Source organism: Alexandromys fortis, unplaced genomic scaffold (genome assembly GCF_014885135.2).
Source record: "Alexandromys fortis isolate MF-2015 unplaced genomic scaffold, M_Fortis_MF-2015_v1.1 scaffold_13, whole genome shotgun sequence".
Lineage (NCBI taxonomy): Eukaryota > Metazoa > Chordata > Mammalia > Rodentia > Cricetidae > Alexandromys > Alexandromys fortis.
The window spans coordinates 2,644,490-2,716,578 of record NW_026067908.1 but is presented as its reverse complement, the minus strand read 5'-3'; the positions used below and the strand labels follow the sequence as shown (position 1 = coordinate 2,716,578).

Below are 72,089 nucleotides of genomic sequence, written 5' to 3'. Positions count from 1 at the left end.
CTGTGGATTGCAGTCTGCTTATCCTTTGCTTTACATCTGGTATCCACTTATGAGTGAGTACATATCGGGTTTGTCTTTTTGAGTATGGGTTGCCTCATTCAGGATGGTTTTTTTCCTAATTCTATGCATTTGCCTGCAAATTTCATGATGTCTTGTTTTCTTACAGCTGAGTAGTACTCCATTGTGTAAATGTACCACATTTTCTTTATCCGGTCTTCAATTGAGGGGCATCTAGGTTGTTTCCAGATTCTGGCTATTACAAATAATGCTGCTATGAACACAGTTGAGAAAGTGTCCTTGTGGTATGATTGAGAATCCTTTGGGTATATGCCCAAGAGTGGTATTGCTGGGTCTTGCAGTAGATTGATTCCCAATTTTCTGAGAAGCTGCCATATTGATTTCCAAAGAGGCTGTACAAGTTTGCATTCCCACCAGCAGTGCAGGAGTGATCCTCTGACTCCATATCCTCGCTATCATTACATGTCCTCTATATTTTTTACCTTAGACATTCTAACAGGTGTAAGATGGCATCGCAGAGTCGTTTTGATTTGCATTTTCCTGATGATTAGGGATGCTGAGCAATTTCTTAAACGTCTTTTGGCTGTTTGAAAGATTCTTCTGCTAAGAATTCTCTATTTAGCTCTGTACCTCATTTTTTAATTGGATTATTTTGTGTTTCTATGTCTAGTTCCTTGAGTTCTTTATACATTTTGGAGATCAGACCCTTGTCAGATATAACACCAGTAGCAAAGACACTGAGAGCAACAATCAATAAATGGGACCTCCCTAAACTGAAAAGCTTCTGTAAGTCAAAGGACACAGTCAATAAGACAAAACGATAGCCCACAGAATGGAAAAGATCCCCAACTTTTTTTTTTTTTTTTTTTTTTTTTTTTTTTTGAGATAGGGTGTCTCTGTGTAGCTTTGATGCCTGTTTTGGAACTTGCTCTGTAGCCCAGGCTGGCCTTAGACTCACAGAGATCCACCTGCCTCTGTCTCCCGAGTGCTGGGATTAAAGGCGTGTGTCACCACTGCCTGACCTAAGATCCCAACTTTTTAGCTCAGTGTGTCTTCTAGTCACAAGCAGGAGACGAATGTTCCACGGAGACCTTCTAGTTCCCCAGTGAAGATCCTAACCTGAGCCAGACATGGTCCTTGCCATTCTGATAATCACCAATGCCACCACCTCTTTCTTACTGGCACTTCTGTTGAGTCTTTGATTCCTTTTCCGCTGTGTGTCTGCCCCGCCCATGACCGGCAGGGGGCTCCTTGGTGGGGTGCTGTGAACACCAAACCCAGGGTCCTTTTTGCCATCTGGCTGATTAGCAAAGTGACCTCAAATCTACTCCTGAGACCTATATACTAGGGTCGTTTCTGGTACTAATGATCCAGTTTAGGGTTCCTCAAAAGTGGAATCTGAGGTATTCGGGTTTTATCTGGAAGACGGTCTCGTCAGTGGCTTGCTGAGGAAGTGAGACAAGAAGTTAATACACGAAATGACAGTGAGTGACTACCTCTGGGGTCCCCCCCCCCCCGAGGCTCAGCCCAACTGGGGACCCAGGCAGAGCAGCCCTCAGGATCACCCCCGCTAGGATTTGGTCTGCACTGCAGGTGACTGAGGAATAGTAGAGAAAGTTGTCACAGGCACAAGAAGCTGTTGGCAAGGCGCGAGCTGCTGTGACCTCTGGGTAGGCCGAGGGGCTATGGGCTCGCTACAGCCAATATCTGATCACAATAGCCCTCACCGGTGTCCTCGGGCCGCACACCAACTGAGCCACATGCTTAAAACCCTGTGATTCTCAGAACAAGGGAATCCCCGCTCCCCACAGGGCCCACAAAGCGCCAAACGGTGCAGTGATCTCCTGCACAAGCGTGTTTTACCAGGATGCTCATTCCGCAGAGGAGAAAACGGAGTCTTCAAGAGACTCAAAAGTCTCAGGTTGTTGCAAGAATCCTGTCCAGTCCACTTCTCCCTTCTGGGTCCTCTGCCCTGCCAAGGCCACACCCACTCACTCTTTGCTTCCCGAGCAGACCCGTTTCGTCTTTCCCCTTCCTCCCTCTGCAATTTCCTTTGGTGGGATGATTTCCCTTTTTGCTGCGTGCTCGAAGGCAGCTCAAGTGACCCTTGCCCCCTCCACGCACCGCCTCCCACCCTGTGCTCGCTGTGGGACCGCGGCTCTCATGGTGGTCTGTTTGCAGTTCACACATCTGTGTCCACGTCAGAAGGCTGGAGCAAGTGCTCAGGGGATATTTGCCGTGTGGATAAACGGCAGAGCAGCCACTGTGGTTTTCTCTCTTTATTAGACTGGGCTCTTCTTGCCTTCTTAATATTCCAAAGATTTTTTCAGGGTCGTGCTGTAGGGTTCCAGCAGCAGCAAACCAGGTTTTCTTAAAAGTTGGTCTTCCCAGACTGTGAGGCTTTAGGACACAAAGCATGGGGAACTCCTCACGGCATCCCAGCACCTGCCCCAGGCCTGGGCTGGAAAGGAGCCACTCCATGCAACATTAATTAGTCCTTCCTTCCTTCCTTCCTTCCTTCCTTCCTTCCTTCCTTCCTTCCTTCCTTCCTTCCTTCCTTCCTTCCTTTCTGTACATGCTAGGTGAGCATTCCACCAAGGAGCCATACCTCCATCCTAATAGCGGAATAAATTACTGACTAATTAATATTTTTTCCGTGGGTTCACTCATCACTCCTATGTTCTGCGGCCTGTGGAGAGGAATACCACAAGCAGGTCAGGCCTGGGACTTCACACTCGTGTGTGTGTGTGTGTGTGTGTGTGTGTGTGTGTGTGTGTGTGGGGTGGTGGCAGAGCGGTAGACAGATGAACGAGTGGACAGTGTCACATAGAGTCCAATGTCATTAGATCGGATGAGGACTCCTGTAGGAACTAGGCAGATGACATAAGAGAACTGTGATCGAGCTGACACTGGGGGGACCTCTGTTCTACTTCCTCCTGCTCATAGCGACCAGTAGCTTTCAGGAGACTGAGTTTGCCTGAGACTGCATTTGTTGGAGTCCTGAAGGAAGGGGCTGTCCTGAGCAGAGAGCAGAGAGCCTTGTAATGGCTTTGAGAAGACTGCTTCCCAGCTTATGGCCATGCGGGAATCTGCGATGAGGATGGCATGGGGGCAGATCTGGGCTCTGTCTATCTATCTATCTATCTATCTATCTATCTATCTATCTATCTATCTATCCATCTATCTATCTATCTATCTATTAATCTATCTATCCATTATCTATCTATCTATCTATCTATCTATCTATCTATCCTTCTATCCATCATCTATCTATCTATCTATCTATCTATCTATCTATCTATCTATCCTTCTATCCATCATCTATCTATCTATCTATCTATCTATCTATCTATCTATCTATCCTTCTCTTATATATTATATCCTGACCATAGTTTCCCCTCCCTTCTGTCCCCCAGTTTCTTCCCCTCTTTCCTATCCCTCGGATCCACTCTCCCTTCATCTCCCATTAGAAAAAACCAGACCTCCCAGTGTTGTGAAATATTACTTTAACCATGTAAAGGTGTGTTGTATTTGTTTATGCTGTATTTGTTTAACTATGTAAAGATGTCTTGCATTTGTTTTAGTATATAAAGATGCATTACATTTATTTATTCTGCATTTGTTTAACTAGTAAAGACGCATTGCTTTGCCTGTCTAAGGCACCTGATTGGTCTAATAAAAAGCTGACCGGCCAATAGTTAGGCAGCAGAGGGATGGGCAGGGCTGGTGGATGTTGACAGGGGTTTCTGTCCTACCAGGTCCCACAGCCATTTAGTCCCAAATAAACACACAGAGGTCTACATTAATCATAAACTAACTGGCCCATTAGCTCAGGATTCTTATTAACTCTTATAACTTATATTAGCCCATAATTCTTGTGTGTGTTAGCCACGTGGCTTGGTACCTTTTTCGGCAAGGCAGTCACATCTTGCTTGCTCTGTGTCTGTTTGGCTTCCTCTGTGTCAGGGTGTTGGCTACAGACGGAATCTTTCCACTTCCCAAAATTCTCGTTGCCCCACCTCTACTTCCTGCCTGGTCGCTCCACCTATACTTCCTGTCTGGCTATTGGCCAATCAGTGTTTATTTAAAACACAAGTGGCAGGGTATAGACCATTGTCCCACAGCAGGTGGACGGAGAGATTAAGTAGGAGGAGGCTCTAGACTGGGGAGAGAGAAGAGAATGAGGAAGAAAAAGAGGAGATGCCTGGGGCCAGCCAGACACAGAGGAAGAGGAAAAGTAGGACACACATAAAGAAAGCAAGGTCGAAAGTCCTGTGGCAGATGTAGATGAAGAGAAACAGGCTAAATTAAGTTATAAGAGCCAGTGGGACAAGCATAAGATAAGGCTGAGAATTCATAATTGATAAGAAGTCTTCGTGTCTTGATTTGGGAGCTGGTTAGTGGTCCAAGAAAGCCTGCTACATCAGGAGCAACAACCAAACACGGCATAGCAAGTTGCAGTAAGACCAGGCATATACCATCACATCAATCCTGAATGAGGCAACCCAGTAGGAGGAAAAGGGTCCCACAAGTAGGCAAAAGAGTCAGAGACAGTCCCCGCTTTCACTGTTGGGGGTCCCACAAGAATACCAAGCTACTCAGGCATAATATATATGCAGAAGACCTAGGTCAGACTCCTACAGACTTCCTGATCTCTGTGAGCCCCCATGAGTCCCGGACAATTGATTCTGTGGGCCATGTTCTTGAGGTATCCCTGACCCCTTTGGTTCCTCCAATCCTTCCTTCACTTCCTTCCTGAGGTCTGTCTAACGTTTGGCTGTGGGACACCGCATCTGGTCCCATCAGTTGCTAGATGAAGTCTATTTGGTCTCTCTGATGAGGATTCTGCTAGGCTCCTGTCCCAGAATACTCTGCAGACAGGACAAACTGTAGGTTGAAGGTATTGTGGTTGGGTTGGTGTCCCAATTCTCCCATGTGAGGCCTCGCCTTGTTATAGAAGATGGAGGGTTCGGGATTCATGTCCTCCATTGCTTGCTAGGGTCACTCTCATAGGTGCATTGGCGTTTCCATTGCACCGAGAGGCGTCCTTGGGAGCGGAGCCATTCCAGGGAGGGGGACCCATGGTCAGATATTAGGGACAGAGACATAACAAAGAAGCCAGGGGAAGCTAGGAAGGTGCTTTCCTGCAGCCTTGGCAGGAAGCATGGCTGTGAAGGCCTTGACTTCAGCCTTCCCCAGCTCCCCACCCGCACCCGCCCCGGCCTCCAGGAGTGCCAGAGGATAAACTATTGTTTGTGGCTTTTTGCAGCAAAGCCTTAGGGGGCTCATGCAGCTGGTAGTGAATCATTTAAAAACCACGTGCTCTCCACAAACCCACAACTTTATCTCTGCATCTGCAGGCTGCTGGGTTGTCGGTCGTCAGTGAACAAGCATGTGTGTGTGTGTGTGTGTGATCTGCTGGGTGCAGAGGGCAGGAGAGGGAACCTCTTAGAGTGTCTGGGGCAAGCAGAGAGACTTCCCAGGGCCCTGCAGGAATGTGGTGTTGAGTGCCCTCTGCTGGTGGAGAACTGTCTCCCGCGCTTATTTTGGAGGGCGGAATGAGAACAGCACCGAGTCACGCTGACCCTTCAGGCTCGGTTGACTGAGTTTTGGGACTACAAAGGCCCGAGCAGCGAGTCGGCTCAGTTTGCATTGTGAGCTGGAAGACTCTGTGAGACACGAGGGTAGAAATGGAGAGGGGGCAGTTGGTGTGTGGGGTCTACACTCAACACAGAGAGGCCTGGAGGTAGCTGAAGGGACGCGTAATCTTTGGAGGAGGAGAAGGGAGACCCGGAGACTGCTGTCTAAAGAGGACGGGTATAGAAGGTTCTGGAATGAGAGAAAGTCGGCGTGCTTCAGGCTGCTGCAAGTTGAGCAATTAGAAACTCGTTCATTCAGGAAATTCCCAGTGCTCCTTGAGAAAAGGGGGCTTGAGTGGGTGTGGCTTTTCATGTCAGAGGACTGGGGTAGAGGTAGGAATCAGAGCCAGGGGGAGAGCCATGTGCGGTAGGGACTGGGCAGCATCTGTGGGGGTGAGAGGCGTGGGTTGTGCTGCTGAGGAAGGGGGAGGGGCCGATAAACAAAGGGGTGCATGAGTGAGGAGTCGCTGCTTTCTGCAGAAGAAAACCTCCCCCCATTTTCAGAGACAGACAGGGACACAAAAGAAAGGTCGGTGGAGGCGGATGAGATGGCTGGCCGGAGGTCATTTGTTTAGGGGACACGGTTGACTCTGTGAGATAAAGTCTGGGGTCCTCTGTTAGGGATGGGCACAGCCTCCCAAAGCTGACCCCAAGGCTCACTCCCCTCCTTCCATAGTTAGGTAGAGTCCCGTGCATGCCTTCTTGACGCGCATGCCTTCTGGAGCGCATGCTTGGCATAAGGGGCTCTGTCCCCACGTCACTATTTTTGGCTGAAAAGAGGCTAACGTTTTCAGTGCTGTGTATCTCCGAGGACACAGCGAAGCAAGAAGTAGATTTTATTGGAGGTGCAGACACGACTGAAGATCTGCTCCATTACTGCACGGGACCCAGGGGTCTCGTTCTTTGTCCTTCCAGGCCTTAGCCAAGTCCCTGCTGGACTATTCGTGTGCATGGCTGGGCTCCTCATTCTACCTCGGCAGGCTCCTACAAGCGAGATGGCCTGTGTGGTAGTGAGTACCCGACCCAGGACTGTCCGGTTGTACTTGAGTGAATCCTGGGATCAAATGCAGCTGGCTGTACCAACAGGCACCCTTGTCACCTGAGTGGTAGGCTCAGCCGCAGGCCTGGCGCCGGCTACAGTGGACAAGAAGTGAAGAACTTGGGAAGAGCATCTTGGCATGAGCAGGCACTTTCCATCCCCTGATGTGTGGGAGGGTATAGTGGAAGAAAGGACAAAGTGGACTGATCCCGGCATTTCCCTGGCATTTAATTCGGGTGCCAAGTCCTTCAGTCATTCAGGCCTCAGTTGCTCCATCTGTAATATGAGGGAAATGCTCCCCCTTCATCAGTTTAAAACCTGAAACCCAGGGGCCCTTCTTGTGAACTTTCAGAAAAGGGCATCGGTGACGTCGTCACCAAGATGGCAGTTGGTGTGCCCTGTCCTAGGACACTGGGTATGTTATCCCATTTCCTTGCAGCAACCCTGTGAGGGAAGGCCAGAGAAGTCGAAGGACTCGACCACTGAACATCTCGTGGTCCTAATGTCTGGACAGCTCATCCTCGGTTTGCATAACTCCCTACATGATAAATCGAGTGCACAGCAACTTACAGGTTGTGGTTATTCGTTCCCACATGAGGGATCACTGTGGTTAGTCTTCGTTCTGTTCCTCCTGCTCTGTCTTTTTCCGCAGTGTCCTTTGGCGCTGCTCCCCTGGTCCGCCCCATCGTCCAGGCTCTCTCCTTGTCCTCTGCTGCCCCCTTGTGGCCAACTGTGGAAACGTAGTTCCTAGCGGGCTTCTATCGGCCAGGCGCCTCTGAGGCTGCGGCTGGAGGCGAGCACCGGTGGATTCTCATCAGGGTAGGTTTGGCACTCGGCCTTTGACCTGCCTTGTACCCGGCAGGTGTTTTTCATTTTTTAAAGTCTCTCTTCTAGAGCGAGGCTGTGGCCCTGTTCTGAGCACCAGCCTGTAAAGAGGACGTTGCCTTGAACACTTGACTTTCCAGAATTTGTGCGACTCGCCCCTCAGCTAGAAGCTTCCCTCTCAAGGGCCTGCTGTTGTAACCCAGGGTTAAAAAAAATTAAGAAAATAAGGGGTGTCGGTGCATTAATTTCCTGCTCAGGGCTGATGATGTCGTGAGGTCAAGGACAAACAGCCTTGCGGTTTGAACCAAGAACGTCCTTGGGAGGGTTTCCCACCTCACCCAGGTTCTTTTCAACTGCCCGGCCGGCTTATCTTCTTACTGACGCGTTGTGTACGTTCACAGCATTTAACTCCTGCAGTTAAGTGTAAATATTCTTAATTGCACGAGGGGCACTCGTCACCATGAAGAGAAAGCCCAGCGAGGCCTTGGCATGGAGCTATGGCGGCGGAACACCTGAGACCAATAAAACGGCAGCCAATCTTACTGAAGTATTCAAACCTGTAAGGACAGGCAGAATAGGAAGCGGTGGGATTAACTTTTCCTCGGCTTTATTGGGGCATGATTGACAAAGCTGTATATATTTAAGGCATACAAATTAATGCTTTGAGGCTTTATATTGTGCAATAATTGCAGCAGTCGAGCTAATGAACATATCCGTCCCTCCCCTAGAATGCTGATCTGTGGCTGCTGCATGCGGTGTCGAGTCCCATATCCGAACCCCGCCCCCCCCCTTTCTGGCCTCAGGGGCTCCGAGTCCAAGGCAGGGGACGGGGGAAGGAAGGGAAGGTGGGCATGGGCATGTCAGGGGACACCTAATGAGGTAATGAAGGTGGTTCATTCGGCCTCCCCAGGAGGCCTCCCCCCCCCCCCGTGCTGTTTCCTTAAAAATAAAAAAAATAAAAAAAACTCTAATTTTTGGAGGCAGGTTGGGGTGCAGCTCAGTAGTAGAGTTAGTGTGGCTGAGGCCTTGGGTTTTGAGCTCCAGCACAGGGCCTAGTCTGTGTGGTCTTAAATCAAGGACAATTTATGTGAACCGTGTTGTGTGTGAGCCCAGGGCCTGTAGAAGCCATAAGAGGGGGAGTTGAATCCTGTGGAATTTGAATTACATTGGTACATATGGTTGTGAGCTGTCATGAGGGTGCTGACAACCACACCCAGGCCCCTCTGCAAGAGCCATTTCTCCAGGCACTTAGAGCACATCTCCTAACGTGTTTGGGGGGTTTTGTTCTTGTTCTTGTTTTTGTTTGTTTTGTGAGTCAGGGTTTCTCTGTGTAGCCTTGGCTGTTCTGGAAATCACTCTGTAGACAGACTGGCCTAGAGCTCAGAGATCCACCTTCCTCTGCTGGGGTTAAAGGTGTGAGCCAGCACGGCTGGGCTTCTGTGATGTTCTTTTTTAATGTTGAAATCAACATGGATTCAGGGCTGTTGTCTACAGATCACGTGTACCAGTTGTGCCAATAAAGTCCTTGAGAGCAGCAAAGATTTCCAGGTCATGTATGGTAGCTGTTGTTTTCTCTCCCTCCTCTCTGCCTGCCTGCCTGCCTGCCTGCCTGCCTGCCTGCCTGCCTGTCTGTCTGTCTGTCTGTCTGTCTGTCTCTGTGTGTGTTCATGTGTATACATGTCCACATCTGTGTGAGTGGGTGTGCAGGTCAGAGATCAACAGTGGGCATCTTCCTCGATGACTCCACATCTGATTTGTGAGGCTGAGCCACTTGCAGTCAGAGCCTGCTCAATGCAGCCCATCTAACTAGCTAGCTTGCCCTCAGGGGTTCCCTGCCTTTGTCTACCAAGCCCTGGGGTTACAGACAGGTCCCGAACGCAGGCCAGTGCTTTATCCACTGAGCATCTGCAATGCACAGATGCTATACTGCTAACTTCATAGAACCAGAATAGAAAAAAGTATCTAATAACCACCTCACACATGTACATGGACACTGTGCATGCAGACACACACACACAGACACACACACATACACATCTAACACACATACAAAAGAAAGAGAAAAATGCCCCTAGGCCAAAACATAAATACGTTTTTTAACACTTGCTGATTTCTCATCCAGATAATAAAGAAAGTTGGGACATCTTAAGACTCAAGCCTGACCTGGAAGCATTTGCCAATGTCCGTGGCTTCTTCCAAGGCTGATCTTGAACTTCTGATGCAGTGTTCAGAGGCAGAGAACGTGCTGTAGGTCACGTGTGTAGGTCTGCACCAGGCAGGCACAGGAGAACTGTCCCCTCAGGAGCACAGAAAGTGAACACATCACAGTAAACAAGCGTGGAATCACGCATTTTGAGGAATCACATAATACCTCTTTTCTACACATCAGTTTATATGGTTTAACTCTTAGGATAGTAATGCTGATAACTGATTTGAAAACTTTAACACACGGCCCCTTTGCCGTGCTGTGAGTTGACGTCATCAAACCAGAGCTGTTAAGAGAGAGGACTGTGAGGACCATGAAAAGGAAGGACTTCCAAGGTGCCCAACGCCTGAAAACCCTCTGTCTCTGAACACCACGGAATTTCTAGAATATTCCCTTCTAGTGTCCTTCGCCTCTAGGTACAGGAATGTCAGTCCATGTTCCTCATGAGGTTGGGTGTGCCTTTCTCTAGTCCATCTTTCTTTGGAGCAAATGTACTCTCAGGGGTTTAGTGGGTTCTGATTTTTACAAGCAGAAGTCTGAGCTGATAGCTGAAATCTCTTGGGAGAAAAGGAGGCAGGAGAAGAGGAGGGAGCCTAGGAGGGCAATCCCAACCCAAGGGCCACCAGTGTGGTACCCCCCTTCCCTATGGGCAGGGTAAGGAAGTAGGGGAGGAGGTTGTGCCAGAATCACAAATAATGGAAGGCAACATGGGATGCTTGAGGCCCTTAGGAGAATGGTACCCGGAGGAGGAGGCAGGCACCTGGAGACAGGTGATGCAGGGCAAGTGCTGATGAGGAAGAGTGCCTGTGAGTGTGGGCAACCCCCCCATATCCCCCTCCGCTCCCTCCTCCCCTCCCCTCCCCTCCCCATGAAGAGCAGGCTGATGCAAGCTCAGGATCAGGGTCTGGGAAGCCAGCTCTTTTTGTTGGGTGGGAGAGACTTGAGGGCACTTGTGAATTGAGGGGTGTTAATGCCTAATAGAGAAGGGCAGACTTGAGCTCCCCAAGGTCCTGGTGCTGAGCACAGGCTGGGCATGAGTAGGACTCTTCTAAGAAGGGGAGGCAACAGGAGGTTGTGTTGTGAGGGGACAGTGAGCTCACGGAAGCGGAAGGAGAGCTTTCGGGGTAGTGTCTGGAAAGGACGGGGGGAGGGGTTAGTGATATCTTAGTCCAGAGTCTGGGTCCAGTGTGGCGATGTCCTGCCGAGGACCAGGACACTGTGGCCGGTACTGCCTTCGTCAGCCTGCTCAGAACCCTGGAGGGACAGGGCATTGAGAAGCCAAAGGTTCCCGGGGTTCGTAGAAATCAATTAAGGGTCACTCTGGAGAGGCCAGCATGGAACCCAGTGAAATAAGAGAGTAAATGGAGGCCCAAAGGTCCCCCGGAAGTCTAGGGTACTGTGCTACAGGTCTCTAGGGAGCGGCACAGCAGCGGTGGTTATGTGGTTGGTCAGTCTGTGATATTTCCATCCATGTTTTTGCAAAACTCAAAGCCACAACTAACTTTGGAGCTGACATTTTGATCTGTGAGAGACCGATTGTCTTTCATTGTGCTCCCCCAACTCTGGAACCTCAAATCCAGCTCGGGGTTTCCCAGTCCCCTGGCAGCTAGCTCACAGGTCCTGTTTGTTTCTCTGAGGCCTTGTCCCCGGTCATCTCTATAACAACCACTAGAGGGCAGCAGAGACCTGACTAAGAAAATGTCAACATATCCCCCAGGCAGGAAGGGATCCAGGCTAGTACAGGCTGGGTGGTGCTGATCACCTCAGCCTGCATCACCATCTGTTTCCAGGCACAGCCTTTTCTCTGAGGCTCAGCTCTGAGGGTCCGAGGGCCAGAATCTGGAATGCCGACTGGTCCAGATCCCAAACTATCTCTGACCCTTACCTGCCTCAGCGCTGGTGGGTCCCTCTGCCAGGTCATTGCTCCTGGAGGCTGGGCTGATTGCATTTGTCTCCAGTTCCGGGTGGGCGATTAGGAAATGTTCACTGAACCAGCACTTGGAGGTTGAGGAAGTGCGGTGTGTTGTGAATAGCCTGACTTCAGAACCGCCTGGGTGTGGATCTTGTTGTGTGATCAGGAGCAAGCTATGTCATTTCCTGGCTATCCAATTTACTATTTACCTGGGAGATAACAGTGCTCAGCTCTAAGGGGTGCAGTGAGGGTCATACAGAATGACACAGAGACGCATGGGGTGCCAGAGGGCACTATTGAGGGTGGCAAGCAATTGGACAGAGGAGTAGGCAGGGATGTGGCCACAAAGAAGCTTCTTTTTGCAGTAGATGGTGATTAATATAGAGACCTGCAACCAGTTAGCGTGCAGAGACTAAGAGACTGCGGCGTGCTTACCCTTAAATAAGATGTCATACTTCATCCCTCAAGGCAGAGGAACCATCTTGGAAGATGAAGTGGAAGGATTGGAAGAGGGAGGGGTGACTGCAGACAAACTGTTTTCCAGGCAGGGAAGGACAGGATGTGGGATTGTGTGCACAAGATCAAGCCAGCCAAAATCCTAATACAGATGCGGGAGGGGCCCATGAGGCCCTGTCCCTGACTGAGGTGCTTTTGGCAATTGATGGCTAGCGGGAGAAAGGCAGGTTTCTTCAGGGATGCTGCCCCGGGAGGGCGCCCAGGCTGTAGCAGGTGTTCCTCACCCATGCACATAGAGCACAGAGTAGACTCGGGGGTCTAGAGAAAGATCACGGGAAGTCAAGAGAAAAGAGCAGCGGCGGAAACAGGAAGGAACTGGAGGGGAGGGAACGGGGTAGGTTTGATGGAAACACATTATAGGCATGTGTGAAATTATCGAACAATGGGAACTCGTGTTTAATGACGTGATTGTCAGAGAGGAGGGCGGATCTCACGGAGGAGCCAGACGCCATCCCTGAACGTGGGTTTCCTCTGTCTGTCAGAGGAGCTCTGGGGAGCTCTTCACAGGAACCCCTTCTTCCTTATCCTTGAGTAACCTCCGGTGGAGACAGCCCCCCACAATTTGGAAATCAACTCGTATTTACAGAAAAGTTGACATGCATTGTTATTCTCTGCACATAAGCACCTATGGTATTGCACTGCTTCCACCTTAGCGTTACCACATACCGCACACACAAATCATAATCCGCAAGCTGCCCGAGAGGAAGGTCCCGCACATCACAGCTCTTCACCTCGAAACACTTTAGCGCACGCATTCTAAAAAGAAGGGCATACACAAGCCAGCTGACGCAACATTAGCTTCAACACACTTATCATACATTGAGCTGATTCAACACTCTCCTCAATTATTGACGTTACACACTGGATAACAGCCTCTCGGGGGAGTCCCTGATGTAAATAAATGATGTTTTTGAGGCACTAAATCTGGAGGAATTGGTTAGTTGAAGAAGACACTACTTCCAGAACGTTCATGAGGTCCACAAGCTCCGTGCCGTGTTTGTCACTCCTCTTTAGCTTCCTTTGGCTTGGATCAGGTCCTTAGCATTTCTCTGTCTTCTCTGACAGTGACATTTCTGGAGACACAGTGTGCCCACTCCCTGCACCTCTCCCTCCTCCAGCTCCTTTCCCACAGATTCATTTCTCACTTTGGGCTGTCTCATGTTTCCTGTGATTCGCTTGGCTGGCTAGACTCCTGTGGAAGCTCTGTGTCCTCCTCAGGATAACATCTGGAACTTCTCGTGGCCAGCTGCTCTCGGAGATGCTGATTTCAACCTCCTGGTGGAGGGAGTTTTTCGTCTTCCTTCTTTTCTTTTCTTTTCTTTTCTTTTCTTTTCTTTTCTTTTCTTTTCTTTTCTCTTCTCTTTTCTTTTAATTTGGGACCACCAAGAAACCTCTTGCCCACCCCCGCTCATCTGCATTGCACGTGGTGGGAACTAACACCGTTTGTATCATGGCTGCCGTTGCTCTGCTGAGCAAACGGACACCAGAGGACCCCGTAGCCTCCTGAGCAGCTCCTAGGCCTAGGGGGGTGGCAGCTGAGTAGCCTCCTTCATTCGCTTGTGTGTCCAGTCACTGCACAGATGTTTATTGAGCTCCTACTGGGCTGGGGGTGATGCACAGATGTTAGCTCCTAGTGGGCTGGGGGTGATTTGTAATTCAGACGGGAGAGAACCAGCATTCATGGTGTTTGCAGTCTATGGATGAGCTGATGAATCAAGGCACCGCTGCACAGCCAGCACCCAGGCCTGAGCTCTCATGTGACAATTGCTCAGCAAGTAGGGCTTGGCTAGGTGACTGAATCACTGCCCACTATGACGGCATCAGGTTCTCTCTTGAGGCATTGCTTTGCCTCTGCTCCAGGAACAGGTGAAGAACTGAGTCCCAGAGAGGAGGAATGGCTCTCTGTCCTTAACCAGGTGGCCTTGGGAGATGATGTCACTCCAAATCCTTCCCAGCAGAAGTAGGGCATTAAGTTGGTTTGCCGTCCATGGGCAGCTGGAGGCTGGACATTTTGGAAGCAGCCTCTTCTCCCACCTTCCGTGGGCTGGGCTGCCTTCTTCCCCCATCCTGCTCTGGGCCCTGGGGCCCCCTGATTAGGCCTGTGGTTATTTAGTCAGCGATAATATTGGATTTACTTTCATCTCTGAATTGCATCAAATGTCGCCAGTGACATTTAGCTGACACACAAGGAGGAGGCTGGCATTTTTCGGCTGTCAGCCTGTTACAGATGTAGAAGCGGATTGTGTTGGGGCATCTGGTTTATTGTTAATTAGATGGAGCCAGGGAGGTCTCTTCAGTGAGTGCATAGATAAGCCCTCCATAGCGCCTGTTTCAGGCCGACTTTAACCCCCTCCTAGAAACTGGCACGGCCTCGCCAGTTTCCCTGTTATGATGGGAACAGCATGTAAGAAGTTTGGGGAGCAAGTGACAAAATGTGTTATCTTCCATCTGCAGGAATAGCCATATCTCAGCCATGCCCAGATGCCTACCGTCTTTCTCTTTTGGCGAGAGGGTGAAGGGTAACGGATTAGGCTAGCCCCTTGCCTGATTTTAACATTTCTGTGTCTGCAAATGTCTGTGAATGCTAGCCGTCTCAACCCAATATACTTCCTCAGTCTCTTGCCTCTGCTTTCCCCATCTGTTAACTGTGGGCATCAACAAAGTCCTTTCTGATGGAGTTGTTATGAGGAGTAAGTGAACTAAATACTCAAGATGCCTTGGGGCGTGCCTGGAACACACTGGGCACCATTCACCCTTCTCCAGCCCTGACCAGCACAGCTATGATGAACAGAACCTGGTGTGCAGGGACATATGAGGTGGCAGAAGATACCTGCTTTCCCTCAAGTAACTCTAAACCCAAGGAAGAGGATGGGCATCTTGATCACGACTGTCCAGAGTCTAGGGGAGGATTTTATTATCTGACATATGGGACTTGGGAGTCCTCTGAGTACATGCTTAAACATTCTCTGAATTCATCATGCAATGGCTCTTTAGTTCTGTGTGATTCTAAGTTCCCATAGGTGATTTACAGTAGCAAAGGTTTTCTTTTTCATCAAACTTGTCCCCCTTCCAAGGGCACAGAGATTATTCTCCAACTTTTCAGGCAGTTAGGTGGGCAGAAATGATAGAGGCCATTGTTAAGTTTGTGTCTTAAGTCCTCCTTGCCCCATTTCTCCAGCTGTGGCTGATGGAGAGCATCCTAAAGCCCTCTTGGGAAGCAGAGCAACAATGTGGAAGGAACCTGGGTCCCTGAAGGAGCATGTGAAAAGCTGTCCATCCAGGAATGATGGCAAGGAATAAACTTCCATTGTCTTGAGTCATTGAGATCTCAGGATTTACCTGATTGAGCAGGTGGCAAAATGTTTACAGATTCAATTGCTTTGGGGGAAAGTATACAATGTTTACAGATTCAATTGCTTTGGGGGAAGGTGTACAGAGCTGATGGGCAGGTCATTGGACCCTTCCTCAATAGAGCTCCCATCATTATCCCATCACCCTTCCTTTGGACCAGATCCTTTTCCCAGCTTTCCTAGACCTCCAACCTTCCAAATGTAGGTCTAGGCTAGTCCCACCCTGGGTTAAGTGTGGCCTGGAGAGGAGGGGACAGAATGCTGCCTGCTGAAGTCACACCCAGTGCCCCTGACGGTTCCTACCCTGTAACAACATGGAAACTTGACTGGAGTCCATGCTCTTGTGGGCCCTACTCTGAGCAGCTTGGGCTTCTCACAGTAACCCCTTCTCCTCTCTGGAGAAACCTCCCAGGATGACCCTTCCCTCCACACCTGCCTTCTGCACCTGCAGACCCTGGTGTACTGTTGGAACAATCTGCTCCTCCCAAGGGAAACCATAACATACTTTGGCTGGCCTGGAAGGGCTGTGGTTTCAGCTGGCGCTAGGTCAAAAAGCAAAGGACCCAGGCCTAGAAAATGTTGCCTCTGCCTGGATCTGGCTGGGCTCTGAACATATAGGAATCTCAATTTTGAAAACAACAATGGGCACTTGGGCCACAGGTAGGGGTGGGGGGCAAAGGCGCTGGGAGTAAGGGAAGCACTGGGAATCCTGGTCTTTCTGTGGGAAGGGACCTCCCCTTCCCTGTCTTGAGTTGCTTCCTCTGGGATGTCTTTCTGGTTTCTACAGAATTGTTGCTTCTTTCTCTTGGGCTTAATTTCTTCACCTGTAGAAGGCAGATGGCCTTCCAGAAGGTGGTGCTAAGGCTACATGGGACAACATAGGCTGTGACGAGGGTGGCAGCGGCAGTGAATACTGGCACTGGGTGTGAGGAGACTCCCCAGGATTCTGGTTTACAGGGTGGTGCAGTGGCCTTGGCCTCGGAACGCCAATATTAAGACTTGGAAAGCAGCTATGCTCACTCCTGTCCCACCAAGGCACTATATCAAGACCTGGACTGAGGACAGCAGGGCGTGGTCTGTTCCTAGGAGAGACAAGGGCTGAGTGAAGTCATTTGTCTTCTGAGGGGAAGCTCCTTGAGTGGCAGCTCTGAGCCCTCTCTCAGGCTTCCAGCAAACATTAGCAAGTTTAAAGAGGACGGGATAAGGGATAAGGGATCAGGGAGCTGGTTGGTGAAGTTCTGACCATGCAATCATGGCGACTTGAGTTTGGGGAGGGAGAGATGGCTCAGTGGAGTTAAAAGTACTGGTTGCTCTTTTGGAAGACCTGGCCTTGATTCCCAGCACTCACATGGTTGGTCACAAGCATCTGTAACTCCAGTCTTCTGGGATCTGACATACTCTTCTGGCCTCCGTGGGCACATGTGTGGTGCACACACGTGCAGGCAAAACATCCATACACGTACCGTAGATTAATAAGATGCTAAAATGTCGGGTGCAGTGGTGTGCTCTTGTAATCTCATCCCTGGAGAAACAGAGACAAATTCCTAGGGTTCACTGACTAGCCTAGACCAAATGGTGAGCCTCAGGTCCCGGTGTGAGAAATATTTCAGAAAATAAGGTGGACAGCAACTTAGAAAAAAAATATCTGAAGTTAACCTCTCATCTCCATATACATGTGTACATGCTTCTGTATATACTTCATACATATGTATGTGTTCAACACATGCACACACACAGATACAGACAATACATACAGACACACAGATACAGATACACAGACACAGACATATACAGAGACACGCATACACAGACACACACAGACACAGAAATACACAGAGACTCAGACACACATCCAGACACAGATATACACAGAGACACACAGAGACACAGACATACACAGAGACACAGACACACACCAGAGATAGACATATGCAGAGACACATGCAGAGACACAGAAACATACACACACACACACATACACATACACATACAAACACACAGAAGGCTGGGAGATAAATGTTTATGCAAGCTCCCTCATGAGAACTGGTATAATCTGGTGGCCTCCACCTCTAAAGATGTTGGGGTTCTGAGAGGGCAAGTCAGCCGCCTAAGTCACAGAACTGTCAGACTGGTTGGAACCCCAGTCTGAGGGATCCAGTTGTTCCAGGTCATTCCCTTTGTTGGGTCAGCACCTGTATGGGCAGGGGCAGCAGCTGCTGAGAACCAAGAGTGGCCTCCTGGTCGGCAGTGCTGGCGAGGACAGCTGGAAAGCTCTGAATGTCACTTTGCAGAAATCACGAGCCTCCTCCTGGCCAAGAGAAGGGAGCCGGGGTCTATGGACTTGTCATTCTCCACCCCAGAGATGGCCGTCTCCTCCAGCTGGCAGGGCAGGGAAGCCAGCAAGATGGCAACGATGCCTGCTCCCAGCGGATTACTGCTTGTTTGCGAGCACCACGCACACGGTGCCTCTGCTCTATGCAAATAACAAACGGAAAGGCATGGCGCAGTTCCACAGTCCCAGCGAAATCCCGCTGTCCCTGGGAGCAGGCTGAAAGCTGCTGCTGGACTAGTGGAGTCCACCTGCCTTGCATCAAAACAAGAACGCCTCTGCAGCCACATCCCACCTTTCCCATGCCAGGTGGGGCTGGTGGAGGTGGCTCTCAGGGCTGCTATTTTTAGGAGACGGAGGAAGGCCTCTGAGATTCGGGCTGCGGTGGATATTACAGAGGGAGGTTTTTCATATTGGATATGATCTCTAAAATTGGAAAGAGACTAAAAGAGGTGGTGATTCTTTAATGGCAAAGCCCGAGATAAAAGACTGAAATATTTATGCCACCTCTAAAACCCGCCTTTTCTGGGGATAGAAATGTAGCCTCCAGCTTCTGTCGTTCTGGGCCGTCCATCTTAAGGTTGCGCTGTGAGAAGATGCGCAGAAGTGTGGCTTCTCCCGTTCCCCAGTGGCATCTGACTGAGGCCCCGTGTGGGAATTCATTCCAACACCTGCAGTCTCAGTGACACAGAGTATGACTACACTGGAGGTCTTATCTTTGTGCCTCCCTGTGCTGTTGCTGAGTCAGAGGGTTTGTAGACGACCAGTCTCTGCCCAGCCCACAGTGGGGAGGCGGGGAGCTGGGTGGCCCCTGTCACATGCGAAGGAAGCCATGAAGAGCAGGGCAGGCCCAGATATTGCAGAGAGAAGTTGTCAGGGGCCATGCGAGGGGAACAGCAAGCAGCTTTGGAACTAACTCATGGAAAACGGCTCATAGGTTAACATGACCGCGGTGGGTGTGTCCTGGAGAGGCAGAGTCCCGAAGACCTCATGCTGTTATTGATCATAGCTCTGCTTATTACCCTCATGGTCACCACATCCCTCATAATCTATGAGTTGTAAGGAAACTCTCAGGGGGTTTCTAGTCCTTCTCTAGGCAGGGCCACGGATATGTACAATAATAGAGATTGATTTTTTTCCCCAAGCATTGCTGCTGGAGCAGATGGTGATTTAACCACCACTCTTGGAGATGTAGATGGTTGGTAAAGTTAGCTTGAGATGTTTTTGTGAATGACTTTTATGTAGAAAATCTTGGGGAACAATTTGAAGTTTAGAAAGGCACACTTTTAATAGTTGAGCAAGGGACTCATTGAGGTCAAGGAACAGAACAAAGGTAGTCTGGTTATTAGTAGCTGACAAGCCTTTCTTGCTAAAGTGAGTTGGACCAAAGATGATGATGAATTCCTTGTGCCCATTTTTGCCCGCAGCTTCCTAGCATGGTTTAGTAAAAAAAAAAAACTGTTGATAAGTAGGTGTGTGCTTTGGGGACTTAAGATAGAAACGACTGATTGTTTTTTATATACAAAAGTTTAGATTTGTGATTCTTTTAAGATGTTTTTATTAGATTACCTTTTGAGATAAATGAAATTATTGATCCTTTCTTTGTAACCACAAAATGGAGGATGCCAGTAAAAGAACTGGTTGAGAAAAATACCTTGCTTGCTTATACTTTGTTAATAAATTATAAAAGAATCATTGTGTTGGGGTGAAGATGTTATACTGGGAAAATTAACACGAGGAAACATGTTTAACTGCTTGTGGGCTTCTAAGAAAACATGAAACTTGTGATCATAGTGTGATTTCTTCCAGTGAAAAGATTTTAATTTATTTTGGAAAATATGTAACCTGTGGTTGTGAGGTAATCTTTTCTTGTGTAGAAATTTTTGTATTAGGAGGTTTAAAAGGGCTAAGAGAAAAGAAGGAGAAGGAAAACATCAGGGAAGATAGAGAAGGAGAGCGTCAGGGAAGGAGGAGGAGGAAGACATCAGGGTAGAAAAACAAAAGAGAAAGAACAGAGTAAGAATAGCCATCATAAAGAGAATAATAAAATGAAGAATTAAGTTTTGACTCTTAGATAAATTTTCCATGTGTGTCTGTGTGTCTGTCCAATAGCTCACTGACTCCCTGCTTCCTCTTCAGTACCTGCTGAGGGTGGGTGCTTTGGCAAGAAATGAACTTCAGTCTCCTATCTCCAGAACACTGGCTCTTGTATCTATGGGCAGATAATAGTTGCTACCTTGGGGGGAGGGTGTGTGGAGAGAGTGGGGTGAGGAGTAGGAGGAGAGGAGGGAGTGGGAATTTGGGTTGGTATTTTTTTAAGTAATAAAATAATAATAATAAAAATAAAAGAATAGTTGCTACCTTATGGAGAGTAAGAGGGAACAAGGAAGGTGAAGTTTCAGCCAATGGGCTGAACAAAGACTGTCTTTTGGTCCTTTTGGTTCAGTTGCCTTAATCTGTCTTTGGTTTGTTCTATTTCTTGTCTTTTTTGTGTGTGTGTTCATATGTGTTGTGTGTGGAGTGGTGGTGATGGTGTATGTGTGTGGAGGTGTGGAGTGTGTGTATGTGTAGTGGTATGGTGTATATAATGATAATGTGTGTGTATGTGAGGTTGTGCATACTGTGGTGTGTGCTTGTGTGGTGTGGTGTGTGATGGGGTATGGTCTGGTGTATAGTATTGGTATATAGTGTGGTGTGTGTGTGGGAAGTATGGAGCATGATGTATAGTTCATTGCTGTGGGAACTCCTTCAGCCAGTAGCCATTAAGGTACCAGCCCACTTTGGGTGTGGTTTCATGACTATACTTGCAGACAAAAAGCTTGCAGGCCCTCTTGGCTGCTGGATTCAGTTCCAGTTCCCAGTGTATGCAGAGAACTGTGGATCATTTCCCTTACTGTGAGTCTGTCCCCAGATAAATAAACCTTTGCTATAGTCCATTCCAGGCTATTGTGGAACTCTTTTGTATGCCAACAAATTGGTGCCCAAAGTGCCCATGTGGCCTGCCTGAGTCCACACTGTTGCTGGGCCCTGCTCAGACCCCTGCCTGTGGCTTTCTTCCACCCCACGCAGCTGAAAGGCTCCCCAGTGAACTACCCCTCTGGTACACAGCTGCGCACAGTTTAGCTCCACTGGCTTGCTGTGGTGACTTGGTAATTTCCTGCCAGCCCATGCCTACATGGCTTGGTCCTGAACTGAGCATCTGAGTTGCTGCCGTACAGGGCTCTCTGCTGCAACTCCTCTGTGGCTTCTCTGGCTTCTGCCAGGCCTGCTCTGATCAGGCTAAGTCCTGACACCTGGAGCAGGGGCTCTGACCCTGCACCTGTAAGACAAGCTTGCATTCCCAGTTTGGATCCACAAATTCCTGGCCCTACCTCTGGCCAGTAACCTCGTGGCTCATAACTGCCTGCAAACTCTGGGTTCTTTGATATTCTCCCCAATTCAAACCTTCTCTGTATGCTGGCATGCTGCTCTTAATTAACCAAATTTGTTAGTAATTCTAAGTCTCAGGTAATTCAGGTACTAATCTAGGACCTACCTTATTGCCCAAATTGCAACACCTGCTGGCCAATCGAGATTATTACACCTACAACAATTTTCTGAAAATTATAACAGAGGTAAGTTAATTTGATTAATAAATAAATAAATACATAAATAAATTGGAAAATTGTAAACCAACCCCAAGATAATTACAGACAATATCACCATCCAGGAATTTAACAACGCTTTTTTTGTTTCTACTATGGATGAAACACTGCAAGAGCTATGTGACCTACCTGGCACATATAATTTTGTGGCCTTGATGGCTATTAGCTTTGTTTTTCATATTATATACTTAAAGAAATTACTTGATAACAGAGTCAAGAATGAGAAACTTTTAGGAAGGATATAGTTATTAGCTAAAAGGATTCATACTATTGAATATGATAACCTTAATTTGACAGGCAAAATTCAATCCATATGAATGGGTTATGAAACCTTACGAAAGGGAACTGAGAGATTATCTGAAAGGATTCATACTGTTGAAATTGACAATCAGAATCTGTTAAAGAGTTAGGATAAGCTAGCAGATAGACCATCCTTTCAGGAAGGCAATCTATACACCATCCAAATAATATCTAAGGATGAGAAGATACCATTAATGGAAAAATATAAAACCTTAGAATCACATGTGCAGAATGAGAACCAGAAATTAATTGATTTTATGAAATCATTAGAAATATTCACAGGCCAAGAGATTCAGGATTTACAGAAAACAGTGATAAAAAAGGTTTGAATTGATGGAAGAACTTGTCAGAATTGATAAACAAGGAGGGGAGGTACAGGCAAAGGATTTAGCATCACCAGCTTCTCTCAGAGTCAGAGATGACTTACCAAGAGTTTTGGCTACTTATCCTGTTATTACCTCTGAAAAGCCAGCAAATACTCAATACCCAAGTGAATATACAGAATTTAAATGGGAATCTATAGGTATGAAAGATCTAAAAGATATTAAGCAAGCAGTAGTATCTTATGGCATGCATTTACCATTTGTTAGGGAAATGATAAAGACATGGGCTTCAAGCAATAGGGTTCCTCCACATGATTGGCTTTAATTAGTCCCAGTGGTGCTAGAAGATGGGCCAAAGTGAAAGTGAAAGTACTATTGGAGAGAGGAAGCTAAAACCCTGAAACATCAAGGTGTAGTCAAAGGATTTGCGCCTTCCCAAGATCAAATTCTTGGCAAGGGCTGCTATGCTGGTCCACAAAGTTAAGCTATTTACAATGAACACATCTTGTCCCTATGCCATATGGCAGCCTTGAATGCTAGAGACAGGATTCAAGAATAGGAAGAATAATTGAATCACATGCTAAGATCATACAAGGCTCAATTGATATTTTTTTTTACAAAAATTAACTAAAGCTGTACAAATAGGGGTAACAGATCTAGAACTAGATGAGTACTTATTGAATCTCTAGTTTTTGAAAATGTCAGCTTAGAATTCCAAAAGATACTTGGGCCTTTACAGGTCAAATCAACACCAGTGAATGAATGAATCCTGCATATAGTCAATGTTGAGTCATTTGACTATAATACTGAGGCTTGAGTAGAGGAAGCAGTTTCCAAAGGTATGAAGAGCCATCAAAATACCAAATGTTTTAATTGTGGTAGAATAGATATCTGAGAAGGGATTGTAGACAAGGCATTCTTAGAAATAATGTTTCTTCTGGGGATGACAAAAATAGAAGGTCTCAACCTTTTGGATTATGTAAAAGATGTGGCAAAGGTTGATATTGGACCAATGAATGTAGATCAACAAGAGTCAAACAAGGCAACCCATTACCATTAGGAAACTCCTTGGGGAGCCTTTCACAGGCTCCCAGGTCAAATGTGGTCCAGTCATTCCCAATCACTGTGAAGGACATGCCTCCCCAGGAAAATTAGAAAATCCAGTACTTGTTGTAAAGAACCATACTGCTCTGGATGATAGAATAAACATGGAGGATGAATCAAAACTTCCAATAGAAAATAGGAAAAATATATTTTGTCAGACTTCTATAAATGATCAAAGACCAAAGCTGAGAGTATGAATAAACAACATTGTAATTGAAGGATTACTGGACATGGGTACGGATGTGACTGTTATTACTCCAGAATATTGGTATCTGAATTGGCCTTTTCAGGAGGCAGATGCTCAATTCCTAGGAACTGTAACCCTATCTTGAGTACAAAGCACAAGATGGGTTGAATACATAGGGCCAGGAGGGTAGAGAGGAAGGCTGAGGTCATATGTGGCTAATACAGCAGTGAATTTATAGGGTCATGATCTGTTACAACAATGGAATACCAGATAAATATTCCTGCAGTCTCAGAAACAGACAACAAACCAATTCATGTTTCTGGGAAGGATATTATAAGGTACTATAAAAACAGTCACTGACCATTCAGGCTGTACAAAAACACAGAACAAGTGGCAAACTCTCAGAGGTACCAGTGGCCCTACCTTAAAATGGTTAACTAAGAAACCTATATGAGTTAAACAATGGTCTTTAACAATAGAGAAACTGCAGGCTTTAGAACAGCTGGTACAGGAACAACTAGATGATCACCATATTGAAGAATCATCCAGTCCTTGGAATTCTCCTGTATTTGTTGTTAAAAAGAAATCTGGAAGATGGAGAATGGTGACAGATCTAAGAGCTGTTAATAAGGTTATCCAGCCTATGAGCCCTCTATAATCTGGTATTCCTTTGCCTTCCCTATTGCCTAAAGGATGGCCTCTTATAGTTATTGATTTAAAAGATTGTTTCTTTACTATACTGTTACAAGAAAAAGACAAGGAATAATTTGCCTTCTCAGTGCCTACTCATAATAATTCTCAGCCAACTAAAAGAAAGGTTACATAGCCACACCCTCTGCCAATATTTTGTAAGTAGCCATTGGAAATAATGCATATGCAATTTTCTGAATTTATAGTTTATCATTACTTGGATGATATTTTGTTATCTGATTCAAATGTAGATCCTTTAGAAAGAATATTTGAAGACATGAAGAAAGTTTTACCTAGTTGGGGATTACAAATTGCTCCTGAAAAAATATAGAGAGGAGATATTGTCAATTATCTAGGTTATAAAATAGTTTTACAGAAAATTAGAACACAGAAAGTGCAAATTAGGAGAGAGTGATTGCAGATTTTTAATGACTTCCAAAGATTGCTAGGAGACAATTCCAATCTATAGCCCACTTCTGGGATAAGACCTGACCAAATAATTCATTAAAAAAAAACTTAGATGGTGACCAAGACTTAAATAGTCTCAGGGAATTATCAGCTGAAGCTGAGAAAGAATTGACTTTGATTAAAAAGAAATTATAGGAGGCACATGTGGTTCTTGTGGATCTGAATCTAAAATTAAAACCTTATCTGGAAAAGGTCTCTGAATTAATTATAAAAGGACAATTGAGAAAAAAAGCTTTGGATACCATCAAAATTAATAAAGATTTGGTTTGAGAAGGAGAAATCTCTTAATAAAGAGTAATGACAGCTCATTCACAGAGATGACAATGTTACAGGTTGTAAGAAAACCTTATAAGGGTTGGGGGCAGGATTCTGTTCTTGTCTTTGCAGGAAAATACCAATCTTCAAAACTCAAGGGACCTTGGACAGCTAGACGGCTTAAAGAAGAAAAGATAAATATCCAGAAAGAATCACCAAGCAAAGAGAAATCTGACTCATGATACCAATAACTTCTGTAGGTAAACTTTGAAGTTTCCAGGAAGAAGACAGGGCCCCATAACAATGACTCCACCTGGTTGATATGATGTCATTATGCTGATAGCACCACTTTAAGATCAGTTTTGGGTTACAAACTGCTCAAGATGATTCCAGCTTGGCTAGCTGAGATGGTGCACTTTCTTATAATGTTCCGGCCACAGCTTTGAATAAGAACTTCAGAAAAAAACCTACCGATTACTCAAATACTATCTGTAATTATTCCAAATAGCAATCTTGAAGCTTAACCATCATTTTAGTTTTTGAGGATTCCATAGAAATAACATCACCCCATAATAGCTGGAAGTAATTCTAGAAGAGTCATCTCCCCTCTCCCAACAAAGTTTATCTTCAGGGCTAGGGATATTATTAGGGCTTGGTTATAACTGGTATAGGGTTGGGGGTGGAAACGAAGTAGGCTCAAGGATCTCTTTTGTAAAATAAAGGGAATGGATGGGATGGGATAATAGGTAGATTAGTGTGAGCTTCTTCACAGTAATAATAATAGCAAGTAATAGAATTCTTGTGAGCTATTATTTATAGATCATTTACATTGGCATAGATTTTTGTATATTGATACAAATTTAAATTATATTTGTTATATTGAATATGTTCCTATTTCTGTTTACAATATTTGTGTACCTATGCAAAGTTATTTTGGCATATTGTATGCATGTATGTTTCTACCTCAGCTTAAGATATTTTGTATATTGATGTAACCTTAGGATATATTTTTCATATTGCACTATACATTTCTACCTCTGATCAAGATACTGTTTACATCAAGATATTGTTTACATTTTGAGTTCATTGTCCTCATTTGCTACACATTTAAGAGTTGTTTAATTTTTTAATATGAAGCTATAGTCTTTAAGCTATATAGGTATTAAGAACTATAGGTTAATAGTCACCCATGTTTGTCATACTTGTAGTTAGATTAATCAAGGTTCTTTAGATGCATAGAAATTGTATTCTGGGGGCTGGAGGGATGGCTCAGAGGTTAAGAGCACTGACTGTTATTCCAGAGGTCCTGAGTTCAATTCCCATCAACAACATGGTGACTTACAACCATCTATAATAAGATCTGGTGCCCTCTTCTGGTCTGTAGGCATACATGCAGACAGAACACTATATACATAATAAATAAATCTTTAAAAAAGAGAGATTGTATTCTACATAGATAGGTAATCTTCAAACACTTCAAAGAACTATAGATATGGCATTTAAATAGCTTAGGATTCTGTTAATGTGAAACACGGTGCTCCTGAGAATCTATTTCAGAGAATGATGGGAACTGAAGACACTCTACTTGGAACTGTTTTCATCTTGGCAAAACTGGACTTTGGACAAAAAACTGCCTCTGCCTTGACTACAGATAAAATGCACAGTGTCCAGACTGGACAAGCAGGATGTAAGTGAAAAGACTGCCAAACCTTGTCAAGACAGGTTAAGATGGTTTTTCAAATTTTCCTGCCTCTGAAAATGTTGGTTGCCCAAATGTTGCAAACGAGACTTTGTGTGATTGACTAGGTAGTCAGTTGTCTCTGTCATTTTTTGCAACTTTTGGAAGTTGCTTGAATGCATTTTCTGTTTACTCAAGTAATACTATTTTCCATCTCAGGTCTTTGATGAGGTTGAAGACTAGATAATCATAGTTACTTTCCTCTCATGACTTAGCCAAGTCATTTTTAATATAAGACTCAGACTCTTAGAATAACTATTGAAACATTTAGCATATGTTTCTTGTTTGATGTTGTTCATGCTGGTTGTAATTCTATTTTTTATGTATGTTTTTGCTCTTCTTTTCCCTGGACAATACTTGATATTTGTCCTTATTGTATATAGTTTTGTATTAGGCTTATAATTCTCTTATTTGGACAAAAGGGGGAGATGCTGTGGGAACTCCTTCAGCCAATAGCTTTTAAGATACTGACCCACTTTGGGCGTGGTCTCATGTACTATATATGCAGACAAAAAGTATGTGGCCTTCTTGGCTGCTGGATTCAGTTCTAGTTCCCAGTACACACAAAAGACTGCAGATTCTATTTTTTTTTAATGAGTTTATCCCCAAATAAATAAACTTTTGTTATATTCCATTCTGGGCTATTGTGGAACTCTTTTGTACACCATCAGTTCATGCATGTGAGCATGTGATTATATGTGTGAACCAGCACTCACTTGTGGAGACCAGAGCAAGGCATCAGATATCTTCCATCTCATCTCCTCAAGACAAGGTCTTTCAGGGTCTCTCAGGGTCTCTTAGCTTTTTGTTTAGGCTAGGTTGACATACCCATGAGCTCCTGGGATTCACCTGTCTCTGCTCTGAAATGCTGCGATTACAGGCATGTCTGGTTTTTCTGTGAGCACTGAAGATTTAAACTCAGGTTCTCATGCCTTAGGTTTGCTAGGTCAGTCACTGTCACTGAGCCACACCCCTAGATCTGGACTATTTCTTGACATAAATGATTCTTTAGCTACAGATGAAAACTTAGAAGGGTGGATCTTTGGTTCTCAGTCAGCTTACAGTACAGAAGGGTGAATATTTGGTTCTCATTAGGCTTACCGTACAGAAGGGTAGATCTTTGATTCTCAGTGTGATTACAGTACTTGTCTATGCTGAAATGTTGGGTAATAAACAAACAATGGTCACCATTTAGGGGTTTCACTTGTATGTGTGTGGAGGTGGCTAGACAGAGCCTCGTGACACACTGAACCTGGGAGGGCCTCTGTCTTCCTTAAGCAACACTTCCACACAGTGAGACAAGGGTACAGCAAGGAAAGAGACTGACCACACGGGAAGTCTTCACAGGAGAGAGTATGTTTTAGTTGGGTCTTAAGAAAAATGCAGTGTTCTCCAAAGAAAGAGGAGGAGGAAGGTCTCACAAACAGAGCCATGGAAGCAGAACCTCAGTTAAAACCTAAGCAAAATCTAGAACTGTAGAGCCAGCATCATAATGCCCCTGGGGCAGTCTGAGCATCAGACAGCAGCCGCTTGCCATGGAGTGAAGCTGGGAAGCTGTTCATCCGGGTAATAGCATCAGGGAGTGTTATTAAGTATGCCCCATATGTTTGCACTCTGTACACACATACCTCAGCTTTTTTAATTTTCATGGATTCATCTACCCATGTCCACCTGCAAGCAAGGACACCAAACCTGGATACTTCTCTGATGGCCACATGCCCAGAGGAGGCCAGTCCCACTGGTTTCTCTTTCCTGTGGAAGTTGGGGCCTGTTTGAGTGCACTCACGTATTTGGTGTCTCCCCTGAGAGAAGTATGCTGCTCACAGACTTATATGATGAAGCCAGAATGAGCTTTGTTCAGCTGGGAATCATTGTTCAGCTGGGAATGGGGAGGGGTGGGAAGAAAGTGCATGAGATGACAAGGTGGAAAATTAGAGGTGGCTAAAATTAAGAGATATTACTCACACATCTCAGACCTACGCCCACACCTGCTTTTCTTCCTGGTTTTCTTCCTTTGTTCTCTCTTCTGGTTTTGAGTAGGGCTGGTAAGAAGAAACAGAGAACCTCAGTTCCCAGAGCGGTCGCCCCGATGTCCATAATCTGGGAGGTAGTGCCAGTTCCTTGGTACAGTGGCCACTGTGACTTCAGTCTTCCTCCTTTGGCTTTTTCTTCGGAGGCTCCACTTAAAGGCCCCCTCTTCCCCTTGGTGAAGGCATCAGAGATGAGGGAGTTTGTCAATAGGGCTGGTGGGTGGTGACAGAAGCAGGATGGAGGGGAAGGAAGTGGTGTGGGGGTGTCTTTAGAGCAGAGGAAGGGAATCGAGGAGGGAGGAGAGGGAGTGAGCCATAAATGTTACATAAATGGCTGGTTCTGTATTGGCCCTTTGGGACCTTCTACCTGCCTCTGGGCTTTAGAAAGCGGCGACTTTCCTTCGGGTTCACTGACCACAGGGCAATGGCTGGTACTGGACTCTGGAATTTCTCAAGCAGCTCTGCACAGCACCAGAGATGCTCAGAGTCTGTGCTGGAGTCAGCTGAGTGGGCATTTTAATGTTGCCATTGCTGAGAAGAAACAACATGATGAAAGCAGCTCGAGGAAGAAAGGGTTTATTCGGCTTATGATACTACATCACTGTTTATTGTTGAAGGAAGTCATGGTAGGAACTCAAGCAGGGCAGGAACCTGGATGCCATGGAGGAGTGCTGCTTACTGGCTTGCTCAGCATGGTTTCTGAGAGAATCCAGGACCACCAGCCCAGGGATGGCATCACCCACAGTTCTAGGCCCTCCCACATCAATCACTGAGAAAATGCCTACTGGCTTGCCTGCAGCCTTATCTTATAGAGGTATTTTCTCAGCTGAGGCTCTTTCCTTTCTGAAGGCTCCAGCTTCTGTTGACATAAAACTAGGCAGCACTATGCTCCTTAGAGGGACCAGAGTGACCATCATACAATGTGAATACGCTCTTGTCCCACATTGTGGATGAGGGAGAGTCAGGGTACCAGATTCTATGTTCCAAGAAGTCTATGTTCAGAACCCAGCTTCTGCTGCTCCCCAACTATGCTGCGTGCGCCCCAGCTCCCATTAGGACCGTTGTTGACATAGTTATATAGAGCCCTGGCCAAATGGAAGTTCCTTTTTTCTCTTTACTGGGTACTAGCCACCATGGTCACTCTGAGATTTCTACTGTTTTCCAAGCCTCCTTCTGTTGATCTGTAAAATGCCTCCTCTGTTTACAAGGCCAGTGTGAGGATGAGGTCACACATGGAGCACATATAAAATCTCTCTATATTTATGAGCTGTAAAGAGCTTAGTTGATTGCATTTAAACACACATACGTTCCTTGTTTAGTTCTTTGATTGCTTAAATCAGAGTTTTATGGTTTTTCTCATATAGATTTTTATGTATTTTGTTAGTTTTTATACATAACTATTTCAGTTTTAGGGTGCTAATGTAAAGGGAGATTTTTTTCTTAGTAATTTTATTTGTTAATGGCTAGTATGTTAAAAAGTGATTAATTTTTGCTTATTAACCACATATCCTGAAAACTTGCTATAATTGCTTGTCAGCACCAAGAGGAATATTTAGGGAGGGGTGCTTTGTTAGTGTTCTCAGGTTTATGATATAGGTGATCATATGGTTTATGAATAGAGTTTTATTTCTTACCAACCTGATGTCATTTTTTTTCTTGCCTTATTTCCTCAGAATTTCAAGTGTAATGTTGGGAAGGAGCGATGAGAGGACTATCCTTAGCTTTTGCTGATGTTTGCAGAGTGATTTCTAGTTATCACCATTAAGACTGATATCTGCTCTGGGCAGATGCCCTTATCAGGATAAGGAAGCTCTGCTTCTATTCTGATGAAATTTTTTCTTTTTAATCATGAATAAGATTTTGTTAATTTTTCATCTGTTGATCTTCCTTCTCCTCTTCTTCCTCTCAGGACCCAGACACGGAGCACCTCTCAGGACCGTCTCTGAAGAGAGTGAAGGCCAAAGCTCAGCACGTGTCTCATGGTGAGAAGAATAAACTGGCTGCCCTCAGATCATTAACAGTTCTCTCAGGGCTGGAGAGATGGCTCAGTGGTTAAGAGTACATGCTGTTCCTGAACAGAGAATTCTCAACAGAAGAATTTCAAATGGCCAGAAGATACTTAAGGACATGTTCAACTTCCTTAGCTATCAGGGAAATGCAAATCAAAACAACTTTGAGATACCATCTTATACCTGTCAGAATGGTTAAAATAAAAAAAAAAACCCACCAATGATAGCTTATGCTGGAGAGGATGTGGAGTAAGGGGAATACTCATCCATTGCTGGTGGGAATGCAAACTTGTGCAACCACTTTGGAAATCAGTGTGGCGGTTTCTCAGGAAACTGGGAGTCAACCTACCTCAGGATCCAGCAATACCACTCTTGGGAATATACCCAAAAGATGCCCAATCAAACCACAATAGAATTTGTTCAACTATCTTCATAGCAGCATTATTTGTAATAGTCAGAACCTGGAAACAACCTAGATGTCCCTCAATGGAAGAATGGATAAAGAAAGTGTGGCATATTTATACATTAGAGTACTACTCAGCAGTAAACAAACGATGACATCTTGAATTTTACATGCAAATGGATGGAAGTAGAAAACACTATCCTGAGTGAGATAACCCAGACCCAAAAATATGAATATGGTATGTACTCACTCATTAGTGGATTCTAGCTGTAAACAAAGGACATTGAGCCTATAGTTCATGATCCTAGAGAAACTAAGTAATAAGGTGAACCCAAAGAAAAACATATATAGATCCTCCTGGAAATTGGAAGCAGACAAGATCGCTAGGCAAAAGTTGGGAGCATGGGAGCAGGGGAGATGTAGAGGGAAGGGGAGAGGGGGAGAGACGGGAGAAGGGGAGGGTTGGGAGAGCTTCGGAACTGGGATGGTTGAGATGGAGGAAGGGCAGATATGGGAGCAGGGAAGGAGATATCTTAATTGAGGAAAGCTGTTTGGGGTTGGCAAGGAACTTGGTTCTGGAGGGGTTCCCATGAGTCCATGGGGATGACCCCAGCTAGGACCTTGGGCAGTGGAGGAGAGGGCGCCTGAACTGGCCTTGTCCTATAGTCAGACTAATGACTATCTTGAATATCACCATAGAACCTTTGTCCAGCAACGGATGGAGATAGAGACAGAGACCCACATTGGAGCACTGGACTGAGCTCCCAAGGTCTATTTTAAGAGCTGAAGGAGGGAGAATATGAGCAAGGAAGTCAGGACCACACGGGGTTGGTTCACTGAGACAGTGTGCCTAAGCTAATGGGAGCTCACCAACTCCAACTGGACTGGGATTGAACGACCATGGGATCAAATTCGACCCTCTGAATGTGGTTGACAATTGAGGCAGACTAAGAAGCCAATGATAATGGCACTGGGATTTGTCTCTACTGCATGTACTGGCCTTTTGGGATCCTATTCTATTTGGATGCACACCTTCCTAAGCTTGGATGTAGCGGGGAGGGCCTTGTATTTCCCACAGGGTAGGGTACCTTGGATTTCCCACAGGGCAGGGTACCTTGTTTTCTCTTAGGACTGGAGAGGAGTGGGGGAGAGAGTGTGTGCTGGGGAGCAGGAGGGAAGTGGAAGGAGGGGAGTAAGTGGGAATTTTGATTGATATTATTTATAAAGTAATAAAAAAGAAATATAAAAAATTAACAACAATAACAAAAAAGAGTACATGCTGTTCTTCCAGAAGACATGGGTTCAATTCCCAGCACCCACATGGCAGCTTACAACTGCTGTAACTCCAAGATCTGACACCCTCTCTCACAAACATACATGCAGGTAAAGCACCAATACATATAAAATAGATAAATAAAAATGAAAAATAAGCCCAGTTCTCCCAAGTGAATTCTCAAGCAGGTTCCCCATCCACATCCTTGTCCTGATAGCGTGGGTGGGACAGGGATGGGGATGGAGGTGGGGGTGAGGGTGGGGGTGGGCAGGAGTCTCAGTCCAAAGGCCTGCGCAGCTTTTCTGTGTCCACCCAAGTACCCCTGGCTTTTATGGCTCTTCCTAGGGCCACTCAACCACGAGACGTTCCAGGAGGTTGGGCTCCATGCCATGGCAGGTCCAATGACTGCCTTCCAGAGGATAGTGTTTGGAGTTACCCAAAAGGACAGGGGCATCAGAGCCAGGAGGACAGACTCCAAGTCTCCTCCAAAGCTTTGGTGAAGGACCCCCTTTCTTCCTTCCCAGAAACCCTGCTTCTCAGCTGTCCCACCTCAATCACCTCACACTGGCGGACGGGGCTGACTGCTACGGCAGCAGCCTTCTGCAGACTCTGTGTCGGGCCCCGCCCCCTCAGATTCTTTTCCCCACAGGGATGACTGTTCTGTGGCCATAGATTACTCTCGACACCTAATTACTGTATATCATCATGCCATAAAATGATGATTGGAGGTGTCACTGTCCCAAATTTGCGCTCATAAAATACGCATTCTTTTGTTTTCCTCCTCTGCATTTGTCTGGGAGAAAAGACAGGCAAATTTATTCCAACTTTTCAGAGGAACTTAAAAGCACAGGAACAGAAGACTTTTACAGGTGGGTGGTTTTAAAAATACTCTGCAGAGCGAGGCGGCCCGAGCCCAGCCGAGTCTGTGTGGCCCAGGGAGGAAAGGGAGCCTTTGGGGGAATCAGCTTCTCTGCTTCACCTGCCTGGCAGAACCTGTCCTTCATCCGGTCACCTGACCCCATCTTCCCTTCTGTCACCCCTACCCTCGTGAGCCTTTTTTTAGGGAACAAGGGCCTCTCCTCAGGCTGGACTGCCATTTGATCTCGGTAAGTTTTATAACCTCTGCACCTCTGAGGTATTGGTTCCAACACAAAAAATGGGGACTAGTGAACCCTATCTCTACCCCACTCTGCTTCCATGAGAGTTAAAAATAAAACCACTGTGGAGGTGAGGTCTCCTAACCCAGCAGAAGGACACGCAGAGGCCGTATTTCTTTTCCCCCTCCATACATTCTCCTCTTGTCCTTCCTAGGAGGGTGTCAAAGTCCTGGTCACTCTTCAGCTGGGGAGAATTCCGTTCTGTGGGGTGGCCTGCAACCAGGAGCCATAGGACAGTCATGCCATTAACCTGGTTGGCATATCGGGCAGAGGCTTGGATTCAGTGAGCACCACACTTGGATCTCCATGGGCTTTGGGAGTAGTTCTCTACCTCAGGCGAACTTGTGATTCCACACCAACTAGCAGGTGATGTGGCCTTAGAACAAAACTTAGGGGTTTGTGGGGAGAGGCTCACTTGCTTCCCAGCAGGCACCGCTTGCCCGTAGCTCTAGATCTAGGAGTGGGACCCCGTGGAGCTTCCCCTCACCATGTTAATATGCCATCGCTCCAGCCTTGTCTCTGCAGCCATTCCTAGGAGACACTGCTTCACAGCAGACGTCCTTGTATCTGGTTCTTACAATCTCTCCTCCCCCTCTTCCTGTTGGGGCTGGGATCCCCATGATCTGGTGAACTCTGCATTGTGTCTAGTGGTGGTTTTCTGTGATGGTCCTCCATTTGCCGTTCCAGGGAGGGTAGCCAGGAGGGGCTAGAGGGAGGAAGAGGGGGCTGGCATAATTGTTTTAACTAAAAACATATTTAAAAAACAACTTTGTGAGTAGGCAAAGTAGAGCAGGGCTGCCACAGTGGGGCCCCTCTCCTATCATACATCTCCTCTGCCTGGATAGCACCTCCAGAAAAGCCTTTTCCACCTTCCTCACCCAGGGTAGAGGTGTTCTTCCCCTACCTAGGGCCCTTTCTGCACTGGCCTGCTGCAAGGGGGTAGACCCCCAACAAGGGTTATGTATGGTCTGGACCACCTGGCACCCCGGATCTGCTTCTCCAAGCACCATGGACTGGTCCAAAGGCTGTCTGCCTTTCTTGGTTGTTTTGCTAGGACAGTGGCAGACTAGCCTGCTCACCACAGAAGCAAGGTGCCTAGTCAGCATCTGGCACGCTGTGGGCACAGCAGTGGGCACAGCAGTGGGTATCATGCTTGGTGTGTTCCTGGCTCCATTCTAAACACATTGCCTGCACCACCTCAGAGAATCCCCAGAACAACCCTAACCGATTGTGGCAAGTAGAAGCAGCGACCCAGAAGGCTTGGGCCTTTGTCCCTGTGTGGCTTATTTCCTGTGTGACATTTCTGTCCCTCACTGTTACATAACTTCCCACTCCATAGAATTGCTATGCAGTTAATCACACACATCAGGTGGCTGTGTGTTGTGCATCGGCCCACCTTACAGTGGCAGAAGGTGAGAGAGAATTTTAGTAACTTCATGAAATTCACAGGGTCTAAGAAAGACAGCTGGGACTCAAACCCAGATAGTTGGACTCCTGGGGCCTTGCTGTTAATCTCTCTCTGTTGGTGGATGCTGCTCAGACTCGAAATAATCACACAGAAACTATATTATTTAAATCACTTCTTGGTCAATCACTTAAGTGTATTGCTAGCTAGCTCTTATATCTTTGGTTAATCCATTTCTATTAATCTGCGTATCACCACATGGCTGTGGCCTACCGGTAAGGTTCTGGTGTGTCTGTCTACATGGCTTCTCCTTGACTTTGCCTACTCTCTCTGTATATGTCTCTTCCAGCCTGGCTACATTCTGTTAAGCCATTGGCCGAAAGCAGCTTCTTTATTAAGCAATGGCAATAAAACATATTCATAGCATACGGAGGGGAATCCCACATTCTCCTTCTCTCTCTCTCTCTCTCTCTCTCTCTCTCTCTCTCTCTCTCTCTCTCTCTCTCTCTCTGTCTCTCCTTTTTCCCCCCCCCCCCCCCAAGAGAGGATTTCTCTCTGGCCCTGGCTGTCCTGGAACTCACTTTGTAGATCAGGCTGGCCTTGAACTCAGAGATGTGCCTGCTTCTGCCTCTAGAGGGCTGGTATTAAAGGTGCTGGCCTCCACTGTCCAGCCTTGCTGTTAACCTCAACACTGAAGAGTTTGCCAAAACCTATGTGAAGACCTGGCTTTCTCTAGGAATCTCTGCAGGGGTCTCTCTTCCTTTGAAAAAAGGCAGCTGAAACGTGTTAGGCCTCTCTTGTCTTGCTGCTATCTGAGATTTTCTCCACGTAAAAACAGCGCGGTTCTCTAACTTGATGGCTGGATCCACAGGTGTCTCTGGCCGACGGGCGGGTCCCCAGTGTAGTGACTTATTTTGCAATCTGACAAGCTGTTGCCACGAGGAACATAACCTACACCGGGCACGTGAAAGAGCCTTGGAGATCACATGCCCATAGGCTGGACCAACGCTGAGGTTACCCAGGGGTTCATGGCCATTGTCCCTGATATATAAGGCCGAATCCAAAGGCCATTTCGAGGGGTGCCAGAAATCATGAGATCTAGGGTTCTGGGAGGTGTGGATCCAGTCTTGGTGTGTCACGCATGCTGTGTGATCTTTGGTTGTTTGTCATCCTCTCTAGCCCCAGCAGCGGTCCACGAAAGGAGTCTGGCCGGCTGATACGTTCTGCAACTGTGGGGAAGGTACCTCCTTTGTCACTGCCTGGGTCCGTATGTGGGCCGGGTGGCCTCAGCCCTCATGCGAGGCTGTGGGGTTTGGATGGTGCTTGGCAGGGTAGGGTCTCTTCCGCGAGCCTTTAGGACCGGCTGGGAGCGCAGAGCCCAGCGCCCGGCAGGGGGCGCTGCTGCACCGCGCGCGGCTTCCCTGCGTGCCCTCCCAAGGACAGTGTGTGCGGGCAGCGGGCGGTGCGGGGCAGTGGCCCACAGAACTCCAGCCACGCCCACACTCACGCTGCGGGCCGAGGTCGGCGACACGGTGTGAGGAGTCGAGGGGCAGGGGACGCTGTCCGACACCCTGGCTGGCCTTTAGCCACTCTCCAATTGTGTGGATCGGTGTGGGAACGGAGTGGGGGCGGGGCCTCGAGCTAGCTAGCGCTGGTGGTCGCAGCTCTCCTGTGACCTTGAGAAGTCACTGTCCCTTCTGGTATTTTATTTCTTTGTCCTGCGACGGGGAATTCTTGAAGATGCCCATGAGATAGTACTGCCTGTGAAAATGCTTCAGGAAATGCAAAGCCCAAACAGGAAGATTTTCATTGAGTGTCTGTCATCCCCTTCCTCTCCCAATCCGTCTGCCCAGCTCCACACTCTGGTGGCAACCATTTTTAGCCATTTCCCACCCGTGTTTTCTGGGTTTTTCCTACATACTTCAAGATAACATGCTTAAACTGCCATTTCCTAATTTGCCTACATTAGCCAGTATCTATTGTCTTCCTGTTGGAATAAGTAAAGAATTAGCTGCCCTCCAGCCTCAGCCTGCCCAGGGTATCTGGTTCACTATTTTTAGGTAACTCAGTGATCAGCAAGAAATTGTAGCGTTTTGTTTCCCCCAGAGCTCTATCAGAGCTGACCCTCAGCAGCTCTGTCAGGGTTTAACGCTCCCCTTTTATGGGAGGGCGAGCCCGCTCCCGGCAGTAGCTCGCGGTGGGCTTCTCCAGGACTTGCTTTTTGTCTTTGCTTTTTGGTCCTGTCTCTGTTTCCCCCTCTCCCCTCACACTCCGTGCTTCCTAAGTGGGGCAGGAGCGGGGAATTCTAGTCTGTGGATTTATTTGTGTTCTGCCTGGATGCTCAGCACAGATCCAGGTTGGAAGCACTCTCCTTCAGGACAGGATGCTCTGCCCTGCGCCGTGTTCGCACACCTACGGCTGAGGCAGACAGGCTGCATGCCTTCAGATTCACGTTCCTTTTCGCATGTACCTTCTCTTGGGATCCGAGGACATCATTTATGTTTGGAATTGGACAACACATGTAGTTTGGTGGCTTCTGTCATTGTGTGTCTGGCCCTGAGTGGCCCCTTTCCATTATGGATATGTGTTTCCTTCAGTCTTGTGAGGCCTTATTTTTTCTTTCATAATCTTTCCACCTGCTCTCTGAAGCTCCCGAGTCTGTTCTGGGCCTCTAGGATTGATCTCCCAGCTTCTTTGTCTTTGGTTTCTCTTCCCCTCGGTTTTTTCAGTGTCTACTCCAAATTATCTCCTGGGTTTATGTCCTAGTCAGTTCTGGCTATCACATTCCAAATCCTGAAGAACTGTTCATTTGTTCTTCTCTATCCCACACAGCACAGTCTCTTCTGGTTTTTCTCTGTCTGTTGCCTGACTTCTCTGTCTCCTCCAGTTTCCCATTTGTGTGTATTTGGTTTAGTGGAGTCTCCCTGGCTTTGTGCCCCGCCCCATGCTGGGGATGTCTATGATCTGTAGCGGTCCTTGTAAGTGTGTGTGTGTGTGTGTGTGTGTGTGTGTGTGTGTGTGTGAACGCATATCCATGGAAGTCAGAGGCCTTGCATCCCCTGGAGTTACAGGTGTGAACCACCCACTGTGGATGTATAGAACAGAACTAGGGTCCTCTGCGAGAGCATTTTGCGTTCTCAACCACTGAGCCATTTGAGCCATCTCTCCAGCCCTTGTTCTTTGCTTTTGTCCATAGTTAAGGATAGAGACGCAGTAAGGACTGGCCTTGGATGGTGTGTGAAGCCAGGCAGGTTAGTTCCCCTTGGGTAGACCAGGCAGGGGATGACCTTCTGGTTCAGAGGAAGAACTCTTTATCCAGATATTCTCCCTCCCCAGATGGAGTCTTGCTCTGTTGCCCAGACTGGCGTCACATTTGCCTCAGCCCCACCTCTGAGAACATGGGAAATTCATCTTTCTGGGATTGTTCCATTTCTCCAGCAGGGGGAGGATGGGTGTGGTTATCAGGCAGAGTTTGGAGTGTGTCTACGTGGGGATGAATTGCAGATCTGTCCTAGCTTGTTATCTTTCTGATCACAACCAAGTCACGTGTCCCTGTGCCTCAGTTTCCTAACTGTGATCTGAACCCATTAAGAAAACCACTCCAGGGGCTGGAGAGATGGCATTTAGGATCACTTGCTGTTCTGACAGGGAACCGAGTTTGCTTCCCAGCACCTACCTTGAGATGCTCACCGCTGCCTGTAGCTCTAGTTCTAGGGGGTCAGATGCTCTCCCATGCTCTGTGGACTGCACACATTTGGTGCACTTACACACAAAATTAATACACCCCAAATAAAATAAAATAAAATCTTAAAAAACAAACACTAGGGGTTAGATTGACGGCTCAGCAGTTAAGAACACTGACTGCTCCTCCAGAGGACCCGGGTTCAATTCCCATGACCTACACGGCAGTTTACAACCACCTGTAACTACATCTACAGGAGATCCAATGCCTCTTCTGATCTCTGTGGGCACCAGACACGTACATGGTGCACACACATTGATACAGGTAAAGCACCTTCACACACACACACACACACACGCGCACACACACACACGCACACACACGGGAAACAATATCACTCCAGACATTGCTTCATTTGTGCATATGCTCCTTGATCTATGTCAGAACTACATTCCATAGCCCACTGTAAAATGAAAATATTGAAAGAAAATGCATTTATTTATCTAGGTTCTACAACGTCATTTCTTAACAATATGGTACACAATTTCAGGTGTGGGCATATTTTTTTAGATTTTATTTTGTATTTTAAAGACTGTGTGTGTGGCACATGCACATGTGTGCAGTGTGGGAGCACAAGTGCCCACGGAGGCTAGAAGAGAGCATCCACTCAGATCCTCTGGAGCTGGAGTTACAAGCAGCCCGGGGTAGGTGCTGGGAACCAAACTCTGGTCTTCACAAGCGCCATATATGTTCTTCGCTGCTAAGTCGTATCTCCTCAGCCTGGCAAAGTGTGGTTTTATTAGACACTTTGTACCATCCTAAAGTTAAAACTCCGAAGTTTTAAACTAGTGTGACCTGTGACTGTGTATCTTTGTGAGGTTCTTAATGCTGATAACAACAGGCCTGTTACATTGTTTCCTGCCATTGTTCCCAGAGGAGAAAGAGGGTGGAGGACTGTGTAGAGACAGCCAACCCTGCTGTCCTCAGCCCCGCCTGGACTCAGGATCTCATGCCAGCTCTTTCTTTTCTTTGGTGTCTATCCTGTAGGAAGAAACCAATAAGGGGTTGGCTAATCCAAAAACGGTTTTGAATGAAAAATTATTTTGTAAATGGAATTGTGGTGGTTTGAGTGAGAAATGTCTCCCTTAGGCCTGGGTATTTGGACACTTGGCTCCCAGTTACTGGCGTTGTTTGGGGAAGCTTAAGGAGTGTGGCCTTGCTGGAAGAAGTCTGTTACAGAGCCTGGCTTTGAGAGTTTAAAGCCTCCACACTCCCACTTCACTCTGCTTCCTGCTTGCAGTTTGAAGGTGTGAGTTCTCCGCCGCCTGCTGCCCTGCTTCCCCACCCTCATAGACTCTTATTTCTCTGGAACCCCAAGTCAAAATAAACTCTCTCTTCCAAAAGTTGCTGTTGGTCATGGCATCTTCTGACCACAGCAGAAAAGCAGCCAACACAGAACCACACATCTCAAACATTTTGCTTTGCCCTAAAACCCACAGGTGACGTTTCCCTTTCCATAAGTATGGGCCTGTGACGTCTTCCTTCCACTCCCAAATGCGTATAATACCAGCTGTCTCTTTTGGGGGCAGCTTCTTTACAGCAAGCACAGTTTGTGTTTAAAGGGACTTACAGACCAATCTGAACGCAGATTTCTTTAGATCAGTGGCACGTTTTACTTCTCTATAAAGTTGGAGCCAAGACCTCTTCTTCCCCCTCTAATCTTATTGAAAGTTGCCAAACTCTCCTTTCTGTTTGTGGCTTTTCTTTTTCCCACCCCCTTGTCCTCACGGGTTGATATCTTTTTCCCTTGTCGTCACTCCAAGGAGAAGAGGGAGAAGATGAGACCAGTGTGAAAGTTCCAGACAATGTTCTCTCGTTTAAGACTCTCAATCTCTAGTAAGTGGTGGAGCCCATTATCTTGGCGAAGGTCAGATATCTGTGACAGCGGTCCCTAAGAGGCTGGAGTGGATACAGTCCTTTGTCCAGCGCTTCTCTCCAGGGTAAACACACTCGCCACGCTCCCCATGAATAATGCTTGTGACGTGGCTTAACGGGGTGGACGTGACATTTCACCCTGTTAAAATATGTGAGTGTTTAGATATCCCAGGCTAACTGAAATTATTTTTCCTTTTACAATTTGACTCTGCATCTAAATAAATTCCATAGGTTGCAATTGACCGATAATCTCTATAAAACATGTTAACTTTAAAAATGTCCTTATGTGTATGTGTGTCGGGGGAGGGGAGAGAATGCACATACATGCTATAGTGCAAGGGTGGGCCAGAGGAGAACTCAACTTTGGGAGCTGGTTCTAGCTTTCCATCTTTACAAGGGTTCCAGAGATTGAACGCAGGTTGTTGGGTGAGCTCTTTCCAGTGCACGGGCTGTTTTGCTGTCGGTCAGATAATCTCCTTTAATCTGCTCATTTTTTTTCTTTTTCTTTTTCTAATTTTCTCTAACCACATTTGCCAAAGGACCCAGGTTGTTTATACCACTTCTCATAGCTGCATCTTACTGACAGAGTCCTGTGGCATTGTGCCGACACACCCGCCTATCTCCTGTAGGTTCAGTGCATCAGTAGTTAAACCAAGAGGCTTCATCAGAATTAGATTTGAGATTTTGGGCAAAATATTTACGAGGCAGTGGCCGGTGGCATGGGGTCTCTTCAGGAAGCACACTGCTCACCAGCGCTGCTGTTTTCAGTCACGGATAGCCAGTGACCAGATTCCTTATTTGTTCAACATTTGCACAGTAATGGTGTTCCTAGTCTACTGTGTTTCCTTTGCTTGCTGGCTGCTTGGACTTTCCTGATGTGTAGCAGCCTCTCCCAAATAACCTGGCATCCCCAAAAATGTGGCTATCGCCTTCAGGAAAGACAACAGGCAAGTGGGATTCTTTCCATTGACTTTCAATGTTTAAAATAACGACCGTTTCCCTAGCGTTAGCCAAGGAGATGTGTTTTTAATCTCACTGGCTGAAATAAAAGCAATGTGTTTCAACCCACTTCAGTTTTATCTTCACTGATGCTCACACTTTTCTGGTTAGGGCTGGTGGGAGTCTCTTCACCTCGGTTTGTTGTCCTTTCGGTTATGACTCGAGTAGTTCCTGTTAGTTCTCCTGCTTTGTAGGACAACAAGATGCTTCATTTTGTGCATCTCCTGCGTGTGTAATTGGTCTCTCCACACAGCCATCTTTAGTGGAAACTGGCATTTAAAGGCTCCGACCTGGCTTGAAGCTAGGGGACGGAACGTTTTTTTTTTTTAAGTGTGCACATACCATGTGTAATTAGAAGCACACTGATAGCCGGCTATCACCTGGCTGCATCATCAACCACAGTTCTGTGTGCATCCGCGCCTTTAAAGGGCCCTCAGCCTTTAGAAGGGCAGACTGAGATTTTGCCATGATCCCAATCAAAGCCTTACCATAGTTACATGGATTGTTTTTAAAATAAAAAAATTAATGTTTTGAGTTTAAAATTACACCATTTCTCTCTTCCTTTTCTCCCTCCAAACCCTTCCGTGCACACCCTTTGTTCTCTTTCAGATTCATGGCCTCCGTTAAGTTGTTTTCACATACGTATAATTCCTAAATACACAATACAGCCTGCGCAGTTTGTGGAATGTTACTTGTGTGTGTGTTTTCAGGGTTGGCCATTTGGATTTTGACAACCAGTTGGTGTGCTCTTCCCTGGTGAAGACTATTCTTCCACTCTCGGTGTTCCTTAACCACTTGTATTTGTGTGTGTGTGTGTGTGTGTGTGTGTTTAGGACTGAGGTCTCATGAATCTTCCCCAACCCATGTTCTTGTCTATTGGTATCATCCTTTACATAGATTGTTAAATACATATTTATTTTTTAAAGATATCTTACTTTATTTTACTTTATGTGTATGGTATTTTCCTGCCTGTATGCCTATGTACCATGTGTGTGCAGTGCTCATGGAGGCTAGAAGAGGGCAATGGATCCCTTAGAACTGGAGTTAGAGATACTTGTATAAAAAAAAATCCATGTAATGTAGAAAGACTTTTATTAGGATAATGGTTGTGTGGGTGCTGGGAACCAAGCCTGGGTCATCTGTAAGAGGAGCCAGTGCACTTAATGGCTGAACCACCTCCTAGGCCCTAGTTATTTCATTTTTCTTGTATGTATCCATTCCACATGGTTCTATGTTACATAAGGACATTTTCATACACGCATATATGTTTAGTGTATTCCCCACCACACCCCTCCTCTTAGCCTGTTTCCATAGGCATTTTTACTACTTTCACCTCTCTCTCTCTCTCTCTCTCTCCACTTCTCTCTCTCACACACAGACACACACTCTCACACACGCTATACTTAATCTTATGCATCTATATAAAATCTAGGCACCACAAATGAGAGAAAGCAGGATATTTGTTTTTCTAAGACTGGCTAATTTCACTTAATATCATGTATAGCTACATCCATTTTCCTGCAAAAGAATGTCTTCATTCTTCTTTAGGGATGAAAAGTCTCACTGAATACATACACTCCATTTTAAATGCATTTCTCTGTTGCTGGACATCTGGATTGGTTCCATAACTTAGCTATTGTTAATACAGCTTCAGTAAACACTACTGTGAAAGTTGCTCTACAGAGGCTCAGAGGTTTTGGAATGAACCCAGGCTGGTGCAGCTGGGTCATATGGTGGCTCTATTTTTGGTGTTTTGAGTAGCTGATTTCCATAGCAGCTAGACTTCCCAGCGTGTGTGAGGGTCCCTTTTGGCCACGTCCTCACCACCGTTTATTGTCTTCCTAATGACTGTCATTCTGACTAGGGTGAGATGGAATCTCAGTGCAGACAGTTTGCTTCTGAACTCTAGGACCATGATATAGCACACAGCACATGGTGTCTTCTGTGTCTCGATTAGCTTTTACTTGGGGTTTTTTTTCTAAGATTTATTAGTTTTTTTTTCAGCTGTTATTAGTTTATTTTCATTGCTCTGTAATATTACCACATATGATTATGTCAACATTTATTATCTTCTCCATTCTTCTGCTTATGGACATTCGAGGTGTCTCCAGTTTTTGTGGTTATGAATATCTTGCTAAGATAGCTCTTATAGGCCTCCTGTTCACATTCCCAGTGCACATATACAAGGATTTGTATGAATCTGTGGTTATCAAACATTTCAGTATTAGGATCCCAAAGAGCTTTTGTTTTTGTGTATTTTATCTACAGATAGTTCTGCTATTAGTAATTGAAGCCGAGGAAAATATAAATGTCTTTACATAATTTATTAAACTACACAACATTTAACTTGCTACAAGTTAACAGAAACCACATATTTTGAAAGAAAAACTCTGTGTGTTCTAAGAAAGAAAACTCAGGGAGAAGGGCAGTATGTTTATAATCTACGCATCTCCCTTCATGTCTGACTTAACAAAGGAAAGATGAATTCCACTTCCATGTTCAGTCTGTCGCAAAATCATATGTCATGTCTGAGACACACCGCTGCACACATGTGGGACGAGAGTGCGAAAACAAAATAGTAATGCCTTCAAATACTTCGTGAGCACGGTCTTGACCTTAGGTTCCTGGACCACAGCTTGAGAATTCCTGCACTGGAGAACGCTGGTCTAGGCGTGCGGCTGCGTCGTGTTTCCCAAAGTGAGGGAGAGAATTGCCACTACCAGAGTTCGAGGATTCCCATTGGTCTGTATCCACCCAGCACTTGCTATCACTGTTTTCCTGTGTGGTGCATGTGGGATGGGTTCCTCCAAGGCTTATCTGTGCTTCAGTCTCTTCTCGCACTCCAGGTTAATTGGTCTATGAGGGCATATTGACCCTGTTATGCCAACTCCTTCTAGACGACGTTCAGTTGGCTATAGTTCCCTCTATGTCCTGACTCTTGCTGTGCGTTCCAGGCAAACGGAGATGCTCGATGTTCCCAAACAGACCCTGAAATGTTCCTCTCCTGGGTTTGGCATATGATATCCTCCCACTTTGGTGCCTCTCTCTGTCACATCTATCAGTTAGAACCTAATCGCCTCCACTAACTTTACTCAAACATTTACTTTTCCAAGAAGTCTGCCCATTTTTGGCTCCATCACCCCACCCCCAACTACGTAAGGTTTGTCCCTCTTGTGTCTCTTCCTCTGATGGCCTTGGGTTCCAGTGATGTGTGAATACATTTGCTTTTCTCACTGTCTAGAAGCTCCTGGGAGCAGGGCTTCCATTTTCACATTCCCTATAATCCATCACCAGGCCCTGGCACAGACTAGATGCTAAACAGCTGATGGTTGTCAGTGTCTCTGATAATTTATATATGAAGCTCAACCAGATTCAGATGAAAGGGATTTCTACAGGATTTCCTTGAGATTCAGGACTTTATATGGAGAGAGGGCAATACAAGGTGTTCTCTGATAGGCCCCGTCACACGAGGGACCAAGCTGTGAGAGCCTAAATGATGGAAGAGTTAACTCGGGCAGGCAGGCATGTAGGTAGGGTTTTCTGGAGGCAGTGGGACTTAACAATGGGCTTGGGGCTCTAGGTGAATTCAGGAGAGGTGCAGTTGAGCCTGGTCCATGGAGATGAGGGGTCTGCCTCCGATCTCCATCCTGGGAACCCGAGCTGGACCTCTAGGCTCAGAAATGCAGTGGATCCCTGAAGCCAGTTCTCACTGCCTACCCTGACCGGCAGGGGCTGGCCTGCCTGGGAACCGTAGACGATAACACGAGAGGGCTCAGGGCTGGAGAAACTGCTGTTTCCACGGCGGATGTGGAGGAGCTCGCTCATCAGAGCCCCTGGTGATGCCTGGGGATTTCTTCTGCTGTTCTTTAAAAGAGAGATGTTCCAAGGCTTGGAGCTTTCTTGAGATGTCAAAGATGATCCAGGCCAGCCCGTGGGGTGTGAACTTGGTCCCTGGAGACCATTTTCTTCCACAGGGGAGTCGTGCTGTGCAATGCTTGCTCTCGGCCTTCTCTAGTTCCGCGCAGAGGGACTGTGTTGTTAAGATACCGAGATTTTCTTTGGACATGGACAGGACTAAAGGATCCCTCTTCATGGTCTAGCTCATTTTTCATGACTGGCTTTAGGGTCACTCTTTTGCCGAAAGCCAGTGTCACTGGCTGAGGTTGTACAGCTTAGTAGATCAAGGTGGAGCGCTTGCTCCTCTCATACAAGACCTGAGAGTCTATCCATATCACTGTAAACCCTAAACCCTCCCAAATCTTCAGAACAGAAAAAACAGAAAAGAAACCAAAACCCAAGCCAGTATGGCTTTTCCTCACTCTGTCCAGGGACTGTCACTGCGCTTTCTGAGCCTCAGTTTCTCCTGTGTATAATAACATCAGGGCCACTGTTAACTTCTTTCTCAGGGCTTCCATAAGAAGAAAGAGTCAGACAACAGCTCTCACCTGTTGGGCATGTATCTGTCAAGTGCTACGCCAGCCTTGGGATAGTAACTCACTTCATCCTTTGAGAAACTCTTTGAACTGGATTTTATTCCCATTTTACAGAAGAAGAAATCGAGGCTTAGAGATGCCGCATGACTTCCCAATACTGGTACCCAGGGAGCAGTGGAACTGGAGTTTGAACCCAGGTCTCTTTGCGCTGCTAAGGTCTGTGGTGGACACAGCAACAGCTCTGGATGGAGGGTGGTGTGACGTCATAGGACTATCCATGCCAGGCTGGTTTACAGAGAGCCAAACCACTTGCAGGAGACAGGTCAGAGTGGTCAGACCACTCTGAGGGTGAGGGGGACATTTACCAAGAGATGGAGTAGAGAAGAGAAACACAGGGTAGATTTGAGGAGGGACGGTATGTGGTACATCAAGGCACCAGCTAGTTGACAGCCAAAGGAAGCTCGCTCTCTGCCAGGCTTCCCGCTGGTCTCTGAGGCCCCAGCAACAAATCAGATCTGGAGCCCAACTGGGGGAAACATCCTGGAAGACCCAGCAAGTGCTCTATTAGGATCTGGAGGCTGAACTCCTATGATATCTCATCTTGTAAACAGTGGCGTTGTAGAGACGGTGGTATCAGTGGGAGAAGAGGTTAGAGGCTAGAGAAGTTCAGACGCGCCATTACAGAGTGATCACAGTTATCTTTCCTTTAGGAATACCGTTATAAAGGGGCCTTTACAGCTGTGAATAGGTGGCTGTAAAACCTAAGCGTCCCAGAGTGAATCTAACTTTCCACATCCCCATGAGTTCACTCGAGAGGAACAGCCCTGTCTACCCTGCACTGTCATGGACTTGCCCTTCCGTCACCTTTGAATCACCTTGATTATACAGTGGGAGAATAAGAAAGCACCAGTCCTTCCAAGGAGCATCCTGCAGCTCTCAGGACATCCGCCCCAGGCTCATTTCCTCTGTCATGCTGTAACTCGCTGTGCTCTGCTTGCTATAACTTGTGCTCTTTAATTAAAGACTCACTTATATTTAATCTGCACTTTAAAATCCCACTGTGGGAGAATGTCTTGCAGGGTGTGAGAATGATAACGGGGGCGGGGGGAGGTATGTGGAGGGAGCATGTTGCAGAGAAGCGTGGGACCCCCGGGCCCAGTCCCCCTAAGCTGGAACACCAGCTTTGCCACTTGCTAGCTCCACAGCTTCGGGTAAGTCAATTCTTGTGCTCCATCTCTAGAACAGAAATGCCCACTTCAGGTTGCCAGGTCAGAAGAGAGAATGGTTAGGAAATCCTAGGATAGAGTTTGGTACCTCATCAGTACTCACTAAATGTCAGTTATCATGGTACAGAGAGGGGGGAGCCACTTCGTGTGGACTGTGGGGAGCACCATGCTTTCCATGAGGAGGGAGACTGGACCCAGAACTGTAGGATGAGTGGGGCTGGGCTGGAGGATGCAACAGAAGGGACAGAGACACAGCAAAGCTCCTTCGGGCTCTCTGGAGGAGTCTGGTTAACCAAGGTCTCGAATTCTTCCTACCACCAGCTGCTGTAACAGTTAAAACTCTGAAAGGTCAAGGTCTTAACATAACGAATGTCAGTTTCTTGTTCACGTAAAGTTCAACAAATGGCAATTGGGAGGAAGGGTGCCCTGCACCTCACTGTTAGTAACCTGGGGTAGCAGAAAGTCTACAAGCATCCGTGTGGTTCCCAAGGTCGTCAGAGCAGTGACATTGAGCTGGCAGAGGAGTAACGAGAACCTGCAGACACTCATGAAGCTTTTATGGGCTGGGTAGAAATGACACACACGGGCACCTTCAAGGGCATCTGGGGAACAGTCTAGATGCGCTTTCAGAAGGGAAATCCAAGGGGGACTTGGTGACTGATAGCCGTCTAGGCCCAAGTTCTGAATCTAAGAGGTGTCCCCACGCAGAGTGGCTAGTTCTGAGCCAATAAACTTGACCTTGACTCTGAGGATAGCGAGAGCCACTGCACAGTGTCCAGGAGAGAAATGATAAAGCCAGGACGTTCTTGACCCTAATTGATTTGTGTCATAGTTAGCTTCAGCTGTCAACTTACAAAAAACAAACAAACAAACAAAAAACTACAGCCACCTGGGAGAGGGAAAATCAGCTGAAGAATTGCCTTGGTCAGATCACTCCATGGCCAAGTCTACGGCGTGTTTTCTTAGTTGATATTTTATGTAGGAGGCCAAGCCCCCTGTGGGCAGTGGCTCCTGAGCATGTGGTCCTGGATTCTGAAAGGAAGCAAGCGCGGCAAACGAGAGGAAGAAAGACAGTAAGTGGAGGTCTTTTCTGCTTCAAGCTCCTGCCTTGGCTCCCCCTGGCCTGTAACCTGAAGGGTGGGACAAACCCTTCCCTCCCCAAGCTGGTTTTCGCCATGGTGTTCCTCACAGCAACAGAAAAAGCAAACTGTGACATCTTGCCTTAGTGTCAAGGTATAGGGGACACTGGATGACCAGTCTGGTCTCTCAGAATTAGTAAGCTGGGTGCATCTTAATTTTATTGATTTGCTGCTTTAAGATTATCTTACAGAGTAATGGGTTTCTCTCCTGCATTTTCATGTGAACTTTGTTTTGGTTTTTCCTCTCTCTGCTGCACCCATTCACCCCCCACCCAGTACCGATCCTTCCGCTGTCGTAGTCCGTGACCTTAACTACTTGACTACTTGTCCACGATAAAATATCTTCTCCCTTCTTGTCTAACATCTCCTGTGCTCGCTATAACTTTCCACACAGTCTTGAGCTTTCAAGCCTTCTCCCCGCTTCTCCCCGACTCCATTCTAGGGCCCTTATTCGCACTTACTCCCACCTAGATGACATATTTAACAATTAGAAGCAAGGATCCACATATGAGAGAGAAACCATGACATTTGTCTTTTTAGTCTGCGTTACTTTGATGAATATATTGTTTTTCAGTTCCTTCCATTTCCTTGAAAAACTCATAATTCAATTTTTCCTTATGGCTGAATAAATAAATTGTAACTCTGTTAGGAATCAGAAGAAGCCCTTATCTGGAAGGTAGAATGTTACCATCAACTTATACCACAGATTGACGTCCAGATAATGCTCTCTGGGCTTCAGGGTCAAGGATTAAGTCACGGGATCCTCTTGATTTTACTCAGCAAAACAAACTGGGATCAGTCTTAGTATTTATTTAAAAGTACAGGTTATGGGGTTCTGTCTACTCCATAAGAATCTAGGGCCAGAAGCTGGGAGTGAACACTTTAAAAAGCTTCAGAAGTTTCTCAAAAAATATTTAGTTTTTAAATAATGTGTGTGTGTGTGTGTGTGTGTGTGTGTGTGTGTGTGTGTACCCTTGGAGGACAGAGTGGTCGCACACCCCTGGAGACGAAATAACAGGCAATTGTGAGCTCCTGACATGGGTGCTGGGAACTGAGCATGTGCCCTCTGCACGAACAGCATGTGCTCTTAACCACGGAGCCATCTCTCCAGGGAGCTTTGGGAGTTTGTCTGCTGTTGCCAGTCCAGGAGACAGCCCATGAGAGACTCACCACTTCCTTCTTTCCTTCTCTAAAAGGGAGAGAAACTGGACAAGGTGGCCCAAGTGACATCACTTGGAGGAGCAGGAGCTGGGGAGGCTCAGCTACAAAACCCATGTGACTTGGAGCAAACTGCGTCTCCCTCCCTGCTGAGCCATTCCCTCATTTGAAAATTGATTGATGCAACTCCTGCCCCTCAGGTCTAGAACCTTCTTCTATGGAAGAGAGTGGAGACTCCAGGAGGGTGGAGCTTCAGTTTTCCCTAAATCTCTCATAGGGTTGAGGTATGGATTGTTCCTATGGATACTTGTAGACAGGTGCCCCTCCTTGATATCTTCATGTTCACCAGGAGAACCCAATTCTCTGTCTCCTGGGTTACAGCCCCAGCTGCTTTCTGAGACTTGCCTAGAGATTCTTCCAGGAGGAGGCCTGGCCCTTCCCATTGCCTTCTGGAGGCCCGTGTGGCTGTCCGATGCCCTGATGTGGCTATCGGCTTGTACCTGGAGATTCTTCTGTGGGCTAGTGGGACTGTCTTCTGGGCTTGCTTTCTCCCAGTGCCTACTTTCAGACTTCCCAAAGAGCCAGTGATGAGTGATGGACAGGTCTGGATATCCACGGTAGAGCTTCATGACGTGTGTGTGCAGAGTGAGTAGAGAGGAGGCACTTGGAGTCCTTGCTGGTGGGCTGAAGCAACTGTTCCTCCCTTCGAGGGGTTTGCATTTACCTGTCAAGCAGGGACACTAAGAACGGTGGGACTGTGGGTGCTGAGAACAACACTGATTCACACACTGGAAAAGAGGGGTTCAGTGAATGGCCGCCGACGTCATTGCTTGAGGACACGCCTCCCTTGGAAGCCAAATGCTCTTTGAGGACAAGGACTATACTTTTTCTGTTATGTAATAATAGTCCCAGCTTCCTGAGTACTCCCAGGGTAGAACTTCCGTGGGGTTAACAAAGACCCTTGCCTCAGGGTTGTGGGTGCATTAGCTGAGGACAGTCATCTCCTTTTATAACGCAGGGGATGTAGACTCAGCTAGGTTCACGCTCTGTCTGAATCTGTGCTCCTGTCTCTGCATAGGCTTCACGGGGAGCAGACACTTGCCTACTTTGGATTGCAGCTGCCAGCACGCTGGCCTCTTGACCCCACTTGCAGGCTTATGGGAGGGACTAGGCACCCTTACCCAATCTCTTCTCTTTTCTCGGAGGAAAAGGAAGGTGTCAGCCTCTGTGGGGTGGCATCAAGACCTCCAAAGTTCTGGGAGCCAAGCACATGGTGGAAGGAATCTGTCAGAGGCCCCGCCTTTGGTGGAGGACTTTCCTAAAATCTAGGTTGTCAAAAGTGGTATGGATGTCTGAGGAGAGGGGTTGGAAATGGTCATTGTGCATGGAAATCCTCCCCTGCTGCTCTGGTCACTCCCTGTTGCTCTGGTCACTCTTCCGTGGCTGGGCTCACTTGGCCTAGGGGCTCACTGTTCCCTTAGCAGCTTCTGGTTACACCTCTTGTTTCACTTTTCCCCATGGGGTTGTGGAGGACCACAGGGCTGGAGCTGCCTAAGGCAGGTAACCTGTGCGCTGGAGAGAGCCAGTGTAGCAGAGTCCCTGATGTGGGGTGGATAAACTGTAACACTTCGCTCACTAGCAACTTACTTCAGGCAAATTAGTTTAACCTCCTGGAGCCTCGATTTGTTAGCCTTTAAAATGAATATTTGAGAATTCCTACCTCATAGTGTTGACAAGATGATCAAATGAGGAAAAGAATGTATCTTGTCTAGCATGACAAGAGTTGATGTTCAAACTCTGTCCTTTGATCCATTTTTCTTTGTCCTTTTCTGACTGTCACCCTTTCTTCCTTCACTGACTCCTCAAAAATTTTAAGCATTTATAAACATAAGTGTATACGTGCCTGTTTGTTAGTGTGTGCACCAAGTGCTTGCTGGGTCCCGAGAGGCCAGAAGAGGGCATCAGATCCCCAGGAATTAGAGTTACAGGCATCTTGTGCTGCCTGATGTGGGGGCTGGGAATCAAGCCTGGGTCCTCTGCAAGAGCAGAAGAGGCTCTTAACTGCTGAGCCGTCTCTCTGGTCTTTCGCTAATGAGCTAGCCAGGGTCCTTTCTCCTTAAGCAACAGGTGATTGGAGGGAGGTGATTAGAGGGAGGGTCTGGGGCCAGTTAGAACCTAGAAACTCACACCAAAAGAATTCTTTTCTAAAGGTAATAGGGAACTGATGTAGAGTTGTGACCCGCAGTGCTTTCTGGTTTCATCTAGAAGAACTTTGGGAAGAGAAGAGACGGCAGCGTTGGGAGACAGATTCAAGTCCCAATTCTGTCACCCTGTGGCTGCACGACTCTGGGCTGACCCCTTCTGCTATGGAGCCTCAGTTTCCCTATCTGACAGTGAGGGTCCAGGCCTGGGGAAATTCTGACGCCATGAATCTCTAATTTTATTCTTTAATTATCTGTTTCAGGGAACGTTAGCTAGGCCCTGGACGCGACGTGATGAATGAATATTCTCAAGGAGAAGTGGGAATAATTCGTGGCTGGGAGCTGTGCCTCGGATCAGAATCATGAGCTACGCAGCCAGGCTACATTTTCTAGCAGATTAAGTCAAAAAGCCATGGCCCGAGGCATTGAAACAGGAAGAGAAAGGAGAAGATGACAAGATGTCTTTTTATGGAAACCTTCTCCAGCCAAATAACAGGAGAGAACGTCCAGGAATTTCTCCTCGCCCTCTGCTGAAGGTGGAGAGTTCACTGTTCAAGGAGACAAAGTCAGGGGACAGAAGTCTAGACTCAGCCGCTCCACTTCTCCGAGTCCATGCCTCTGTCCCCCACTGAGGCAGGTTCTCTTTATCCAGATGGTCACTGCAGTGCTTAGGAGGGCATCACCCCCACAGTACCCGATCCCCAAACAGGAGGATCTGCACTCTGGGCCTGGACCTCTGGGGGTACAGGTGGTTGCGAGGTCAAAGAGATCATCCAGGGATTGCCAGCTTCACAATGCAATTTCCCCGTTTTAGGCCATAGGTGTAGGAGAGATGGTGACCTGACCGTTTTATTGGGCCACCATTACTGAGCAGCTGTTACATCTCTAGCACTTCGTTGGTGCTAACTGGAGAGCAGTACCCTGCCTGCACGGTCTGCTCTGCTCTGTCCCAGGCTAGCCCCACACAGCAGCTGTCCCTGCCGAGAATGGGGGCGACATCCCTTACGCTCCCTAAACTCTTCCAAGCAAGCACACTGAGCTCCTTCTTCCTCCTGGTATTCATTGCGCTGCCTCTTCTCCTGTACCTGTCCAAGCTGAAGGTCCTTGTCATCTGTCTCCTTGCCTTTCCAGTCTAGGTCCCATGCAGAATGCAACACTTGTTACTTCTCTCGATGGCTGCCCTCGGCCCTACTTAGAAAGGACACAACCTGTTTGTGTGATTTAGAGAGGCGCCTAGCCTATGACTTGACTCCAGCCTTTGGTCTCAACTTACGTTACTTTTCCAGAGCAACCTTAGCAGAGCAGGTCTGCCTGTTTCAAGCTTCTGGGCTTTGCTGGATGCCCTGCTCGGCCGGAATCTACCCCTTGCCAGCACCTACTCAGTGCAGACATCATCTCTGTGAACTCCATTCAGGGCCTCTCTCAGCGTGAAGAATAGTCTTAAAGAAAGGCAGTGCCCACCAAAATCATCAGAGGCAGTAGATGTCACACCGGCCCTCTGTTTTAGTGGATTTGCACCACTGTAACAGAACACCAACTTAGCTTCAACTGTAGAAACTGACTTTCTCACAGTTCTGGAAGCTTCTACTCAAGATTAAGGTGTAGTCAGGATTGCTGCTGAGGTTCTGGTGAGGCCACCCTTCATGGCTGCTAGACAGTCACCTTACTATTTAGAAACAATTTTGAAATAAACAATTCTTTGAGAATTTCATACAATGCTTTTCTGATCATATTCACCTTTCTCCCAATTCCTCCCAGATCCAGCTCCCTTCCAACCCAGATTTGTGTTTATTTTAAAAGCCCACCATGTCTAATTATATGTTTTTGGTGATTAGAACCATCCTGGTCCATATACCAGGGTCATACCCTTAGGGAAAGCTGGCACTTCCTCTCCTGGAAGTTATCAATTGTCAATAGCTTTTCTGCTAGGGGAGGGACTTGGTGGGATTTTGTCCTGAGCATATGTAGGTCTTGTGCATGCTGTCACAACCACTGTGAGTTCATGTGTGCCACTGTCCTGCTGTGTCTGGAGAACCCTGCCTATGTCAGGCACCATCTGGCTCTTATAATCCTCCCACACCTCCCCTGAGCCTTGAGGGGAGACATGGGACATAGATGTCCCTTTTAGGGCTGAGTTCTCCAAAACCTTTTGGTCTCTGCCCATTGATGAGTTGTGAGTCTCAGAGTTAATGGTTATCTATTCCAAGAAGAAGTTTCTCTGATGAGAGGTGCACTGATCTATGGGTATAGCAACAGGCAATTAATAATGATCTTAACACTGCATCAATTTAGCAGAACAATAACAGTCTCTTCCTCTAGAGCGACAGCTGTCTAATCACAGGCTGTTGGCCCTGATCGTGGTGCAATGTATGGGTTTCATTTGTGTAGAATGGGCCTTAAATTCCATCAGAAAGTAGTTGGTTACTTCCATGACATCAGTGTTACTATTATATACCAGTAGGCATGTATTGCTGGGCTGGTCATTATTGCAGCTTGTAGGGTTTACACATGGTGAGGATCGATGGTTCCTTGTTTTCCTGGTAGGGTGCACAACACCTTATATCACAGTGAAAGCTAGCCAGTAGGGATGCCAGCATTTCCAGGTGACTATCAGCTTGGTTTCTCCATGATCAAGCACGTGGCATCTTCAGTAATAGGATTTTACCCTCCAGCTCTGGAGCGTAACCAAGAGCAAGAGCAGTCGCCTGTGACGTCTGAGGTCTATGGTATGTCATCGGAGATGGCTACCCTCTTGCTGTGTCTTCACAAGGACTTTCTCCACGGGTTCACACTCCCAGTGTCTCTTCCACTTCTTAAAAGGACAATGATTCTATTAAAGGTTAAATTACATCATAGAATTTTAGTAGCATATCCATTAAGCGCCTTTCTCCAATACAGTCCCATTGGCTTAGGTGTATGAACCTTGGTGGACATTATTAAGCCCATAACAAGCTTCTTGCTGGGACCAATATACAGAACATGTCAGGGACAAGAGACTTTGTGTCCTGCAGAACTAGAGAGGGTGCAGGGAGGAGAGTGACGAGGAGAACAGAAGCAGAAGCCTAGGGAAGTCAGTGCTGAGGTGTAGAGGACTTCAGTGTCCCAGGCAGGGAGTAAGGAGGGTGGAGCATCCGGGACATACAGGGAGAGAGAGAAGTGTGAACAATCTGGGTGGGTCAGTTAAGGGTGGTGAGAGAGTGGAGCGGTGAATTCAGACTCTCTCGGTGGTGGGAGGGACAGAATCCATGTCTACACGTTTACAAGTAAGACCGGAAACCTTTACTGTGAGCTCAGCCCCTCTCCGTTAGCCTTCGCACCTTCAATGTGAGGTGCCCGAGCCAGAGATTTCTCTCAGCAGCCACCAATCCCTGCGCCAGGGCCTTTTCTCTCTCCTCAGGGTCAGGACTAGGGAAAGGCAAGTGAAGAGCCTGGCGTGTGTGGGCGCCTCCTTCCGCTCTGAGCTCTTGGTGCCTTTCTTGTCTCATCCTAATCCAGACCCAGCCTGGCCTCGTCTGCGCCGCCCTCTTCTCTCTAAGTCTCTTCTGTGTGGCAGAGGCAGCGAGCCTGCAAGAAGCGGCGGTCAGGCTTGCCTTGCCTCCTAACCAAGTGGGAGGCATTAAGTTAATGGCCCTACAGGTGAAATCAACCCTGTAAAAGTTATTGCCCCGTCCTTCCCGTGCCCATTCCGGGAGCCCACATTCAGAGCCCGTCATGCAGCGCGATCTGTTCTTACGCATCTCTTTGGCTTGTGTGTCTCCTGGGTCCACTTTCAGCCACTAGGGTGCCTGGCATAGGTCCAAGATGGGACAGGGCTAGGAAGGTGCGGGCCTGTAGCTCCTCACTCTGCCGGTGGCTTTGGGAAGCTGTTGCTAGAAGCCAGGCAGGTACCACCCAGGACTAGGAGCTGGAATCCTGAGTCTTACTTAGCTCTACCACTTCTCACTTCGTGCTCTAGGCACAAAGTGCCTCTCTGTGTCTCCCCACCTCTTCTGTGAAAGGGCTGAGATGTTTAGGAACTGCCCAACTTCCAGGCCACAATGGGAGGTTGATGGGGAAGCTGATCAGGAGTGAGGCAAAATAGCAAATTATAACGGCTGGCATTTTATAGTATTTGCTTTGTGCCACTATTGGCATATTAAGACATCTGTATTTATCACTACCACCACCTCTACCATCACCACCTGCACCACTGCCACCACCACCACCACCATTATTACCACCACCACCATCGCCACTACTACCGCCACCACCACCATCACTGCCGCCGCCACCACCATCACCACCACAACCACCACCACTGCCACCATTGCCACCATCACCACCATCACCACCACCATGATCATTGCCTAGAAGGTGAAGAAGACAAGGCTCCAGGGGATTAAATAGTCCAAGGCCACGTATATCTACTGAAGTGTAGCATGCAAGCAAACCCCGACAGCCAGCTCCAGAGCTCTGCTTAGAACTCTCAGTTATCCCTTCCTGTGGGTCATTTTCTGCGTATGTACTTATTATGCATTATAGTTTATGCACTTATTTGACTGATTAGTCATTTGTTTAGAGGCAGGTTCTTGCTCTGCAGCCCAGGTTTGTCTCAACTCTGAGATACTCTTGCCTTTACCTCCCAAGTCTCGGGATTGCAGGTGTGTCCTTTCATACCACCCTCTTGTTTTGTGGTGCTGAGAGTCTAAGACATCACATCTGATAGCTGAAGCCACCATTGAGGTGTGAGGTGCTACCCTCCCAGTCCTTTAAGAACTTAGTGTGTGTGTGTGTTTGTGTGTGTGTGTGTGTGTGTGCACATGCCACACATGGAGGGTAGAGGACAATTTGTGGGAATCAGTCTCTCCTACTGATGTGGATCCAGGGATCAAACTCAGGTTGTCAGGCCTGGCAGCAAGTGGCTTCTCTCACTAAGCTGTCTTATGCCCATCCCCTAAACTTATCTTAAAATTAGTAAAGAACAATCAATTGCTAGCTCTACTAAGAACATTTTAGTACTTTTTCCATTTGGTCATTCTGAGATGGCTCAAATTATTTACCCACTTTGTGGCTGAAAAAAAAAAAAAAAGAACCTTAAAAGAAGGGCCCAGAAGTTTGGCTTGGTGGTGTCCAGTCTTAGCAATGAAAAGGCTGAGGCCAGAGGACTGTGAGAATTTGACATTAACTTGGGCTGCATAGCAAGAGTCTATCTTAAAAAAAAATAAGAAAAGAAAAAAAGAAAACATGGAGGGGAGACAGAACTAGTAAATAGTCATGATTCAAGCCTGGCCATGTCTGGTTCTAAAATAATAACCATAGTGTTAATAGTGACATGATTCGTAAGACAGTTCTGAGCCTGATGTGCTCAGACTGAGGTGGCCTGAACCCTCGCCTGACTGTGCACCCTTGCCTGCCTGTGCACTCTCGGCTGGACTGTGCACCCTTGCCTGACCGTGCACCCTTGCCTGCCTGTGCACTCTTGCACATCCTCTGATTTGTGCGTCCTGATGAAAACCCCCACATTTTCATCCCTGGCTCTCAGGTCCCCGCATTCCTGGCAGCGGTGATTCACTGGGTTGGCAATTGGAGGGCAGCTGATTACCTCAGATGGAGGCATTTGTTATCTGTACATTGAAAATATTTATGTGTCTCAACCTAATTAGTGGAAAAGCATAATGGGGAAAAAGCCATCCAGGAAAGGGAATTGCTATTGGAAACAATTGTTTAAACAAAACACCATTTGTTCCCGGCTCCTGCTCCCTGCTGGAATGGCAGGCCACTTGTTTTGGTGACAGATGCCTTTTGACTGGGGTTTGGAGCATGAGGAGCTGTGTGGGTTTTAGTGGGATGTTGCTGGCCTACTTCTCAGCTGCCTGCTTGTTGGGGGGGGGATCCTGAAGTGCACTAAAGAAGGGTGCTCTCCATGTACCCTGTAATTGTGAGAGTTCTGGGCCTCTGGGGAAAGGCTAACCCGTGACCCTGATGTTGCTCTGTGGGTTTTTTACTCATAACTAAGGTCCAGAGAGGCATAGTGACTTTTCCAACATCCCACAGCAAGATGGCAAGAGAGAATTAATCTATACTTACCCATTCCTTTCATGGTGGTCCATGGGCTTCTAAACAGCAATGATGACACCTCATTGGGTCTACCTGACCATTTATAAGCCTTATCGGGAATGAGTATCTCCTTAAGATCCTTCCAATGACCTTAGCAAATCCCATTGGCCATCCATTTTGTGTCTTATCGGGACAAGAGTTTGGATTCTGGCAGGAAGAATGGGCTCAAGTCAGGTAGAATGCTTTTGGTCTTGGTGGGGTGAATTCCTTTTAGTGTTAAGTTGGTAGTTAGCTCCATTCACTAGCCTACTTTAATCTCAGGTACTTCATTCACAGAATGAAGTAGTAATCTCTGTTCTCCACACTTTATTCATAAGACACTGTGAGGATCAATGATACGAAAGAATAAAAAGTCCACATGAGCTACTGTGTGATATAAGATATGGCTAGTAACATGGCCCACATTCACCAACCATGTTCTGTCTGTCCAGAAGCTGAGGTATCAAGGCTGGCTACCAGAGCATGTGGCCTCCAGCCCAGTGACTGGCGGCTCCTCACCCTTCTGGCCAGGTGGCTCTTGAGAACAGCCCTTTTCTTTACTTTGCTCGAGCCTTTCATTTTCAGCCTCACTGGCTGGGACGCATGAAGGCTGGACAGCTGCAGGAGTGATCTGGGGGCCAAGCGTGGTCACTGTGTGCTTTGTTTCTGTCTGTTCTCCATTGGTGAGAACTCAGGGTCATGGTGCCTAGTGGCAGCTGGGAAATGGAGTCCAGCAGTGTGTCTAGCACAGAAATAGCCCTCTTTGATATATTCTTGATGTTTTATCAGCTTTGATGGGCCACTATTGAGCCTCTCTGGGAATTCTCTGAATTGTTTTATTATCTCATTGTTTTTTCAGGTGAGGAGATAAAGCCTAAAAGATGTCATGCAGAAGTAACAGGAGGGAGGTGATTTGATTTCAGAATGTCTGGTCACACACAACACACAAACACAGCACACAATACACATACGGTATTCACACAACACATAACACACACACACCCCAAAGAGAACTTACAGCTGCAGGCAGATCATCTTGTTTACTGTGTGCTGAGTGCTGTGATGTCTGTTTCCCAACATCATAACATCCCTTTTCTTCTTCCTTGTACCAAGACTACGCTTTAAAATCTTCATAAATTCGAATTATTTCTAGTCTCCTGTGTGCCTCTTCAGATTGTTTCTTGAAAAAAGTCTTCCACGAATGGCCCTTTTCTGAGCTATGCTAATACTGGCCCCAATTTTTTTTTCTTTTTTGTTTTTTCAAGACAGAGTTTCTATGTAGCTTTGGGAACTTATCCTGGAACTTGTAGACCAGGCTGACCTTGAACTCACAGAGATCTGCCTGCCTCTGCCTCCCAAGTGCTGGGATTAAAGGAGTGTGCCACCACCGCCCAGCAACGAACTCCAATTCTAAGACCTAGTAGGAAGAAGAGTATAAGTGTGAGAAAATCCTTTCTTCTTAATAAAAAATTGCATTTGTTTATTTGTTCTCCTCCCTCTGCATGTGTGCTTATGCACTCAAGTGTGCCGTAGTGCACATTTGGAAGTCAGAGGACAGCTTACTGGAGCTGTGCCTCTCTTTCCACCATGCTGGTCTGGGGGACTGAACTTGGGTTCCTGAACTTGGCTACAAGCCCTTTTCCTGCTGAGCCATCTCTGATGCCCTTTTCCTTTCTTTTAACTTTCTAGGGTTACATCTTAGGAAAAGAATATACAGTCTTTACATTTTAAATAAGATGACCAGGCCTCAGGGTGCCCACCTTCCTAAGGAGAGACTGAGGGACTCCTGGTTTTAAAAACCAGTTCCACTCTGACCTCTTCCTCCTAGAACAGAGGGTAGATGGGGAAAATCTGTTCCTTTCAATCTACTCTCTTGGGGAAGATAAGGTGAAGATATACAAAGTCAGAAAGACAGGTAGCTTTTTCTTCATCTGCTGCTTGGCTTGGTTTTGGTGTACCAGGGGATGAGCATGGGGGAGAGGTGGGGTGTGGCAGCCCTCTAAACCCTAGTCAGGCTGGATGTGCTGTGATGGGCACTGGGGGATTAGGTTTGTGAGACTGTGCCAGGCCTGCCATCCAGGAGACAAATCTCAGTGAAGTTTGGGACACAGGCTGCTACTAGGGAGAGTTCTCATTGGCAGAACTTATGGGCGGCGGGGGTCTCCCTGCAGTTGTAAGAAGAGCATAGGCATCAAACCAGAGCATCAGCTTGGGCACAGTTAGGAGGGGATCATCTGGCCACAGAGGCTGTCACTTTAGGGATCTTCCACCTCTTGCCATATTCCGTGAGCAGAAAATGCCAATTCCAGAGCAGAAAAGAAGGAGAAAGAGGAGAGGAGAGGGAAGGAGAGGAGAGGGAAATAGAGGGGAGGGGGGAAGGGGAAGGGAGAGGAGGGGATGGGAGAGGAGAGGAGGGAGGAAGGGAGGAGGGGAAAAGAGAGGAGGAGGGGAAAGGAAAGGAGAGGGAGGAATGAGGAAACTTTGTCTACTTTGAACTAGATTGGGAATGGTGGGGAACAGGGATCAGGGAATAACAGGTGCCATAGAAAGAGCTTTGAATAAGAATAAAAATTGCAAGTAAATCTCCCTGAGTCCCCAAGAACCCAGATGAGAATGCTCTAATAACCAACAGTGACTGGGAAGTTACAGCCTCAGACTAGGTTTGCTTAGGCAGCCTGCTACCCAGCAGGAAAAGGCGGGTTCAACGGAGCACAGTTGGTAGCAGTTATTGGAAAAATAAAACTATTCCAGGTTTATAACCCAGTGAGCCGGAGCTCCATATTAAATCAGCTTTACACTCATCCATTTAGCTTACTATTTGCCAAGCCTCTCGTCTTTGCCAGACAATGCTCTTGGCACAGGCAATTCCAAGGAGCTTACCCTGGTGGGAGACAGACCAGTTAAAAAAAGTAACTGTTGAGTGTGCCGACTGCTATGAGATAGGATGCCCAAGGGGGCATGGAGGCGAGAGGGACCCAGTCATGTTGTGCCTGCCAGGGGAGAGCTTCTAAAGACTCTGGGTCTTGAAGGAGAAGGGGGTTGCTAGGCAGCTGCATGGGGGGGGGGCGGAGGCGTCGGCGTCTAAAGGCCCAGATGCATGAACGAGAGCACTAGAGAGACAAGCTGTTTCCACAGTGAAGACGGGGTTCCTCTTTTCATTTGGCCACCTCTGCCCAGCTGGATGTAAATTCCTCCAAGGGAAGGCGACAAAATTCCTCCAAGGGAAGGCGACGTGAAGTTCAGCACCTCAGTTTGGTGAGCATTCGGTGTGTAAACATGCTTTTCACAGAAGCTTATCTGACCGAAGTAGCATGATTCTCGGGGCTTGGAGAATCCTGCAGAGTGAGTTAGGTAGACGGTTCTGTAAGTGGCTTTGTTGAGTCAGTGTCTTGCCTTTAACTTAGCTTCCTCCATATATGTAAGAAAGGCGGCCAGATGACTTCTAAAGTTACCCCGAAAACGGTTTGAATTCACAATTTGTGAGGCAAAAGCAATGGACTCAAATTCAGGAGGCTTGGTCCCCGGTATTGGCTCTGCCATCTCTTAAGTACGTGACCCACCCTCTCCTCCCCCAGGCCTCAGTTTCCCTATCTGTAAAATGCAGGAGCGACACACTTATCTCCAAAGTCTTTCAGTTCCAGCCTCCCCTCTCTCTCTACAGTGTGTTCAGGACACTTTGTCACGGCCTAGTGTCCTTGCTCAGTGAAGCTTTTCCCTCCTCAACGTTCTTCAGACACATTTCCCAACTCTATGGGGTAGGGAAGGGAGATTAGGGCCAAGAGAGGGTATCTGAGAGAGGCCATGAATATTTATAACAGATGCTCCCACCAGAGGACACATTAAGTCTCGCAGCATAACAAAACTGAATTACCATGAAATAAACTTTCTTAATTAAACCAATTAAATTTCTTCCCAGTATGTAATTTAGAAACTCTGATAAACCCTGGTTGAAAAGGTTTGCTTAGCCTTAAGCTCCCCGAGAAAGCAGGAACAGCTGGTTGTTGGTGGTGGAAAGGCCTGTTTAGGCTCCAGGCCAGAGGGCCCTCGCTATGGAGCTATCCATGGTTCTGAAATCGCCGTTGCCTTCCGGCCTCAATAAAGGCCTGCAGCAGGCCAGGTCCTCATGGTGCTTAGAGGATGCACTATTTGAGGACAGCGTCTTTGAATCTAGGCACTGTGAACTTTTCTACTTCCTTCAACTAACTCCAGCCACTGAGAAATTAACCCTATAGTTCCCCCAGCCTCACAAATTCACTAGTTCAATTCTATAAACCTGTGGTTGTCAGGATTTGGTATGTAGACACTGGGTCACAGGGCAAGCAAGACAGAGTTCCTTTCCTCAAAGGGTTTCTGGACTCCTAGAAGATGGGATGAAAGTGAGCGGGTGCATTAGAGTGTCACGGTGATACTGATGGAACCTATGTGGGGCCCAGAGCACTTGCCAAGGAGAAGGTACCATCCACAGAGCAACATGCCTTAAGTTAAAACATTCCTTGGCTGGCTGGGTCAGGGCATGCCTTTTAATCCCAGCACCCAGAAGTCAGAGGGAGATAAATATCTTTAAGTTCAAGCTCAGCCTGGTCTACAGTGCAAGTTCCCAGCCATTCAGGGCTACACAATGAGAACCTGTCTGAAAAAAAAAAGAATTTCTTTTACATTAATTTACTTCTTTGTATATGGATGGACATTATCATGTCACACCTTATGTGGAGATCCAAGGGCAACTGGGAAGAGTACATTTGCCCCTTCTACCCTGTGAGTCCTGAGGATCAATCCCAGGTCACCAGGCTTGGTGGGAAGTGATTTTATCCACTGAGCCATTTCATTAACTTGGATTCTTTTACCCAGGGTGTTTAGTCTCTAGAACACTGGAGGAAAACAAAAAATGAAATATGGATCATGGGTTGAGTTCTGTTCTAGTGTAATTTGTGTTGCTTTGATAAAACACCTTGACCAAAACTAGCTTGGGGAAGAAAGTTATTTGGCTGACACTTCCTAATTATAGTCCAACACTGAGGGAAGTCAGGGCAGGAACTCAAGCAGGAGCAGAGGCAGGAGCCATAGAGGAGTGCTGCCTGCTGACTTGCTCCCCGTGACTTGCTCATCCTGCTTTCTTATACCCACCAGAACCACTTGCTCACCCACAGTGGGCTGAGTTTTCCAATATCAATTATTAATCAAGAAAATGCCCTAAAGTCTTGCCCACAGGCTAATTTGATGGGGTCAGTTCCTCAACTTAGGTTCTCTTTTCTCAGGACTGTAGTTTGTGCTTGTTGACAAAAGTTGGCAAAAACGCAGCCATTACAGGCTCTATTTCCATTTTGCCTTCTACGGCTGAATGGCATTAGGCTTGTTGTTCCTGCTTCTAGCATTGTCAGTTGCCTTCTTACACAATGGGGAAGTATTTTGGAGATAATCAGAAGAAACACTGATGAGAAAATGGTTTGTAGGCTAAAATGAGGCAGTATATGCTAAGTGTCATTATTCCTCCTATGTAGAGTTTGATGTAGAAAGTGAAGCCCTGGATTATGGTAGAGCTACTTTCCTGAGCATCCTCTCTCTCTCTCTCTCTCTCTCTCTCTCTCTCTCTCTCTCTCTCTTTCTCTCTCTCATACTAAGGGTTGAACTTAGAGGTTCTTACATACTAGACAAGTGTTCTACTACTGAGTTATATACCCAGCTGTCCTTTAACTTTCAGCTTTGGGCCAGGATCTAGTTAAATTTCCCAGGCTGCCCTTAAACATATTCTGTAGCTCAGGCAGGTCTTAGACTTGTCCTGCCTCAGCCTCCTGAGAAACTGGAATTACTGGCCTGTGTCACCAAGCCTTTCTCCTTGCTTTCCTTTCTTGGAATTGAATGATACTTCTATGCCATATACAGAAACTGTATGAAATAAAGAAATAACTATATCAATAACATGGTAGATGTTGCAATCTTGGATAGGGATCATTGAGTATCAGTCAGGATTGACATTATTATCATAGACTTACATCAGTACCTCAAATCAGTTTGCAGAGTAGTCACAACAATGATCTCATCTGAAAGCTCTGTGAGCCAGTGGTGAGTCTACCCATAGATGATTTGTGTCCTCATATCAAAGTTGAGGAAACAGACCTCGAGAAAGGATGAGTCCAGAAGGTGAATCTCAACAGCTGGGTCACCTTTCTTTCCAGATAACCCACAGTTTCTTAGTGCCCAGAACTCTATCTTCCTCCCTGAAGGCTAGTTTAGAAGATTGATTGAAGTCAGATTCTCTTTGTCTTTGCCTTTTCTTGAGGGTTATCACTGGCCTTCTGCGCCACTCAATATTTACCTGAGTCTCTCCTAGAGATGGGATGGTGACCTCACTGCATGGGATGCCCTCAAACATCCATAACAAATCTAATGCACCCCTTCCTTTGTTTAAAGAGGTGTGGACAGGCAGCTGGCAGGCTTTGTGCTCCACATATCCAGTTTGTCTCAGTTCAACCATGATTTCATCTGAGGAGCATCTTCTCCATAAATCATGGAATAACTTGGGGGTTATTGTCCACTTTTCTGCTCATGTCCCTCCTTTGCCAAAATCTTCTTGGAGTGGGAAGCCAGTCTCCCTGTGTGTCTTCTTCCTCACAAAGACTTCAAAGAAGAGAGGGAAGGAGGGATACTTAGGTTCGAGGCATGATCAGATTGTCTTTTTTTTTTTTTAAAAAAATATAATGTAAAGAACTGTCCCTATGTGGCAGCCATAGAAGTTTGGAGACTGATGGCCTAGAACTTATAGAAAACACAGAATCTGAATGCATAGAATCCAAGAAGTGAGGATTGGCTGAGTTTTCTTTCAGTGGGTCAGGGTGTGATGTTCATAGTTCAGATTAAAAGAGGGAAGGGATATACAATATTAGAGTTGTCCAGTTGTAAATGTTCATGGTTTCTTCCCCAGGAGCAGTCACTGGCAGATGGCTTTCCTTAAAGAGAAGTGCAGGCAAGCCACCCTCTTACAGGATGTTCCCTGATACCTGTGCTAGGCTGTGCACAATCTTCTCTGTCCCACCCAAGATCACACTGTGTGGCTATTGTCTGTGTTAGTGACTGTATCTCTTGATAGATGTGAAATTCCCCAGTGCTGGCTCTGGTTCATCTTTCTGTTTAGCTCTCAGTACTGGCGTTGGTACACAGAAGGCTTAGCACTGTGGTTAGGAGTATGGGTTCTGGAGCCAGACTGCTTGTGTTTGCATCTCAACTCTATCACCCGCTAGCCTGAAGACAAGCCAGCCACTTAACCTCTCTGGGTCTTAATTTATTCATTTATGAATCAATAATAGTAAATATTATTATAAATATAAATACCTCAAATATTTGCTACATGGGTTAAAAAATGTAAGGCATTTTGAGCAGGGCTTGGTACAGAGTATGTGTCATGTAAAGGTTGTATGTTTCTGTCTTACTTTAAATGGACACATAGTAATTATCTATACTGTATATACGTATACAACATGGAATAATTAAGTCAGGTTAATTAACACACCTCCACATCAAACATTCATCATTTCTTTGTAGTGAAAACATTAAAGATTCTCTCTCCTAGTTATTCAAAACATGCTAGATGATTGTTAACTATAGTCACCCTACTGTGCTCAGGAGTCTTTATTATTTTCAGCCTCCTAATTCTATATGTGGGTCTTCACTTTCTGTAAAGCAGGTCCACCAGGACCTGAAGCAATGATTCCAAGCTCCATTACCCAGAACATAGCAATGGGACTGAGCTACAAGGGGCAGCACAGGCTAAGGGAGACTGCACAAGGGCAGCTATACTGTCTTGTGAAATTGGTCCCTGAGTGACAGCTCAGTGTTCTATGACATGAGACAGCATTAAGATGATTCCCTTTTTCTTTAGCCCTCATCTGCTCTTTGACACCCGGATTCAGCCCATGCTGGGAGGTCCTGATGTTCTATGTGTGGCAACAGAAGAATATGTAGGAGGCTGGTTCCAAATGAACTTGCCTGGTGTGTGCTGACGTTTGTATAGGAAGGGAGGTTGCAGGGCTGAGAAATGTGAGCAGAAAGTTCCAGAATATTTTCTATAGAGAAGGCGACAGGCAGGATAGTCCCACTAGATAGGTCTATGGGAGGATCTTTAGAATAAACCTCACCCTCCATCAGGCGAGGGAGTGAAGGACCTTTGGGCTCTGCCACTACTGGATGTGTGACCTTTTAGAAACTCATTCATCATTTTAAGCCTCAATTTTCCCTTGTGGAAAATGAAGATGTTAAAATCAATATTCTCAAATAACAGCAAACAAATCAAGACCCCACCCAACCAAACTGTAAAACATGAAAGCCAGCATTCTAAGACTAAAGCAGATTGCTATGCCTCACGACAGAGATTTCCATTAGCTGTTCCCAGAAAGGGGTCCAGGAACCTATGCTATTAACACAAGGTGGGGGGTGGGAGACTGGGCTGCATGTTCTGCACACATGTGCAGACCACTTATTCCCATCTATAATGCATTATGAGTCTATCACTTCCTACAGGTTGAGATACAAGTCTGACCAAATCGGGTCCCACTGAAACCCTTCAAGTGACCTCCTGTTCTTGAAGGAAATTTCTGCTTTGTTAACTTAGCTTTGCTGTTGGCTCCCAGCTCTGTCTCTGGGCTTATTTCTTGTGTCTGTGTCCTTTCCCACTCTAACCGCATAGGAACCGTTTGCAGCATGTACCTGCCCCTCCCCCATGGTTCTGCTGAAGCTGTTCTCCATCTCTTCCCTCTCCCCATTCTCTTGTTAAAGGCCTTGCTCAATTCAGCTCCAGGAATTCTGTTCCCAGAGCTTCAGAAGCACTGACACCCAGGATACTCCCTGATCAAGGACAGGCCATCTTGAGTGATCTTGTTTCTTAAGCTTTCTTCTATTCTCTCACTGGACTAAGACTTCTAGAGAACAGAGACTTTCCCTGCCTCCCTGCTCTGTGTTCTCAGTTAACAGGACATCGTGGAATTCAGTAAATGCCGGAAGATAACTCTATCTCAGTGATACTGTTTCTGTTAGGTGATGAGTTGGGTGGTCCATCTGGAAGTGGACCTGTTTATTACGTATTTCCGAGCTAGAATAGCCAATCACAGATTAAAGAATGTCCTGGAGAGGCAATATTGTTTTTACCTATGAATGCATCATGCTGTTGTTATTATCCATTATGAGAGAAACGAAACAACATTTTACAGTTTTTAAGATGGAAACAATTCATAGCCATTGTTTCACTTTAGGGAGAGCATGCTTGTGTTCAGCAGACAGCACAGCAGAGGGCTGTCTATGGGTGATCAGTCTATTAAGAGCTTCTGGACTCTGAAAGCCCCATTGAGAAATCTTCACCCCTCCTCTTCTGCTCCCCCTCAACCTAGACCACATGGCTGTCATTAATTCTGCATGCTAACAGCACTGTCATCTAAATAAATAATTATGATTTTCAATTAAGGATCCTAGGGCCTCTGGGACCCAAGCTGACCCAGACACTGAGAGCTTCTATGTTTTCAAGAGGACACTGAGGCAGCTGCAATTTTGTCTTTAGCTAAGCCAGCCAGGCCCCTCACAGATTAGAGAGGCTTTCCTGAACCTGAAGTTGCGAGTCCTAATTGCCCACAAGCCCCACTGCCAATCACTGTGATGTAGAAAGAGCAGATCCGGCCTTTGCGGGGGGGGGGGGGTGTCAGGTGGCTTTGTCTGTGATTCACTCATTGACTGCTAAACCAGGGATTCTCAAATTTGCAAGTGACTATAAGCAGCCAGGGACCTTGCTAGGGGCAGACCTGGCCCACTAACTGTGGGGCCTGGATTCTGTACCCTGGTGACCATACTCCAAGGGCCAAAGAGTAACCATGTCCTTTCTCCTCTGAGCTCAACGCTATAATCTTCAAGATGAATATGCTAGACCTGGTGATCATTGCGGGCCTGCTCAGCTCTGATTTTCTGTGAGTCCATCATAAATGACAAATGTAGAACTTGTATCGATTTGTTTTACAGCAGTATGGGGTATAAACAGTAAAAGTATAGAAACACCCCGAATGCTCAATGATAAAGGGATACAGACCGAGGGATGCGCCTACAGTGGAAAGGAGCGAGCGACTGGTAAATTCAAGAGCATGACTGAGTCCCAAATGTGGCTTGCCAAGGGAAGAAGCAAGGCACAAAGGACTCCGGAATGTGTCAGCCTGTGTATGTGAAGTTCCAGAGGGCAAACACATGAGGCCAGATGTCAGGCTGGTGACCCCCGGGCGGGGTTCCGTGGAAGTGATGAGAGAAAAGCCTTTAGAGCCATGGGAATGTTCTGTCCCATGGTTGCGGTGGTTGTTATGCTATGAATACATGCACTTGTAAAACTCACAAGTTTAACTGTAGACAGTTAAAGGATGCAACCTTTATGGTATTCATACTGTCTTAGCCAACATGAAGACAGAGTTATGCTTATTGACAGACAGACATTTTTATAGGGGTTACTACAGTTCTTTGCGTAGCCCCATGAAGGAGGGTCATGAAGACTAGAGGACAACCGATCACCTTTACAGAAGAGGTGGGAGTCAAGAGAATGTCTGATGGTTATAAGGCCTGGACTACTGTAGGGTGGCCACCCCGGCTCCATTTCCTTTAGTCCCTTCTTGCAGACTAGTAACCTCTAGAAGGTGTCTCAGAGTCATGTACGGCTCTCTTCTGGGGAGCTTTTATTTTAAGAGGTGCGGTTGTTTCTCTGTGGAGCACAGAATTCACCTTGGCTAGAAAACATTAGACTGCCTGTGAAGCCAGCCTTGTGTGCCTGTCAGCAGCCCGAGAAGCCAGCCTTGTGTGTCTGTCAGCAGCCTGTGAAGCCAACCTTGTGTGCCAGTCAGCAGCCTGGGGCAGTGAGACAGTCAGCTACCCATGTGTGCGTTTTAAGATGAGCTCCTTTTGTGAGCACACAGAATGGTGGGGACTAGGGGTTCCCTTGGGGAAAGTGGACTTCATTTTGGGAGGCTGAGGCACCAGAGCATGCTGGTCCTCCACAACATGCCCAGGGAGACCAGGGTCACCATCTCTTCCAGGTTACAGGTTTAGAGCCAGAGGATCGCAGGGCTTAGGCAACTTCTCTGAGATCACCATACTTGTTAGTGACAGGCCAGCCTTGAGGTTCACAGACCCATCTCCCTTTCCCTGTAAGCAAAGAGCCTCACCCTTGGAAAGTTTATGAGGATATAGTAGCTGCTCACAGGCACATATGAACATTGAAAACAGCCTTTCTATGCCCTCCATGGAGTAGCCCCAGAGAGCGGAGGCAGGGGACAGAAGCAGACACAGACATCTGGGAGGAGACATATTTGTGTTGTTATCTAGAGTGGTCGGGTACTGCTGAGGCAGGCTGAAGAGGTAGAATTGTTTTCATTTCTTCACCTGCCCCTCACCCTGCCTCCTTAGAAAGAGCTGAATGTGCACTGTGGGTAAAGAGTTGGGAGGTGCTAGGCTGGGATATGGCTCCGATGGTCCGAAGACCCTCTTTTGTCCCTTTCCCGTTGGTTATGTCCCATTTGGGAAGGAGCATGAGAACTAAGTCTGTAGGGAGGGTGTCCCTGGGACCCTTGAAATGGCTTGTTCCTCATCATAGCCTAGTGTGACAGGTGTCCTTCCACAGCTATGGCAGGCAGATGTTGTTGTCCTCTGGCTCCAGATACGGCCTTAGAGCTGTTGGGGTCTTATTCAGCCTCCCTTTCAGCCCAGACATCATTCTCAACCTGAACCAGACTACCCCTCTGGGCACCTAGGAGTCCCATTGGCTCTGGCAATTGGTGCAGGATCAATAATTGAGGCGCTCTCCTGAGCCTTGGACCCACCAGGGGACCAGCGCTCCTGAAACCTACTATTATTACTGCACTCTCATCAATTAGCGGGGAGAGAAATGAGGTCAGAGAGAGCGGGCGTGGGCTTGGCTTTGTTTCCTGGAAATGACTGCTCTGGGTTGGGTTTGGGCTGGGGTGGGTGAGTGAGGAGGAGGAAGAGTAGCTCTCAGGGCTTCCGGCCACGGGCAGCAGACAGGAGAGTGGAGCACCGCGTCTCAGGGCTTGCCGCTGGGAGGGCTTGGCCTCACAGTTGCCAAGAGATAAAAACAGCATTTGGAAAACGTTTGTGCTCCAGGCTGCACAGGGCACTGAGATGGGCCCATTAGCCACTTAATGTCCTGGATAATGACCCTCGGCTTCCTAGAATGTCAGCTGGAAACTCAGATTCTACCAATGGTGTGGAAACAGGCCAGCGTCCGTGGCCTCGTGCTCAAAGCCCTCCCTAGCTAGCCAGTCGACCTTGCCCACTTCATCTATGGCCTTCCTAGCATGTTGCTCCACGCTTCAGCTTCCTGAATGCGTCCTAAGCTCCCTTATTTTTCTTCCTTTGCTCACGCTGTTGCCCTCTCTGGCCTCGCTCTGCTCCGTCTTTCCTGGAACTTCTGCCGCTGTTTGTGCACTGCACCCTGCATCAGCTTCTTTGTGAAGTTTTCTCCCGCTGACCCTGTTAGGAATCATCCTTTGCCCCTGGGTCAGGGAGCCAATGGCAGTTTGCCTTCTATGTGCGTTCCCTGGCCAGGAGTGCCGGAATGATGGGACAGCTTGACTTTCCCTCTGGATGCCTGGCCCGGGATAAGCTTGGCTTGTTCGGCAAAGCACAGCTTGCTTAGACACTCAGAGGAGGTTCCAGGGGCTGTTTTAAAATCTAATACCTACCTGCATATGTTACTCTGAACACCTCTCTGTCTACAGTACGCAGATCCTCTGTCTACACTTTTGCAGCCACTGTTTAGATCCTTTGCTTAGATGCCTTTCCCTGGTTTTGTTTGGCAAGATCTGGCTTCAAGTCAGGTAAATACCTTCTTTCTGTATTTTTCACATTTTTCTTTGGTGGCGCGAATCAAACTGCTGTGACTAAGGCAGTCTTCTTGCCTTCAAGGACCCAGCCCGACAGGAAAGTAACTGTAGTCTGCCTCCCTCCCTCCCTCCCTCCCTCCCTCCCTCCCTCCCTCCCTCCCTCTGTCCCTCCCTCCCTCCCTCCCTCCCCCACTCTCAGCTTCCCTTCTTTCTATTCCCTTCCCCTTCCCCACTTTGTGCTAGGAATCAAATCCAGGCTTTTTTGAATATGGATGTCTTCTTAAACGTCTTGAAAACAGGCATGGGGAGATGGTTCAGTTGCTCAGTGCCTGGCATGCATGCGTAATAACCTGAGTTCAGATTCCCAGCATGCATGTAAGAAGTCATACGTGATGGTGCATGTTTTTTAATCCCTGTGCCAGGGGCAGCGGGTGGTGATAGAGGAGGAGACAGGTAGATCCCAGAGCTTAGCAGTCAGACACTTTAGCTGGATTGATGAGCTTCAAGTTCAATGAGAGACTCTGTCTCAAAAACATTAGGAGAAGAGTGATGGAGGAAGACACTGGATGATGACTCTGGTCCACAAGCACAAGTGCATATATGCACACGCATGGCCATGGTGCATGCACCCATATGAACGTGAACATGTACATCATAGACACAATAATCTTGGAAACTATTTCCAGTTAGAACAGCTATATCTATTTCAGTTTTGTTATTATTATTTCTTTGGATTCAGTGTCTTGTTAAATCGTCCACACTGGGCTCACACTATGTGACCCAAACTGGCTTTGAGTTTGCAAACCTCATGCTTCAAATTCCTCAATACTAGGACCACAGGTTTGCACCACCACACCCGTCTTACTCCATTATTTTTAGTGGAAGTAATATCCATTATTTGTGTACCATAACTTAATCATTCTCTTAGTCTCTCTCTCTCTCTCTCTCTCTCTCTCTCTCTCTCTCTCTCTCTCTCTCTCTCTCGTCAGGGTTCCGACTAGAAGTGGAACTCCTGTGGATCAAACAGAACGTGTATTTCAAGGTTTGATGGACATCGTCAAGTTTCCCACTGGAGCATGGGCTGAGTCTCCTAAGATGCACAAGAGCTAGTGAGGCATAGGTGGGGCCCAAATGAGTGTAATGGATGCTTTGATGGGGATCGGCAGAATCGTTTGTCTACACAGCAAAGAGCAGGGCACGGGGAATGGTGACAAACTTTCTGTCAGGTAGGGGCCAAGTCACCCAGGGCATTGTGGGTGAATGAAATCACGTCACTGACTGTAAATGTCAGCTGGATTTTACTGACACACAGCCACACCCACCTGCTCACTCACTATGTCCAGCTGTTTTCACCATGGCAGTTGGGTGTGTGCCGTAGTCTATCGCGCACAAAGCCAAGCACACATCCTGGCTCTTTTCACAAGAAGTTTGCCATATAAGGAGTCGGATTGACCTGTGAAGAGTGGCCATCCTGGAGGATTTCAAAGGGAAGGCCTGGCCAACATGGCATTTTCTAAAGAGCATTCTCTTCCTTGCCATGAAAAGTGGATTGGGATCAGGGAACAGTGGG

General features: G+C 46.9%; 1 long non-coding RNA gene across 1 annotated transcript; it reads left to right on the top strand.

The window, feature by feature from the left end:
- Positions 1 to 23,708: 23,708 nt before the first annotated feature.
- LOC126497943 (uncharacterized) lies at positions 23,709 to 31,053 on the top strand. The gene is made up of 3 exons (XR_007590722.1): positions 23,709 to 25,061; positions 26,351 to 26,492; positions 30,483 to 31,053. It is a non-coding gene; the product is annotated as an uncharacterized lncRNA (long non-coding RNA).
- The last annotated feature ends 41,036 nt before the right edge of the window (positions 31,054 to 72,089 follow it).